The sequence below is a fragment of the Amphibalanus amphitrite genome, unplaced genomic scaffold (genome assembly GCF_019059575.1).
Source record: "Amphibalanus amphitrite isolate SeventyFive unplaced genomic scaffold, NRLGWU_Aamphi_draft 000944F_arrow, whole genome shotgun sequence".
Classification (NCBI taxonomy): Eukaryota; Metazoa; Arthropoda; class Thecostraca; order Balanomorpha; family Balanidae; genus Amphibalanus; species Amphibalanus amphitrite.
In genome coordinates, this window is record NW_024882438.1 from 220,950 (window position 1) to 287,300 (window position 66,351).

The following is a 66,351-nucleotide window of genomic DNA, read 5'->3' on the forward strand; positions in this document are numbered from 1 at the left end:
CCTGGTGTCTGAACTGTGAAAAAGTGGGTCTTTCATGCTTAGCCAGGGAGTGCGAGGTGTGGGTGAAGGAGAATGAAATTTGTCGCATCAAAACAACAGGATGTATCATATCCGCAGGCCAGACAACTCTGCCACCACGACTCTTGAATGGCCTCTTCAAGTCCCCTGAAGTGCCTTTATTGGCCTAAATGGACCCCTGATTGGCTTATGTGGTCCCTAATCGGGTAGTATATAATTGCAGCAATGTCATGATTAACCCTCGCCCGCACATGCCATTTTCCCATCCTAGAACGCACATGGGGGGGGGGGGTGGTTGCCACCCCCCCGCGCCATTTCGTTCCTGTTGGAGATAGAGCTTAGCAGTAAAGACCAAAAAGATTCTTTGGGAAGAGACGAATCCAATGATACCCAGTTTTACCTTCTCAGGTCAGTCATTGACCTTCCAGGTCAGGTCAAACTAAAAAATGTTGCTGTTTTGGGTCACCGTTGGATATCAAGTGTGCTGCTTATCAAATACCGATGACGATGCTGTTTTCTGGTGCCAAGCCAGCTAGAACCTCTTTGTCACACTACCCGACCAGAATTTTGCTGCTGAGGTCATTTCAGGTCAAGTTAGGTCAAGGTCAATTATATATGTTTGTATGTCTGTGTGTGTCTGTGTGTATACTGTATACTGATGTGTGCACCGATTGTTTTTGGGTCCATATTACATGAAATCATGATCTGAGAAGCTTTTACCAAAAATGCAGTCAAAAAACTTCAAAAAAAGTAAATTCAGCTTGCCTAAAACGCAATTATCTTAGGTGACCTAGGTTGACCTTGACCCTGACCTTGACCCCTGTACATCGTCGAACAACATGTTCCATGATAGGTAGGAGGTAAAACTGGCAAAAAAGGCCGAAATCAGGGTGTCAAAAGCTCATAAGGCCCATGGCAAACGCAAGATGTTGAGAATTGGCCATTTGGGTCATGACATGACCTGAAAAACAAGGTCATATCTCCGAAACCAAAAATCACAGAAACTTGAAATTTTCAGTGGACATCAAGAAAGGATAGAGGAGCAGCTATACGAAAAATCAGCCTTCTAGCTCTAAAAATGTTGAGTGCAGAGCAGAAAGACTACCTGGGGGGGGGGGGGGGTGGCAACCACCCCCCCATGTGCGGGCGAGGGTTAACCCGCGCCCCGTAGGGCTACCGGCGGACCCTACCACCCGTAGGGGGAGGCGGGCTGTTTCGGCCCCCCTAAGATCTCGGAAATTTACCAGCCGATTTTCAAAATTTAAACGGTGTTCGATAGCCCCACCAGGGAACTACCTTGTGACCAAATTTCATTGACCTAGGTCAAACCGATGACGTCACAGGTCTAGTCAAAGGTCAGATTGTCACCGTTCACAGGCATTTCAAGAAAAGTGTTGTGAAATCGAGTAAATTGGTAAGTTATTGAAAACCATCGATGGTACATTGTTCGTCAAACACATACTTCGCTATCTGAGGTCACTGATACCAGGTCAGGTCACAGAGGTCAGGTCACTGGGGGTCACAATATGAAAGTGTCGTGTGATAGGGGAGAGCGGGGCCAGTTGAAACACGGGGTCAGATGAAACATGGCTTTATTTTCAACAGTATGCAACATATGGCGTTGCCGACACCACTGCGCATCCGCGCTCGACCACTTCCTTTGTCAACGGTGTTTGGGCGACAAACGGACGGTAATTTTGATTTGACACTTGTTTTTGTGTTTTTAGGGGCGTTTGGGAGAAATCGTTCATGAATGTTTTGTGATATCTCATATACCTTTGTTTGCTGAAAGAAGAACTCCTGGCTCCGGAATAACACCTTATTTGGCCCTTCATTCAGCATGATGCCGTCCCTCCAGCTCGTTTGACATGTGCTTTACGGCGCGTGCGAGATATGGCGGGAGCGGATGGGGTCAATTGAAACGCTTCTCTGAGGGTCAGTTGAAACAGGGCCACAGGCCGTTTCAATGGACCCCGGTGACCTTTGCAATGGTTATTCTTCAGGGGCTGTAAACATTAAAGGAAATAGTCCACCTTTGAAATGAGCTTTTAAACTGAAATAGTAGTTTAATAGAGCTCAATTTTTGACCCCTTTTTCTCCAGCCTTTTGCTTGAAAGCACACTATAGCCTGAGATATTTCTCATTTTTCTCATCCGCCCATTTTACCATAGTCTATGTACTTTATGTCACCTATTATAAGGAACTTTGCACTTTTAGCTTTCCAACAACCTATTGAACGTAGCATTTGGAAAAGTAAACCGGACAAAATATATCCTTAACCCTCGCCCGTATAGGGGGGGGGGGGGTCGAACGGACCCCCCCATGGTTTTTCGCGAATAACTCGTGTAAAAAGCGGCCGATCGCGACGAAACTTTCAGTACCCTCGCGTTAATCAATTTTACACCTACCCTGAAAATTTCATGACCCTGACCCCAATGACCCTTGACCTGTGACCTACTTTTCGAGACCATGTTTGGCCGGAGTCGCGATTCGGCGTATGTCGGCTCGCATTAGCCGCGCGTTTGCAGTCTTTTCGTGGTTTCAAGCGTTCAAACATGTGATATGATGTTGCCCCCATGCATTAGGGTGGGTGTCAAGGTCGCCTGAAGGTCAGGTCAGGTCATTGACCTTTGGTGACCTCGGTTCACTTTTTCGAGTTTTACATGTTTCTAGGCCAGTTTTTGGAGCTGAATTCGAATTTAGCAACCATATGAACATTTACGAAGTAGTTTTGGTGCCTTCGTAACATGTTACGAAGCTGTCAGAGGCGTTGACACCTAGGAATACCCGGCAGGACCCCTACTGGTTGACCTGACCTGACCTGACCCGACCTGGACTAAATGCATGAAGACATCATCTGTGATCAAAACTAACATGATATTCGTGATCAGCGCCCCGAAAAACCCCATAGCAGCCACACTTTACGACGTTCTAACAGGTCCCGATTTTCCGACTTTTGGGTCATTGACCTGACCTGCAAGGTCAACTAATGACCTGGAACCTTTAAATTAGGTATCATCGGCTTCCTCTCGTCACGGGCAACACGCTCGTTTTTTCCGCGAAGCTCTAGCTCGATCAGGGGCGAAACGGCAAGGGGGGGGGGGTCCAACGGACCCCCTCCCCCCTTATACGTTCGCGGCTGGAAAAACACCAATACGGGCGAGGGTTAAAGGAAGTGTGCCACCTTTGAAAGATTTCCCATTTTATTTTTCCTAGGATAAGAAGCTTCTGTTTTTACCTAATATCGCAAAAAAAATCAAAAATGGGCCTGGAATAGTGCCTTTTTCGCCTAAAAGTTTTTCGGTTTTTAGATATGTATAACAACTGTAGTGGGCTCACCTGCAAACAGGCGTCGGGCAACAATCGCGAATGCGGCGCACTTGTGACAATAAGCAAAGGTCATTATAGTGTTACGACCATACGACGTACGGGAATGAGTTATCAGCTGTCTAATCGTAGACAACACAATGTCGAGCCTTAAACTGTAAGCCCGTATTGGTATTGTTTCTTTTATTTGGCTGTCGAACATTATTTATGGTTTGAAATATGATTTTATGTAAAATAATTGATATGAAAAAGCCGTCTTATAAGTTATGACCCCATTTCACCACACGCAAGTGGCAGAAATGACAATGATCAGCTGACGCATTTTTCTTGGCCGAAGTCAGAGCGCGCGGCCCGACGCACCACGCGTATTTGGAAATTCCGACCTCGACGAGCATCAGAAGCCACCTAACAGGCGTGTTCGAAACCGCAGGAGATGATGATGAACGGGTTTATCGAAACTTGATTGGATGAGCATATCGGTAATAGCGATTTCAGTGTGTGCATTTATTGTTCATAGTGGTGTGAAATGTGGTTGGGGTACGACCGACAACCCGTCGGGGCGAATTTCGCACTGGGGTACTCAAAATTTGAAGAATTTAAGACGTTTCCATGAGTTTTGAAGGTATGGATAGGTTCTAAAAATCCGGTTCTCCTTATCTGGGCCATTAACTCCATACGGTCCAAGAAAGATGGCACACTACCTTTAAAGGGACCCTCCCACCTTCAAAAAAGTTTATGAATTGGCATGAAAGTGATGTCGCTCGGTTCAGAAAGAGCGAAAACGAATATCTACCAAATTTCACCGAAAAATATTCACCGGTTTTCAAGATATTAGACTTTTACTTTTGTTTACTTTTTTGGGGATCTCCGCTGTTTCTAGCGACTTTATTTTAGAAGTGCGGCGTTTGCGGCAGATGTTGCGCGCAAATAGCATATACCACCGCGTGCTACAAAACGTTTTAGTCAAACATTTAAAAACCGTTAGATATCTGCGCTGACGTCACACATTCAGAGGGGTAGGTATTCCTAAGCATTAGCCCCTCTGAATCAAAATGCTGCAATTTTGAAATTCAATATTTCCGATTTAAGGCATTTCTCGATGTTGTGAGTGCCGAAACCGGTAATTGTGAGCCAGGGACCCCATTTTGGCTATCTCAACTCAAATCTAATGTTAAGGTGGGAGGGTCCCTTTAAGAAAGTGGCCTTAAAGAGGAAAACATCCCATTGATAAAGGATAGGTGCAATTGACCCCATGGGCTGGTTCAATTGACCCTCGCATCGGGGTCATTTGAAACGGGCGTAGAGCTGCAATAGGTGAAAACGTAAAGTTGACCTTTTGAGGTCACCGAGGTCACCTGAGGTCACCATATTCGATACGGCTGATGAAATTGCATACGCTGAATCGACTGGTGGTGTTTTCGTCACGATCGGCCCAGTAGTTCCTGAGTTATAGAATGGCTGCCATAGGCCACATTGGTCATGTGACCTCCCAAGGTCACCGAGGTCACCTGAGGTCACCATATTCGAAACGGCTGATGAAATCGCATACGCTGAATCGACTGGTGGTGTTTTCGTCACGATCGGCCCAGTAGTTCCTGAGTTATAGAATGGCTGCAATAGGCGAAAACGTAAAGCTGACCTTTTGAGGTCACCAAGGTCACCTGAGGTCACCATATTCTCAGCCACTGATGAAATTGCATACGCTGATTCGACTGGTGGTGTTTTCGTCGCGATCGGCCCAGTAGTTCCTGAGTTATAGAATGACTGCAATAGGCGTCAATGCCGAGTTGACCTCTTGAGGTCACCTGGGGTCACGAGCTTCGAAACGGCTGATAAAATCATACCTCGTGATTCGAATGGTGTTTCGTTCGTTCCGATCGGTCCAGTAGTTCCTGAGTTATAGAATGGCTGCAAGGGTGGCGGTCGAATAGTGTTGTCCAAAAAGAGCTTTTTTTATCTTAGAGCGCTAGCAGCGTGCCACTCGACGCCGCAATTGTCAAAAGCGGCGTGTTAGTACACCCCGCGTTCGACGTCTCTCGGACGGCGAAGATTCTACGCCGTCCGGCCAATCACGTTGCATAACCGCAGCCGAGCCCCCGCTGACCTTGAACGGGATTGGCCGGACGACGTAGAATCTTCGCCGTCCGAGAGACATCGAACGTGGGGACAGTGTTGGTACAGTGTTAGTATGCTTTATTATGAATGATGCATTGATGCAAGGAATGATGTGTGTAAAAGTGAGTTTTATGTTGTTAATTTGGAGGAATTGGTTGGAATAAAATAAGTTATTTTTATTTCTATTGGTTGAAGTTTTTATTCAAAAGATTTCGGTCTATAGCATTGATATTTACTGAAAATACCTTCGTTTGAATAAATTGCAGATATTTGGCAACTGAAGTGTTAGGTAAGCCCAAATTGAAATGATACGTAAAAGGTAAGAGACACCCTGATTATCATTTGAGAAACGAAAATATATGAATTTCCCTTATAAGACTCGCTCAATATGCTATTCCGCGGTTTATGCCCCGAGGGTTTCCGTTAGTTTGTCGTTGGCGCTTGCTCGCGTGCGAGCCGACGTCACCACCTGTGACATCGCTCGCGAAATGAGTCATACCCTGCACACAAAGTAGCCGGCTGCCGAACAGCGTCCTGAGAAAATCATATGCACTGTGAGAAAATTGAATGTTGATTATTAAACATGTGATATCTTCCTGATAATTTCTATATCAATATGCAGTGGTGGATCCAGGGGGGCAAAATGGGCATTTGCCCCCCCCCAAACGGCATAATTTTAACATTACGCCTATGGACGAGGCATGGAGGCACGGAACCGCTTACTTGAATATAACCTCGGCAACAGCGAAAAACAAATTTTCCCCAAATTTGTTGACACTGTCCCATCGTACCGACATTGGGTGCCTGCTGCCTCCAGTGACGTCATCATCATAGTATGTTAATTTTTTCAATGAACAATTTCTGGGTAGGTACTTATTGTGCACAATTTAAAATCAAATGTTCTTTTCAGTAAGAAATTATTGGCCAGGCGCTGAAGCTGCCAAGTGCCAAAACTCCGTGAGAGCTCAGAGCTTCAATATGAACTTGGAGCCAGCACCTTTTGAAAAAAACTGTACCTAGTGGCTGCATGCTTCTGTTAGATGTGTTGTTACACAAATCGTGTATACTGCTAAATGCTAATTAGAAATGACAGGTATGCTCTTTTATGTGTTTTTAGGTTGTTGAGTTTTTAGGTTGGTATGTAATGTTAATGTTACACGCCGTACAACTGATTAATTAGTTCAGACATAATTCTTGAGAAGTCGGCTATGACCGTGGAGCTCAAGCTGTAGCTATGGGGAAATACAAGCTATGAGTCTGTGAAATAGAAGGTAAACAAATTTGATGAAATTGATCGTCTGTGAATTCTTGTGAAATCAATGTGCGCCAACCAGTTTTCTCAGTAATTCAGCTAGCAATTTTCGTGCTGTGTTCAAAAAGACGTTTACAGTGAAGGGCAAACTTAAAATAAACGAACTATATCTAATTTGTTTTGTTTTGGGTGTTCTTATTGACACAGCCTTGGATATCTGTATTGGAGACTGGAGTACATAGGTATTTTTTTCCTCATTATGGTAGGCATGATCCCTGACTAAAATGACTTTGGTTTGGATGTTTTGTGTGGCTCTTTGAACTTTTAAAAGGCATATGTTCTGTGTTGATCTCATTACCTTTGTTTTGCTCATTCAAATGGTAGTTCTACCCAGTACCCTCACATGCCAAAATTTGTGCCTTTGCAGCTACAATGATTTCAGACATCAGAGAAGCTCCTGGTCAACATCATTACACTAGTACAGATGCAAGAGTTTTTGAATCAGTATATGGACTTTCATTGGAAAAGATGGATGATGTTTGTAAATACATGATGCTGAATCCAAGAAGATATAGAGAGAATATTCAAGTACCTACTATTCTGACTCCTCCATACATCAAAACAAGAGAAGAAAAGATGGTGCAAGCTTTCTTTGAAAGCTGTCCGTTCAAGGCTGGCATCAGTGGCATTGCAGGTCAGGTTAAAGTGCTAACATTGATTTAATACTAGGCACCTACTTACCACCTATCCCTGACAATGTAGAAGGTTATTTTCACTCATTTCAACATTGTTTTGAACTCAGGTTAAGATTAAACCTTTACCTATCTAATTGGGTATAAGGGTGTGTCATTTCAATATTTTTCCTCCAATGCTTTTCTACAGTACTTTCAATACTTTTTGTGTTAAGGACCTTGACTTTTTCTCTCAGATCAAGCGCTCCCACTGATTTGTCTTTTGCTTATGAGGGTGTGTATCATTATGCTACATCGCCAACGTCTCACGATGCGTTGCATATGTCTTTTCACGGCAAACATAGAACGAAACATACCCCGCGTTCGATGTCTCTAGGACGACGAAGATTCTACGTCGCCCGGCCAATCACGTTCCATAACATTAACCTCTATAGTAACCTTATAGAGGGCTTTTATTAATGTCAGTGGTCCATAACCGCAGCCGGGCCCCCGCTGACCTTGAACGGGATGGCCGGACGGCGTAGAATCTTCGTCGTCTAAGAGACATCGAACGTGGGGAAAATCAGAGGCCGGTTTTACCCGTTTTACCAACAGAAAAAAGCCGCCTGCTGGATTTTCCTCAACCCGCGCCCCACTGGGGTCTGTATAACAGGCCTCCTGGGGGGGGGGGGGGGCTATTCATACCACCCTCCCAACTCCGAAACTACTGGGCCGATCGTCAAAATTCAAACTGCGTCTAATAGCCCCGGAAAAACTGTCTGGCGCAACCTACTTTCATTGACCTTGAGGTCACTGATGACGTCACAGGTCAGGTCAAATAAAAATTATCGTTGTTTGGCTTGTTCACAATTTGGGCTCTGGCCGCCGTCTTACAAGTCAGATCAGGCTCATTTTTGGTTTACACGCTCGTGAACAGCTGCTTTAGATACCCTGAGGGTACCAAACTTGGGGGAGACTAAATGCTTACTTCGAAATCCAAGCTGCGTTGCGGCATTGGCGGTTATGTGCGGCGTGTATGCCGCATGATTAGTAAGCGGCGACCACTAAATTAAAAACTCAATAGCTTTGACCTGTTTTCAATGGATAACACTGCATACCAAAAATGACCATCGCTCTCGTCATTACGGAGCGAGCGAAGCGAGCGTAGTCTTTCCTTAGATTAACGGAAATTTCTGAGTATGAGCGGCCGGCCGGCCGGCCGGCCGTGGTCACGCTTTTGCGAGGCTTATATCTCAGCAACCACTTGACCGATTTACATGCGGTAATTTTATTTATTTATTTATTTATTTATTTATTCATATCGCCGACGGGAGGACCCATTAAAAGACGAAGTCGCACTTTTAAAACGAATAAGTTACATGCATAGGTACAAAAACGACACACTCGGGTAGGTATACATATAATAAAAGACCAATAAATATACAGCCGGTAAAAAAATTAAAAAAAATAGATATAAAAGATAGAGGGTATAAATAAAAATAAGAATAAGAATACTCAATAGAGTGCGATAAGTGACAACAAGGATGACGACAAAATGCCAGTAAAATGCTAGTAAATTAAATGAATGAACCTGCCAGGCAGGCACATCGAATACAGCGAGGCATTTCCATTAGCGTCACATTTCCGCCACAAAATGTCTGACGCTGCTACGGAATGTGAAAATACCGTCGCAGAACACGTCCACCGCGGGAAGTCTCTCTACAAGCCGGTTGAGCTGCCTCGGCAGCCTTGTAAATAAACCGTTTTTCATTGCGTTCACCCTTGCAAATGGCACATGCAGCAGCGCACTCGCCTGTTGCCTAGTTGCGCGGATAGGTACACTAAGCGAGAACGCCTGCAGCAAGAGTGCGGACTTAATTCTGCCTCTAAGCACGTTGCGAACAAACATGATATCGTGCTGCACCAGCCTGGCAGATACGGAAGTGAGGTTAAAATGTTTCAACAAATCGGCATATGAGATGGAAGTTGAGCGATGATGACAGTTGGCGTTCAGCCACATTAAAAACTTGTGTTCGATCCGGCCAATCCTGTCGAGATGCACTGCGGCGGCTCCACTCCAAATTACACTGCAGTATTCCATGTTGGAACGAACATAGGCGAAGTATGATACCATGACAGATGATACATTGAGATTGGGATGTCCTCCCGGGGCAGCCCTTTGATACGATCTGATTAGGACACCCAAAGCACGATTTGTTTTTGATACCATCTGATGAACGTGGGGTCCGAATGTAAGTTTTGTGTCCAAAATAACGCCCAAATCTCGAATTTCGTTCACATGTTCCAAAACCGTGCCTCCGATTGAATATGCCGTGACCAGTGGTTTTGTTTTTAGAGTCATTCTGAACGTTTTGCATTTTGATGGGTTTAGCCTGAGATGCCAAGTTTTCGACCACTGGTGCAGACGTTCAAGATCTGCTTGTAAGCTTGTTGCATCTTTTGGACAGGCTATTTTGCGATAAATTTTGGCGTCGTCAGCAAAAAGAAGTACCCGGGAGGACATCCCAACAGACAGGTCGTTGATGAAGAGCGCGAAACACAGAGCAGAAATTACGCCGCCTTCCGGGGTGCCGGATGTGACACAGCACCAATCCGAACACTTCCCGTTCACCACAACGCGCTGCTGCCTATTGTTGAGGTATGACGTCAGCCAGCTCAGTGCCGAACCTGATATGTGATATGACGTTTTAAGTTTGTGAATTAAAAGACGATGATTGACACTCTGAAAGGCGGCTGAGAAGTCTGTATACACACAGTCGGTTTGGCACTGTAATTTTTGTAGGGTAGCTTCATTCCTTCTACCAAGTATTGGACTATTCCCGATGCATGTGGGTGACCCCTTATGCACGTGCCACGTGCAAAACGAAGAGGTGTCACTTTTGCAATTGTTGCAATATCTCGGTAACTACTTGGCCGATTGCGCTGAAAGTTGGCATGTAGGTAGGCACCCACTATGCAATGCATATCCATGTGCCAGAGTTGGGGTGCTGCTGCACGTGCGCACGTGCAGGGGTCGATTCCAGATCTCGAGAACGGCTGGACCGATTGCGCTCAAATTTGGTACACGGTTACGGAGCAGTTAGTAGGGTGCCGTGCAAAAGTCAGTTGGGACCCATTTTGCACGTGCGCACGTGCAGGGTGCCGCTTCCAGATCTCGAGAACGGCTGAGCCGATTGTGCTCAAATTCGGCACATCGCTAGAGACCGGTTAGTAGGGTGCCGTGCACAAGTCAGTTGGAGGTACCCCCTCGAAATTTTGCACGTGCAAGGGTCACCCTCTCGCTCGCTCCGTTAGTCGCCCCAAAAGGCGTTATACTGGTAGGATATTTAGATTTAAATAACTAACTTATCTACATCATCGTTTTCAGCCAAATTAATACTTTCAACTTGACCCTCGCCCGTATTGGTGTTTTTCCAGCCGCGAACGTATAAGGTATAACCCCTTGCCGTTTCGCTCCTGATCAAGCTAGAGCTTCGCGGAAAAACGAGCGTGTTGCCCGTGACGAGAGGAAGCCGGTGATACCCAATTTTAAGGTCCTAGGTCATCGGTTGACCTTCCAGGTCAGGTCAGGGAAAATTGGGAACTGTTAGAACGTCGTAGTGTGGCTGCTATGGGTTTTTTCGGGGTGCTGATCACGAATATCATGCTAGTTTTGATCACAGATGTTTTCATTCATTTAGGCCTGGTCGGGTCAGGTCAGGTCAGGTCAACCAGTAGAGGTCCTGCCGGGTATTTGTAGTAGGTGTCAACCGCCTCTGACAGCCTCGTAACATGTTACGAAGGCACCAGAACTACTTTGTAAACGTTCATGTGGCTGCTAAATTCGAATTCAGCTCGAAAAACTGGCCTAGAAACATGTCAAACTCGAAAAAGTGAACCGAGGTCACCAAAGGTCAGTGACCTGACCTGACCTTCAGGTGACCTTGACACCCACCCTAATGCCTGGGGCAACATCATTACGGAGCGAGCGAAGCGAGCGTAGTCTTTCCTTAGATTAACGGAAATTTCTGAGTATGAGCGGCCGGCCGGCCGGCCGTGGTCACGCTTTTGCGAGGCTTATATCTCAGCAACCACTTGACCGATTTACACGGGGTAATTTTTGTAGGGTAGCTTCATTCCTTCTACCAAGTATTGGACTATTCCCGATGCATGTGGGTTACCCCTTATGCACGTGCCACGTGCAAAACGAAGAGGTGTCAGTTTTGTAATTGTTGCAATATCTCGGTAACTACTTGGCCGATTGCGCTGAAAGTTGGCATGTAGGTAGGCACCCACTAGGCACTGCATATACATGTGCCAGAAATGGGGTGCTGCTGCACGTGCGCACGTGCAGGGGTCGTTTCCAGATCTCGAGAACGGCTGGACCGATTGCGCTCAAATTTGGTACACGGTTAGGGACCGGTTAGTAGGGTGCCGTGCACAAGTCAGTTGGGACCCATTTTGCACGTGCGCACGTGCAGGGTGCCGCTTCCAGATCTCGAGAACGGCTGGGCCGATTGTGCCCAAATTTGGCACATCGCTAGAGACCAGTTAGTAGGGTGCCGTGCACAAGTCAGTTGGAGGTACCCCCTCGCAATTTCGCACGTGCAAGGCCCACCCTCTCGCTCGCTCCGTTAGTCGCCCCAAAAGGCGTTATACTGGTATCACATGTTTAAACGCTTGAAACTACGAAAAGACTGCAAACGCGCTGCTAATGCGAGCCGACATACGCTGAATCGCGGTTCCGGCCAAACATGGTCTCGAAAAGTAGGTCACAGGTCAAAGGTTATTTGCGTCAGGGTCATGAAATTTTCAGGGTAGGTGTAAAATTGATCAACGCGAGGGTACTAAAAGTAACGTCGTGATCGGCCGCTTTTTACGCGAGTTATTCGCGAAAAACCGAGGGGAGTCCGTTCGACCCCCCCCCCCTTAAAGGGCGAGGGTTAACTGACAGTCAGAACTCCGAACAAGTTCGGTCTTGTTTGTGAATTTGTCGGAGCATTACCTAAATCTAGTAGAGATGATGGAGGGAAACTAGGCTTTTAAGGAAGGAAGGGGGTCGGTGACGGTCAGGGGCACTACAAGCAGAGCAGTCATAAGCTGGTGACAGGGCTGACATACCATGTTTTGATAGCATGACTGAAACAGACTTTTTGGGTAGCCAGGAAATCGCATGCGAGAGCCTATTGAAATTCTTACATCGGCCTTTATATGCACCAGTCGTATACAGGTGCGGGATTTGGCATACGATTTCCAGACAATCGAAAGACTGTTTGGAGCCAACGAAGGAAGGAATGAGTGAGTACTAAGTTGAAAGCATTAATTTGGTTCAAAATGATGATGCAGATAACTTAGTTATTTAAATCTAAATATCTTACGACGAGAGCGATTGGCATTTTTGGTATGCAGTGTTATTCATTGAAAACAGGTTGGAGCGTTTAAGTCTTTAATTTAGTGGTCGCTGCTTACTAATCATGCGGCATACACGCCGCACATAACCGCCAATGCCGCAACACAGCTTAGATTTCGAAGTAAGCATTTAGTCTCACCCCCAAACTTGTACTTTGATTTTCAAGGAAGCGCCCCCTGCACGTGCGCACGTGCAGTAGCACCTTAACCGCAACACATGGGATTGTATTGCCTGGTGGGTGCTACCTGTATGCCAAGTTTCAGCGAAATTGCCCCAGTAATTACCGAGTTATTGAAATGGGAACAAATTTGGCACCTCTTCTTTTTGCATTTTGCACGTGCAGTGGGGGTAGACAATCGCCCAAGCGGCTGCTGAGATATGAGCCTCTCAAAACCACTGCTTTTGCAAAACAGCTTGAACACCCTTGACTTTTCACGTGGCACGTGCCACGACGGTCATTGAGACGTATCAAAAGTAGTCAATTACGGGGTGGAAGGGATGGGGCTACCCAGCAAAAAAGACCGCAGGCCAATCGGTCTAGCGGTTGCTGAGATATAAGCCTCTCAAAAGCGTTACAGGCCGGGCGTGGCCGGGCCGCTCATACTGATATTTTTTCGTTATATTGAAAAGAATCACTTCGCTCGCTGCGCTCGCTCGCTCGTAATCATGTGACGTCATTGAAGGTCACCAAATATTTTTTTTTGCTTATAACTCCTTACAGGTTCGAGATACAGATGCGCGGATGGGCTCATTGTGCTCAGCTCGTCAAGGCGCATCGAATGATATATGATGACCTTAGGTCACGTGACCTAAGATCAACTTTTGACTCTGACCTTTTGAGGTCAACATACATATGTTTCGATGCGGATCGACGAGAGGATCGCGATGGTGTTATTAGTTTGTTCCTAGCTGAGATACTGTTAAACTTATTCGAGAAAAAATCATATATATATAGTGCGCTATTTCGACTTCCTTTTTACCCCTGTGACGTCATCTTTGACCTGACCTGAAAATGACCTCAGTAAAAATTGTAGACCTATCCGTGTGTACCCTGTGCCGTTTACCGCTTGTCGCTATATCGCTTTGTTCTCGAGATCTCGCTGTCGCACCCGCTCGTAATAATGGACAAGTCAAATAATGACCTGACCTGAGGTCAACGCAGGGTGATAGCCACTTTTATTATCGCATATAAATGACAAGTGATAAGGCTTTAATCGTCAACAGACGAAATTGCAACTTTCAGTGGGGAAACTGTCAAGGTCACTCTTCGAACAATAGGTCAAAAGGTCACGTGATCAAAATTTTAAAATTGAACATCCGAGCTAGCCAAAATGCTCGTTTGTTGATTGAGATTTGAACCATATACAGTTGTCAGTTTTTATCATAGAAAACCAATAGTTTCTGAGTTATAAGCTGCCAAACATAGGGTTGCAGCGTGACCTCCAGGAATTGCCCGAGGCTATATATCGGAAACCGTTGTTCGAAGAAAAAAAAATCTTGCCACAGTTGGTTTCCCCGCCCATCACAACCCCTTGGACCAGTTTTAAACGAAAAATAAAATACGTGGGTGCAGATTTAGGTTTTTATTTGTCGATCTGTCGTGGAACGCCCCCTAGGAGTATGCGTGTTAGTTAGGAAGTTATAAATTGAGCAGATGAAGTAGGAGACAGATACTTTTTAGATGCTTGTTTCCTAGAAATACTGTCACTGCTGTCTCATTTTTTACTTTCTTTGTTTTTTCTCTCCAGGGTTTGGCCTAGGTGGAGCTCTGGGTCTCTTCACATCCAGTGTGAACCCATCAATAACTGGAGCTGAATTGAAGAGTCAGACTGCAAGAGAGGTATCCAGTATCCTGGAATAGTTTGGAGCTAATGCATTAGATCAATTATGGATTAAAGAATGTCAGGTCAAAATGGCGGTTCTGCATGTTAGCGCACATTTTCCATGCGTTCCCAGACTTTCTTGTGATTAGAAACGTGCCAGCATGTGAAATTATGCTTGCCCCATCAGACTGGTGTTTGATTCATCTGTGATTGAATCGATTGGATTGAATCAAACAAAATTTGTTGAATCAAAAAGGTTTGATTCACCGTCAGGATTGTTTGATTCACAAGCCCTGATTGAATCAAACGCATTGGGAATGAGGGTTGATTGAATCAAAAAAATTAATGATTCATGAACTTAAAAAAAATTAAAGTGAGCGAACATAGTTCATTATCAACAAATATTAACACTTGTTCAATTACATGACAACAAAACGAACACAACAAATACAATACTATCCCTGATATTTTGTATATTTTATTTTTTAATTGAATCAAAAAAGAATCATTCAAAAAAAAATTGGCTGAATCAAACGCGAATCATTCTTTTATGGTTTTTTGATTCTCTGAATCAAAAGGAATCGATTCACCAATTTTTTTAAGGAATGAAACGGTGATTGAATCAAACAAAAATCAAATGAATCAATGATTGAATCGATCCAAAAAAGGTGAATCAAAAACCAGTCTGTGCTCCATATGTTATGATGGATATCAATGTCACTTTAATTAAGGTCAGGTCAATGTAGTTGACCATAGCTAACCTCAGTCAACTTTTTCTAGTTTAACAACTTTTTAGGGTAGGTATGTTTTGGAGCTACCTGATTTTAAATTTCGCACTCATTTGAACGTCTGGAAAAACTAGTTTGGGGCGCCAATGCAAAATGCTGCGTAGTGAAAATACAGATTTACCTACTATGGGTACTAAGCTGGCGGGATGCATGATATTTGACCGACTCGACTCACCTGACCGGACCAGACGAGATAGCCGTTGGCAGTTTCCAAAATGTTGAAATAGTGAACATTTTACCTTTGGTGACCTATGGTGACCTGACCTTTGACCTGACCCAAAAAATGACCGAAGTATTTTCGTCCTTATTTTGGGCGTTCTTTCGATTGCCGCTTACCGCGTGTCCCTACGTGGCCCAGGAGCCGAGTTAGAAGGGGGGGGTGTGTTCAGACACCCCCCCCCCGGCCCGGCGCGGAATCTCAGAGCACCGGCCCGGCGCGGGTTAAGATTAGGTATCCTCGGATTCCTGTCGTCACGGACAAAACGCCCGTTTTTGCTGCGAAATTCCAGCGCGATCAGGGGTCGATCGATTGGATGGTGGTGGGTTTGGGAGGGGGGGGGGGGGGTGGACGGTCCAACGCTGGGCTGCGGAGTCGATGGATTTTCGTCGACTCCGACTCCGTCTCCGGGGTCTAAAATCGACACTGACTTCCATTCCGCCTCCGGTCAGAAATGTCGACTCCGACTTACTCCGACTCCGCAGCCCTGGTCCAACTGGCCCCCTCCCCCTCTCCCCCATCCGGTAATGGCAGGGGTCGGCAGCCTACGTCCCGCGGGCCGAATCCGGCCCACGAACCATCGGACATCCGGCCCGCGGCCGGTATCAGCAATCAACATCGTGTTCTGGCCCACGGTTCTCTAAAAAATAAACTTTCTCCGTACCAAAGTGACTACATATAAGTGTGTGTTGGCACAATATTTCTTCCTACACACATTTCATATGCCTAGAAACAGAATGATAATATAGAGGCGAGCTGGTATATGATCACATTATAAAATAGATGCAAACATCTATACTACTATTTGAACAGGATCCGTCTGTTTGTTTGTCTGTCCGCCACGCCGTGTAGTGAGTGCAATTTAGCCGGCCTACAGGGCAGACGGTATATCGTAGGGGGTTGAAATTTGCACACCTTCTAGGTGACAGAGCGGGTCAGCGCCTTTTCTAGGTTTCGGCTTGCTGGGGTGCACGGTTCGCGCGTGGGGCGCGCTGGAAGAACGCCAATGAAATTTTGATCGGTTCTTATATCTTCATTGAGAGCCGGGGTCGACAAACTTTGTGGACTAAATGCATGCCGATCGGCGGCGAGTGCCTCGCATTGGCGGATGGGCAAGTTTTTAATTTTAATAAATAGTGGCGAGAGATGTGTAGATTTTCGTTGAATGGCAACAGTTTGTGATAGGAATTTACAAATGCACCGCGTTTGTCGCAATGCGTCACATTTGTCCCAAGGCTCCATCTTCGTCGCAAATCGCACAGTTTTGTCAAATATAGTCCGATATGGGTGCAATTTGGTGCCAAGATACATGCTCAATCGCCGGGGGAAAATGCGCCGCGTTTGTCGCAATGCGCCACATATGCCACAAAACGCCATTTCCGACAAATACGATTAAGCGTAATGGAATGGCACGAATAGGGGCAGGGCTGGGAACACTTAAAGGAAATAGTTCACATTTTAACATGGGTTTTGAACTGGAATAGCAGTTCCGTAGCTTGGGCTGAGACGAGCATAAATCAGGAGCTTTTACAGCCCAACGATCACCCTAGGCAAAGATATTCTATTTCTCGTCCCGAAAAATGTGTCTTGCGTTGAGGATGTGTGCCTTGCATATATTCGCATCCAGTATGAAACGAGCATGGGTCCCGAAAATTCTTCAGAAAGTAGAGAAATTATCTACGAGAACTCTAGAGAAATTCGCTCCAGTGAGGCGCTCCAGTAACAAAAGCACGAGCAGATCGCCCAAATGCCGGTGGCCGCGATAATTTCTCTAGTTCTGAAGAATTTTCGGGACCCATGCTCTTTTCATACTGGATCGCGGTGCCTTACAGAAACTGAAAAGTTCTTCCTATATCAAAAATATAGAAAATAATCTTTTGCTGTAAAAAGGTTTTATTTTCTTTGCTGATCATTTTGAACATAAAAAATCACAAATCCATTGCAAAAAAAATAATTTCGTGAAAGTGAACTATTTCCTTTAAAGTCTGATATTTTAGTACTGATTGGATCCAATTATTCTGTGACCTGACATGACCCGGCGGTGTTGGTAGGGGTAGGGGTAGGGGTAGTGGTAGGGGTAGTGGTAGGGGTAGTGTAGTGGTAGCGGTAGGGGTAGGGGTAGTGGTAGGAGTAGTAGTAAGGGTAGGGATAGTGGTAGGGGTAGTAGTAGGGGTAGTAGTAGGGGTAGTAGTAGGGGTAGTGGTAGGGGTAGTGGTAGGGGTAGGAGTATGGGTAGTAGTAGTGGTAGGGGTAGGGGTAGATGTAGTGGTAGGGGTAGGGGTAGGGGTAGTGGTAGGGGTAGTGGTAGGGGTAGTGGTAGGGGTAGTGGTAGGGGTAGTGGTAGGGGTAGTGGTAGGGGTAGGGGTAGTGGTAGGGGTAGGGGTAGTGGTGGAGGCAAAAGCAGAACAGTGGCCCGGGCTGATCCCAGCGGACGAGAGGTGACCTATATGACCTGGCCTGACCCAAAGTGACCGGGGCTGACCCCTTTGACCCGTCTTGACCCCGTATCACCCAAATTTCATCCAACAACGCCCTCAGAGCAGTTCTTTTTTCAAAATTTTCTCTTTACATTTCCGTCCATATCTCCGCTTCTAGACGACACATCGACGTAAATCAAACACCATTCGAAAGCAAATTGGCTGGTGCCGCTTTTTCTCTACCACGCAGCAAAGCAAGTGGCGCAGCCGCTTGTCTATATTACTATTTGAGGAGGGTGCGTCTGTCCGTTACCGAGGTCCCGACTTGGTGCTGCTTTGCGTGGACTACAGGCCAGACCGTTGCACCTAGCGCCCTGAAATTTGCACAACTTATAGATCAAGGATGCGCGACGTGCCTTTGAGGGGTCTCAGCTCGATCGGATTGATAGGGAGCGCGTGGCGCGTGCTCAAAAAGTGCAAATTCGCGTCATAGACTTTACATGTATAAATCGGCGTGCGAAATCGGGCGAAAACGGCTAATTTTGGCCGACACGGGTCCAGTTCCCGTGCAATATCTTGGTGACCAGGGGTCCGACCGGCACGGGGAAAACAGCATCGTGTAGATAATTGAATGGGTAATGGAATCGTGTGCGATACAGAGGATAGCACGCGCCACGTGCACCGGGGAGGGCACTTTTGTTGAAAAATTGCGGTTTTTGGCGGATTTTGGAATTGATTTTATTTTTAGGTGACCGTTAAACAGGGCGAGTTGGAACAACGCCTGTTGGCAAGAGAAATGTACCGCCTATCATATAAAAATTGTGAAAAGCTGATTGATCCAAATCAAGATGGTACAAATCACGGGAGAAAATGGTGTTTGTCAATTTTGTGTCACTTTGTTCATCAAAATGGCTTTGCTCCATGATCTGATGTATCTGGCAATCAAAAATGGCACCGTTGGAAAGAGCATTCAATTCTGACCAAGGTTAAGTCTTCATTTTTGCATGATGAGCATCAGTATTCTTAAAAACGTAAATTTTCCAAACCATTGCATCGTCATTTTTAGCGAAATTCATCGATGGCCCTCAAAAGACTTCACGCCAGTTTTCGAATCATTCTAAAGTAGAACGCATGATAATACGACACGGGCACCTCGATGTGATGTATCTTTTTGTTTCTTACAAAATGCTTGGCCGTCAAAAAGCAATCGAACGAAATGGATATCTACCAACCAAATCGACACAGACCAACCCAATACCCACGGGTCAAAAAATCCCCCCTTCGCGTTGCGGAGCACGAGGGTAACCCTAGTTCCTTCTATTTTTAAACTCGCCTCTTCCTTCGTCAGAGTCCGTCTTAACCCTATTAGTGGCAGGCTCCTGGCTACCCCTATTAGTGGCAGGGGGGGGGGGCTGTTTACGACCCCCCCTTGATATCTCGAGATCTAACCGGCCGATTTTCAAAATTCAAACGGCATTCGATTTCGCTCAACGTGATCTACATTTCTAAAAAATAAAAATTAAAAAATGTCAATAGGGGGGGGGGTAGAGGGGGGTAAAAACGGGCAAATTGCAGATACATTTTAGACTGTTTATCACGGCCAGGTTTCTGAACCAATCTTAACGCAACTTTTGCCGATCGATAGAGAATGAACCAGGAATTCACATGGATCCTAAAAATATGCATTTTCAAAAATCATAGGCGGATACAGATCATTGAGATTGGGGGTACACAAAAAGTATAGTAAATAAGGTTTTTGTTGGTACTGTTTCTAAAAAGGGTGGTAATGGTCTTATTATGTTACAATTTTCTTATGAGAGAACGACTACAATTGTATTGGTCATCCATAGGCGGTGTCAGGGCACCTATGTTGGGAGGTAAAACATAACCCCCTTTTTGGACGCCTGGATCCGCCTATTATAGCAAAAACGTGTCAAAAGAGGATGCACAATAACTGTATATGTTATCACATGATACCTTTCATTCACTGTTCGTAAAACTGGTGCAGCATCGTGATCTTCGCCCAAATGACTCGCTTCACGAATAGGACCCCCCAATTCCCAGTGCTCTGGAGCCGCCCCTGGTAAAGTTATGAACTTGCGGACTGCCGACTGCTTCCAAATCTCATATCCGGCGCGGACCCAAAAAAAAGGTAACCGACCCTTGGTTAATGGCAAAAACGCCGATAGGGCCGAGTGTTAAAAATGGAGGTTTTGTTCTCTCTTTATAAGTGCATCCATCGTTCACATATATATGTTACAGTTAGTATGCGAAATCCGTTAGTTTGCAACGCAACTAGTTTCGTTGCAAACTACCTGACCGGCCAGGTAGTTTGCAACCAAACTAGTTCCGTTGCAAACTAACTGACCGTCCAGTTAGTTTGCAAACTAACTAGTTAGGATGCAAACTACCTAGGTACGTTGCAAACTACCTAGTTACTTTGCAACGGAACTAGGTGTGTTGCAACGGAACTAGTTGTAATGCGAAATCGACGAGGCAGTGGCTCTATTTGCCGGTTATATTAAACTTTTATGTAAATTTTAACAACGGTTGTTAAAACAAAGCTGTGTTATTATAACGGGTGACACTAGACATGAGTAGGACGGGTGGTTACATTCATGGATGAAACAGTGAATTAACCAGATTCGACTACATAATGTGACGATCACTGGCGGATCCAGAGGAGGAGCAGTTCCGTGGGGCATTTTGCGATTTTGATTTTTTTGCGACACTCACTGACGCCAGTCACCACCGCCGCCGCACAGAACAGAACTGAACTGTATTGTCCCATGGCCCGTGGTCCGGGGTAAGCGTGCGATCAAGAATCTGTCTCAACGGCCGACTGCTACTGCGACTTGCCTAGCCAGGTGACCTAGCGGTGCCGAGCCATTCGGTAACAGCCAATGATCAAAGGGCAGGCTGCGTCACAGACTGATCGGTTGTGGAGGTAGGAGCTCGTCAGCCAGCGGCGCGGTTCTGGAATAGGGGAGACCGGGGAGGTATGGGCCGGTTTTGTGTAAAAGCAATTTTCTTCCAGTGGGCAGTGGCTAGACCCGGTTTTTCACTCTGTGTATACGTGAAGTTGCTTTTCGCCTGCAAAGTGTGCCTGATATTAGGCATCTGGGACCAACTATTTTGTCTCGAGATAACTTTCAATAAATCATGCGCTTTTTCGATCCATCAAAATACAACGGGAGGTATGGGCCGGTGCTATGTTTCATATTCTTTTCTCGACAGTGAAAACAATGCTCGCAGCTGGTATCTTTTTTTATCTCTCTTAGAGCCACCGCATAAGCGGTCAGCAGCTTACTTCATGGAGGTCACTTGGGCACATAAGTATTTTGGTAAGCTCAAGGTAAGGGGTGGGTGACCCGAACCTCTCGGCTAGGACGCCAGAATGTGCGTAGCATCTCAGTTCATAATCTTACAACAAAGCTTCAAATTGTCTATCCAGTACTAATTTACATGCTTCAAACTTTATGGTAGAGCCTTGTCCAAATTTATCACGATTTTTTTGTATGTACCGTATTTTACTCGAAGAGGGCAAAAACGCTTTATCACCGCTCATTACCAAGGAAGACTGGAAAAAATTCGGAAATCACGTGGGTTGTATAACGGAATGGCTGCTACTAGTTTACGCGGTCAAATGTGTAAAAATACGTAACACTTCTTCAAAACTGCGATGGTCCATACCTTCGGGGGGCCCATACCTCCCGGGTTTCCCCTATTCTGAAATCGGCAGCGGAACCTTTCTTTCCGCTTATGTCTTCGCATTTATGGTGATCACTAGCGGTTCCAGAAAGATGGTCTTAAACGTTGCGGGAGACATAATCCCAAAAAAGTTTCTCATAATTCCAAAAACCTTTCGGATTTTGATTCCAATCCTTACACACGGCTGTGCAGTCTAAAACAAGTATTTGATTATAAAATTTGTTCAGTTTTCGTTTCATTCTCATAATAAGTAAACATTTGTCGCTTTCGGGCGCTGCGTGAATGGCGGAGCGATTTCGGGCGCCCCCACCTCTGGATCCGCCAGTGATCGTAACGTTATGTAGTCGAATCCGATTAATTCACTGTTTCTATCCTAAATGTGACCACCCGTCTTATGTCTAGTGTCACCCGTTAGAAAAACACAGCTTTGTTTTAACAACCGTTGTTGAAATTTACATAGAAGTTGAATATAACCGACAAATAGAGCCACTGCCTCGTCGATTTCGCATCACAACTAGTTCCGTTGCAACACACCTAGTTCCGTTGCAAAGTAACTAGGTAGTTTGCAACGTACCTAGGTAGTTTGCATCTTAACTAGTTAGTTTGCAAACTAACTGGACGGTCAGTTAGTTTGCAACGGAACTAGTTTCGTTGCAAACTACCTGGTCGGTCAGGTAGTTTGCAACGAAACTAGTTGCGTTGCAAACTAACGGATTTCGCATACTAACTGTAACATATACGTAATGTCTGCTTTTTACAGTTTCTCAGTGGCTGCTCCATTTGAGACTAGTGCAATCATTTAATGATTTTGATCAGATGTGCATGAATGCGAGTGATAGAAATATGATTCAATGGATCTCAAAGAATCGACAAAGTTGTCTGATCCTATTGGGTCCCATGTGGAAAACATGTTATGGATGTATGATTTCATAGAATCTGACTACATACCATGTATGGGGATCTGTGATTCGAGTGTATCCCAACACACATAACTTGTGAAGCCATGTTTTCAGGTTGTTCTTTGTCCGTAAGTGCCACAAAATTATGAATAACGATGTGCGATCACATAAGGTCCCTAGAACGGCACTATTGCGAATTAATAGTTCCTTGAGGACTTCTGTCGACGAAAATTAAGTAACAATCCATGATCTCATCGGATCTCTTGACAAAAATAGATCTCAATATATGATGCTAAACAGATATCACGACAAAAGAGAGAACTGGATCTTTGATCACACTAGATCTGATGTGAAGATGCGAGGGATCAGATCCCAGATCCATTTTCACGGTTCTGTCCACATGGCTGATTTAGAGTTAACCTGTCTTGTCGGTCCCCCTATTCATTCAGTGCAGCATATTTTTGAATTATGGCTTATGCGTTATTCACTGGCACTGTTACCATGGACCTCGTGTGCGCACTGTACAGTGTACAATGTGCCTGGTGAATGGTGATATAGCTGAATCGCTGCCACCAGGTTCTGGTAGAAATGCGAACAGCCATGCTGCAGTATGCCAAGAACTTTGGCATGATCGGTCTCATGTTTGCTGGTGTGGAGTGTTGTATAGAATCGGTGAGTATGGTTATTGTGACTGCACAGTGCACAGTATGGTGGCATGTGTACTGTGAGTGTGTTGGTTGTTTTAAAGGGATTGCCAGGGTTTGACGAACTGAAAGGCATGGGCATGTTTCCGCTATTGTTGGATTGCTCAAGCACTGCTGATTCTAATGATATGTAATAAAAACTTCTATAGTTCGTTTTTTTTTAGTTCGACCCTCACTGTAATCGTCTTTTTGAACACAGCACGGGAATTGCTAGCGTCGGCGCACATTGATGTCACAGACGATTAACTTTATTCAAAATTATTTCTTCCTAGCTTCTATTTCCCAGACTCGTAGCTTGTATTTGCCTATATATACAACCCCACAGGGATAGACAACTTGTCAGGGGTGGTAACTGAACTAATTCATAAATCGCATTTCGTTTACAGAAAGATAGTATCATTGGCGTTCAAAACTTGTTTTGGAAAATATCATTCATATCTCCAATACAATGTGCGCTAACCAGTTTTTAAGCAATTCAGGGAGCAATTCTCGCGCTATGTTCAAAAAGATATTTACAATGAGGGTCGAACTAAAGTAAAATATAGTTGTCTGTAGTATTTTATTTTAAGTTCGACCCTCACTGTAAAAGTGTCTTTGAACACAGCACGAGAATTGCTAGCTGAATTACTGAGAAAAAGTGGTTGGCGCATATTGAATTTCACTGACGATCAACTTTATAGTCACCGTGAACTTTATCAAAATTATATTTTCCTGGCTCCTAGTTCCCAGACTGTCTGCCCGTATTTGCCCATATTTACAACCCCACAGGGGCCACAGGGATAGACGATTTGTCAGGAATGATAACTGAACTGAATAAATCGCACCGCGTTTAACATAACGGTACATCATCGGTGCTCAAATTTTGGAAAATATTAACATCTCCAATACAATGGCTACGTTTCCATGACACAAGTTAACCCGCGCCCTGCTGGGGGGGGTGTTTGAACACCCCCCCTTGTGGTTTTTCGCGAATATCTCAAAAACGGCGGCGCGGAGCGCCGCCGTTTTTGGTACACCTTATCATACATCAATTCTACACATGTTGTGAAAATTTCAGACCAAGGTCATTCAAGGTCAGGTCACCAGGTCACTTGAAGTGACCTCACCTCATAAAAAGTTTCAATGTCTGTCATAGCTACACCGAGTGACCGATCGCTTTGAAACTTTCAGCCATTGCTAAGAGCAATAGCATGTACAAAATGTATATCTCAGAATTTTGATATCGGTGACCTAAGGTCAGGTCAATTTTGCGACCTCCCCATTATAAGTCAATGGGAGAAAATTGAAATGCGCCTCCTTTGGACGAAAGACATTATAAACACTCCCAAACACTGAATTACAAGTGGTTTAGACACACTGAACATGAAAATGGTGTCCATGACCCCTGTTTATGCCCTGAGGTCATCTTAGGTCACGAATGGTATCTAACAGTTTTTCGCAAATAACTTTTGATAGAGGCATGCTAGAGCGATGAAAACGCCTTAGATGTGTTCAGCTCGACGATACGGATCGACTGATATGCAACATGACCCTTTCCGGTCAGGTCATGACCTTGACCTGAGGTCAAATTTTCAAGTTGACCTTTCAAGGTCAAGTTATAGTTCATTCGATGCGTCTTGACGAGAGGAACACGATGCCGGTAAAAGTAAGCTCGTACAAGGCTTGGGTCAAAAGTTATTGCAGAAAAACTGTTTCCGAAAAATCGGCTATTTTTGCAGTTTTTGCCCCCTGCAGGCAAAACCGTTGACGTTAGGTCAAATCTGAGAGAATTACTCAGAAAGGGCGTTAATAGGGCTATCGAATGCGCTTTTCCGCGGCGCTGTATCTCTATTGGTTCCCGAGTTATGCGTTGGCTTCTTGGAAATTGTCGACATTCGACCTGGAAATCGGCGAAATTTTGCCTTCAATGACCTCTGGTGACCTGACCTTTGACCTGACCAAAAAATTGACCGAAGTGATTTCCTCATTATTTTTGACGCTCTTTCGAACGCCGCCTTCCGCGTATCGCTACGTGGCCCAGGAGCCGAGTTAGAAGGGGGGGGTGTTCAAACACCCCCCCCAGCAGGGCGTGGAAATCCAGGACCCCCAGCAGGGCGCGGGTTAAGCCGATTTTGCAAAATGGATTTGCTCCATCATAACATTAAGGCAGCATTTAAAAATGTAAATATAGGATTAGGTGCTAGCTAAAACCACGCTAAAACCAAGGCCCTATATAGAGGCCCTATATATATAGGCGCTAAAACCATATCTACGCTCGTTTTTTTGCATAAGGTGAATAGTACCTATCCGAGAAAAACGCACGTGACATTTCTCTAAATCGATTTAGACATGTCATGGAAACGTAGTGATTGTGCGGCTGACCAGTTTTCTCTGTACCTAATTCAGGCAGTAATTCTCGTGCTGTGTTAAAAAAAGATGCTTACAGTGTGGGTCAAACTTAAAACAAACCAACTATAGGTTGTTTAAGTACCGTAAAGTGGGGCTATTTGAGACAGTATTGCAGTGGTTTAGTGAAATCGCTGTGCCATGAAAACCGTTTGATTGTTTTTTTCATTTTTTGCTTAGGCTGATGTGGAATTGAACGATGAATGCCATTGGTAACGTTTTTTGAAAATTTTGAAAAGTTTTGAAAGAAATTTGGCATTAAATGTGAAATACAGCAAAAACACAATTTCAGTTATACAGAAAGCACCCCTACCTGCAGCTTAACATGGAGGAAGTTTTAAAAACTGCAACGGAATATATCGTAACTAACGTTATACTTATGGGCTAAGTACGGCCCTCCAGGTATTTAGTGGTTGGTTGCCAACATCACAATAAGCGATCTGCATTGATGAGTACGTCTAATGGCTGTTGAAAACCATTGCCGAAGTGTGTGCACGAAGCCTCTTCTCATTTCTATTGACTCTTTTTACAGGAGCGTCTCTGTCATTCAAAGTTATTAGGTACATCAAAAGCAAATAGGCTAACCAACCACTCTTTTGCTGGAGGGCCGTACATTTTTCATGAAGACGTTGTGTATTGTTAAGGGTAGTGACGATTGTGTAACCCAATGTCTCAGAGTATCAATGATACCCAACTCGTCAAACCTCAACATATGCCAAATACAGCTGATGATTGTGATGCCAAGGCCCTAAAATAGGTGATATGATGCATCCGAGAAGAATTACCGCTATCTGCTAAAATCGTGTCAAACGTTCGACCTAATAAACAGCTGTGAATCTGCCATGGGTTCATGGTACTTTAAAACAGCAAGCAATATTAACCCGCGCCCCACTGGGGTCTGCGTATAACACGCCCTACGGGGGGGGGGGGGGTATGATTACTGCCTTGAGCTGTCTTTTGGTGGAGTCCCTTTTACTTCTACGACCAAAACATGAACGACTTTTCGATAGTTCGTTTCAGGGGGTGCGCTCCGGGCTTTTAACATTACGAAAATTGGAGACACCTTCGTTAGCGCTGTCAGCACCGTGAGCATTCTAAACAACAAATGCAGTAATCCCACCAATCAGCGTACGTCAATACTCGACGCTCATTGGGTGATAAGCCAGTGACGACTTTTGGGGCCAGAGCGTAACATATAGCAGCACGGGCCGTTCAGTTTAGGTCTTGATTTTGACATTATGTAGGCCAGTCTGATTAAAACTCGGATCGTTTATAAAAACTGCAATTCATTTTAGTAGTGGTCCGACAAGTCTTTTGCTTTTTAAAATAATTTGTTGAAAAATGAGCTATTAGATGCGTACTCATGCCAAATTTGCCCCGTTACCATGGCAACCTGAATCAACGGCGCTGAAGAAGTCAATAGACGAAACCGGTACGCCTTTAATGTAACTGTTTTAATAGTTTGATTCGTGGCGCCTGGAGGTTCATTTACTCTCGATACAATACTTGTCCATTTATAACCACAAGCACAACCCAATCTCCCAAAACCGTGATCGAAACCGAAAACCCTGGAGCCCCAATTGCAACCACAATGAGGCACCCTCCCGTCCGGAGGACAATAGCAGCCTAGTGTGCTCAGCGTTACGATCGACCTGCTCGTCGTCCTCCGAGGGTCGCGGCCGGGCGCCGTCTGGCCCCTCCTCCCCCACCCCGGCCTGTGCCCAGTGCCGACGCCGCCCAGCTCAATGACTGGCATGCGCTGTCGTTGCAGTACCGCGCCAAGGATGACCTACGAAACGGCACCTACGCCGGCGCCGTCACCGGCGGCCTTATAGGACTGCGAGGTGAGTGAGAAAGAGCCGGCGAGGGATGTGACTCTTCAAGCGGTCTATCCTCTGGGCCATTGAAGTCATGAAAGGTGAAGAAACTCTGGAGAAGAAAAAAAAACTTGAAATTAAAGATCCTGCCTTGAAACTTGATTGGACATGATGGCTGTTATGCATGGTGATTGGTGACGCTGTTGTTAACGAACAAACAAGCAACAATTGTGCTCATATGGAAATAAGTCAGCGCTTCTGACGTTTGATGTTTGATGCTTGATGTCTGGTGCTTCGGGGGCACCAGGCACACTTTTCCTTTCTTTATGTTAGCCATTTAGCTTTGCTAGACCGATAGCTTTTCATTTGCTACGTAACTGACGATAAACAATTTTCTCAGTTTCCACCAATCATATTTTTTTAAAGTCTGCCAGTGATAACGCTTAACCCGGCAGGCGGTGGGCATCCCGGCCACCTTCCGCGCGGTGGGGGAGGGCATTTTTGCCCCCCCCCCGTATCTCCGAAACTACTAGACGGATCCGTAAAATTCAAACGGCCTTCGATAGCTCTGTCGAATTTGCTGAGGGGAACCAAATTTCATTGACCTCGGGGTCACTGATGACGACACAGGTCAGGTCAAAGATAACATTTTTCACCGTTCACGGGTCTTCTGGGGAATGCGTTATAACACCGAGTAAAACGCATTTTGTCGAAAATCAGCGATAGGGCGTCAGTTGCCTAGTACATGTGTTGCTATTAGAGGTCACTGATAATACCAGGTCAGGTCACAGGTCAGGTCACCAAGGGTCAACACATGAACCCAACTTTACTTAGATTGTGCGATGCATGTTTTATGGCCAATTTCTCATTTCCAACCCAATGGTGTTGGTTATAAGACCATCATGTACGGTTTAGGTCACTTTGTGGTTGAGGTCAGGTCAAGGTCAGGTCAAAAGAGGTCAAATTTAAAAGTTGATAGTTTTGCATAAAATGGATATTGATTCGATGCAGCTCGTCACGGGGAGTCTAATGGTGGTCTTTGTTTTGCGCTACGAGGTCTAACATTGCTAAAAATTGAGTTTGAAAATTTGACGTCATCAATTTTGAAGTTTCTTCGCTATAACTTGGCCAAAAAAAGAGGTATCGATCTAACATTCGGTATGCGGATAAAAGGTGGTAGCGACTATCACATATATTCCGTTTTTTTTTTTCGAAATTCAAAACACTTTGGATTTTTGGGCTATTATATTTAAAAACAAATTGGGTCAAATTCCAAAAACTTCAAATATCCGATTCCGAGATAACAGTTTTGTAGCCCTGTTGATTCTACACCTATTATGTTCGAAACATTTTTCTGTGTTTCTAAAGCTGTAGGCCTGACGGCTCTTCCCGCGTAACATTTTTTGGGTCGAAAATGGCAGAAATGACGTCACTCCGACGTCATTAGCGGCCAACCTATCATAGCCTTTGCAAAAAAATTTGGTCACAATGCGCAAAAGCTATTCACGGGGGTACTGAAAGTTCGGTGACGATCGGCGCAGCGGTTCTGGAGATATATAAAAAACTAAAGGGGGGGGGGGAATGCCTCCCCCCACCGCCTGGAAGGTGAAAGTCCCCATCCCACCTTAACATTAGTTTTGAGTTGCTATAACGAAATTGGGGTCCCTAGCTTGCATTTACCGGTTTGGGTAATTCACAACATCGAGAAATGTTTTAATTTCGAGATATTTAGATTCGAGTTTTTGGTGAATAACTGTAAAAAAAAACGGACGTTGAGCCGCGATTTTGGCAGCATCGTGTTCGCCTCGCTCAGACCTCACCCAAACAAAAAGTATATTATTCGACGCGCCTGAGCGAGGCGAACACGATGCTGCCAAAATCGCGGCTCTGCGGCCGTTTTTTTTTGCGAATTTATTCACCAAAAACGGAACGGTACCTTGGGGCACTTGACCTGACTTCAGAGGTCACCGGTTGACCTAGGACCCTAAAATCGGGTATCAATCTCTGCGTCTCGTAACGGCGCACATTCTCGTTTTTTCCGCGACGCGCTAGCTCCACCAGGGGCGAAGCGGGGAGGGAGGTAGTACCCCCCCCCCCCCCTCGGTCGACGCGTATGTAGAAAACCAATAGGTCTGGCGAGGGTTAACCCGGAGCATGGCACGAGGATAACCAGCGGAAAATAGTGAGACAAAACCGGTGTCCACGGAGCGCAGCTGGTCGGCGGTCCGCAAGGGGTGCATAATTTTGGCACCTCCTCTAAGCTGGCTATTGACTTTGAGGACTGAATGAGTGTTCCAGATAGAATGTCTAACCGTGTGTGTTCGGTAGGTGTATCTGGTTTTTTATCCAGCTTAATCCTCGTCCCTCTGGGGGGGGGGGACAAATTGCACCCCTGTGTTTTCCTGAATAGCAAGAAAACGGTTGCGCGCCACCAAATTTTCAGTGCCTTCCCGGGCATCAATTTGACACCTTCACACAAAATTTCAAGTCTTAGGTCACCTTAGGTCAGAAGTTATTGAGGTCAAACTGAGGTCATGTTCGAGCAAAAATTTCAACATTTGATGGTGGACTGACTTGTGATAACCTGGCGTATGAATTTACCTATAAAAAGAACCGAAGTACGTGATTTTGTGACGACTTTTCAACAGCCGCTAACGGCTTGTCGCTGCGAGGTCCAGGAGCAGAGCTAGAGGGTTGGGGCGCCCAAATATCCCTCTCGCCTCGATGCGTGATGATGCGATCAGTGCCCTGGTGTGGGCTAGCACGTAGGAATCGCGGAGTCGCGTAATCCTCGTATTATTTAATTATGGCTGTTCGCCCCCGTGACGGCCGCCTGGTCCGTGTTCCAGCCGGCGCCAAGGCGGGTCTGCTCGGCGGCGCGGGGTTCGCCGTCTTCTCCGCCGCCATCGAGTACTACATGCGCAGCTGAGTGCCGGTGACTCGGGGGCCGGCCGCGCCTGGGAACTGGGTGGGCCAGGCGACCAGCGGAACGCCAGCGCTCCGCTACCGCCAATCGGATATGTGAAGTGTGACACGTCGTTATGTTAAGAGCGGAATGACTCAGTGATAAAGATAGGCATTGTTGGTGTTCTGTGCCACATGTGCAAATACAGTGCAAGTAAAAAAAAAAAAATGGTTTATCCGTTGTATCCTCGCTTCAGAGGGGTGGAGGATGATTCGCCATGATAGGCAGGTAACCTGCCTTAGGATCAGGGATGGCCAGCAGGGCTGCGGAGACGGAGTCGGTGGATTTTCGGTGACTCCAACTCCGACTCTGGCTTCCAAAAACCAACTCCGACTCCGGGCAGAACTGTCGACTCCGACTCCGACTACAACTCAGACTCCGGCTCCGATTTCCAAAATCAACTCCGACTCCGATGCCGGTCAGAACTGTCGACTCCGACCGACTCCGACTCCGACTCCGCAGTCCTGGTAGCCAGTAACAATTGGTAGCACTATACCAAATGGGCGCCGGCTCAAAAACTACTTCCCCTAGGATTCCCATGTTAAATTGCCTTTTTTCTAACAAGGCTCACGCTTAACACGCGCAGTGGAAGGGGGGGGGGGATTTCGCCCACCCCTCCTGCTTTTCGCCAATAACTCGCGCTCAAGGGCGGATCCAGGGTCAGCTGAAAGGTGTAGGGGGGGGGGGGCAAATGCCCATTAGGTTTTTCGCTAGGATAGGGCCCGCGGAACCTAACCTACCCCCAAATCCTATTTTCTCCCCGGATTTCGGCCACTTCATTTTGTAAAGCTGCCAAAAATAAATTTCTTAAAAAATCACGTATCACTGACCATCAAGGCCGGGGGGGGAGGGAGGACCAACCTGGCTGCGCCCGTGCAAACACCAATCTGTGACATCATCCTAGGCTCTGCCCAACCGAACATCAAGTAGCGCCTTTTTTAACCCGCGCACCGACGGGGGGGGGGGGGGCGGATATCCGCCCCCTGAGGTTTTTCGCAAATAGCGGGAAAACCGCGGCGCGTAAAAATTTAGTACGACTATTCCCTCATCAATTTTACACATGGTGTGCAAGTTTGAACCTCCTACCTTTCAAGGTCAGGTCACCAGGTCACTTTGAATGACCCAACCTCAAGTCACTTTTTTGCAACTTTGTCACCGTGCCAGAGCTACAGTAGATGTCGGAGGCCTTTGAAAGTCGCAGGATGTTATAAGTTCATTAGTAGCTACAATTTGTTTATCTCGGAATTTTGATATCGGTGACCTAAGGTCAGGTCAATTTCGCGACCTCCCCATTATAAGTCAATGGGGGAAAAATCAACTCCCTGTTTTTACCACTAAAACGGGTCGGAATGGCCCCATATACCATACATGACTTCATATACGATCAACCTTCACTACCTTGAGGTCTGTTTTGCTGTTGGGCAGCTGTGAGGTCATGTGACGTCATCAAAGGTCACCAGCGGTTTTTGGCCAATAACTCCGTACAGGAACAAGATACAGACGCGTGGATGGTCTCACTGTGTTCAGCTCGTCAAGACGCATCGAATGATATACATGATGGGCTCAGCAAAATCTGTCGCCTCAAAAGCTCGGCTGAGCTATCAGAGGCCTAAGGTTCTCAAAAAATTTTGAAAGTATCCTCAAAGATCCGTGTGGCCCTTCAGAGGTCTACGCATGTGTGAGGTCCTCAAAGATCCCTGTGTGGGCCCACAGAGAATATGAACACCAGTGGGACTCTCAGAGGCCGGTTTGGGCCCTCTGAAGGCTTCTTGGGGCTCAGTGGAGCTCCTTCGGAGCCTGTGTGAAAAGTAAGCGGTCATGAGCCCTGTGGCACTTGAACGGTACTTGAGTCTGTCGCAGGCATTTGACGAGAGTTGAGGAAGGCCCGAAGAGTGTCACGCTTTGAACGCAAATTTTGTATCAGCACTTCAAAACTTATGAAAATCAGCTATAAAATGTAATAAAGAACCAACTAGGAACATGAAATGAATCACAGTATTGACATTTCCGAGTCTGGAGTCGGCGTCATTGACAATGTTGGCTTCTGCGACTCCGACTCTGGCTTGAACGAGTCTGACCTCACAGGCATTCTCAGAAAGGTACCCCCATTTTTTCCCCGACTCCAAAATCTCATCGGATATGTATCGATCTCAGGGGGTGCCCGGTCCGAGGTTGGGGGAGGGGGGCAAGCTGCCCCGCTTGCCCCCCCCCCCGTGGCGACGCTAATGGGGTCCAGTCAAAGCGTGCCTACTGAATTCAATTTTAAGGTCCCCTTTTTGAAGTGTGGTGACCCCCTGTCTAAGTTTCTTCCGCTGTCCGTTTGTAAGCTAGGAAGTTGACAGTCTGCCTCGTCCGAGCAGTTCGCGTTGTGCTGGGAACCCACCGAGGTGTAGCAACTATCAATTATTGCTTACAAACAATTATTAATTCATGCAGCATTACCGCTTGCATGGTATATTTAATCTCGCAGTATTTACTGGGGTTATTTAGAGCCGAAAAGTATGTACCATCAGGAAGTTGTGAAATGTTAGCTGATTGTTTCGCGTGTGACGCGACTGTGACCCTCAAGATCTGTTCATCCACTCGCACTGCTGCACCTGATCGGCCGTGAAGCGCTTGGTGAGGTCCGGCTCGATCATTCTGGTGATCATGGTCTTTAGGTCGGGCGACATTTTGTCGCGCACCTTGCTGCGGAAGCTCCAGTTGCGGTTCAACTGGTCGCGCAGCATCTTATTGAGATTGCTGTCGTCGAACGGCATGGACGCGTTCACCATGATGTATACGATGACGCCCATGGACCAGACGTCGGCCATCTTCGGGTTGTAGGGCGTGCCCTTGACCACCTCCGGGGCGGCGTAGGCGGCCGAGCCGCAGTAGGTGTGACTCAGCACCCGCTTTCCCTCGGCGTCCACCACGTAGCGTGCAAAGCCCAGGTCGGCGATCTTGAGGTTGTGGTTCTTAGTGATGAGCACGTTCTCGCACTTGAGGTCGCGGTGGCAGATGTTGAGGTTATGCAGATAGATAAGTCCGCTGATCATCTGCTGGACCCAGGCACGAGTTCGCGCCTCAGGGATCACGCCGTTCTTTTGAATATGTTCTAGCAGGTCGCCGTTCTCGGCGCACTGCATGAATATGTACACCTGAAATGAGGGAGGGCGACATTTGCCGTTATGGAGAGCTATCCTCTTTCCCAAATTATGTTTACTACCTATATCAATATTTGTGTTTTGTTAGGCAGGTTGAACGTAACGAATCTTGATGCGAGGTACTTATTTTCGGTACATTATGAGGCGTCCACTGATAAATACCAAGCGGACAAGTCGAAATTCTCTGGTTGGCCGATTAAAGGGACCCTCTCACCTTAAAAAAGTTAATGAATTGGCATGTCGCTCGGTTCAGAAAGAGCGAAAACGAATATCTACCAAATTTCATCAAACCATTTTCACCGATTTTCAAGATTTTACACTTTTACGTTTGTTTACTTATTGGGATCTCCGCTGTTCCTAGCGACTTTATTTGAAAGTGCGGCACTTGTTGCGCGCAAAGCATAATATACCAACGCATGCTACCAAATGTTTTAGTAAAAGATTTAATAATCGTTAGATCTGCGCTGACGTCACACATTCAGAGGGGCATTCTAATGCATTAGCCCCCCCCCCCCTTGGTAGCATCATAGTGCCGGGCTCGTTAAACTCGCCCGTTTTGTGATGTTTGCGCCTTTTTGCCCGTGTCTTTGGAGTGCTCTTAGCTGCTACCTGAGACAATGACCTGCTTCACACTTACCTTCATGTTTCTTTCCAGTATGCTGTGGACTCTAATCACGCTCGGATGGTCCATTTTTGGAATTATATCCAGTTCTCGAGGAAAGAATTTCGCTAGAAAGTCTTTGGGAGCCACATTTTTATCCACGATCTTACAAGCCAATTTTTCAACCTTATCGCCAGCTCTATACTCAGCCATTCGAACCTTAGCATAAGAGCCTTGACCCAGTTTTTTACCCAGCGTATAACCTCTTGATTCCAGTGCTGTGTCTTCGGATTCTTTTGATGTCAATGCTGCCATTTTTAGCCTCTTTCAGTGCTATGAATTTAGCAATTTCGAAAATGCATTTAATTGTGCTTGAACTTATTCCACTAAATATTCGTATGAGATTGTAATGTTTTTTGTTATGATATTTATTTTATCTCTTTAAAAATGATATTCATAATTACATGCTTTTGATAAATTTAAGCCCGAAAAATGCACTGAAAATTTGAAGCGTACAAGAATTTGTCTTCTTGCCAAATTTGTCTTCGCCGGCGAACTTTCCGCTCCGAGTCTTCTTGCCAATCGTCTTTGATTTCGTTATTTAAACATGTGTGTGCTTTAAATGCGTGCTACTTTTTAGGAAGAACTCCGAGTGTCGTAACTTAATGTCTAGTGAGAGAAGGGCATATTTACCTTTTTTAGAAACTGACGCATTTCAAAATTCCAGAAAGAACTTACTTTTTCCGGGAAGAAAGGTTAAGGAGCTGTTGAATGCGCCTTTTGCTGTCGATGCTATAGTGGGTGTGGGCGATAAATTAGGACAAACGTGCATGTCTTACAAAAAACGTCATATCTTCTACAAAAATGAATATATTGACTCCAAATTTGGCACACTTCCTCCTTGCTATGTCCACATCCTGTCTCACTCGATGAATCCCCTTTAAGCCTCCATGACACGTTCGATTCGGTTGCAGAACCGCTTGTACGCGCTGGCCACCATGGCCTTGTCCAGGAAAGCCATCACCTCGGTCATCTTGATCTTCAGGGAGGATTTAGTGATGTGAAAGTGATCGTTTACTTCGTCAGGGGAGCTGCCTATGGGGCCAGATGTTTTTTTGGCCGGAGCTCCTTCATGTTTTCCTCCCGCCCTGCGGTGTGGGCTGTTGCTCCGTCTTGCTGGAAGGCGTAGTGACGGCTTCCAATAACGCCCTTCATAATGGCTTTACCACTGTGTCCATCAAATATTTGTACGCATCAGCATTGACCCTCAGGCCCTCCTTAACCCTCGCACGACCAGGCCATTTCTCATAACACGAACGACCAGGGGGGGGGGGGGGTTGTTACGACCCCCCCCCTGGCGTTTCGAAACGGAAGGTCGTAGAGCTTAGCGGAAAAAACCAACGGATTGCTCTCAACGAGATCTCGCGATTGGTGGTATATTTTTTGGTCCTAGGTCAACATTTGACCTACTTTTGACCGGTCAAAGGTCAAATTTTCGGAAAAATAGACTTTTTTCAACTTTCGGCGGCGATTGCGGCAAAACGGTGGGATATATCGACTTGAAACCTTCACTATCGTGTTCCTTGATCAATTCTCTATCGTTTGGTATGTATTTCGTTTCCCTAGCTTTAAAAATGGCGCGTTGGGAGCGCCGGAAGTCGGCAAGGTCACAGTCGGCGGCAGAAATTCGAAAAATCAAAATTTAAATTTTTGAAATCTGATTGTATTTTTGGATTTGGGAGGTCCATTTGCTCCCTATAGAAGCTAATATTGCTGCATATTCCCATTGAGGTGACAAGAATTAGCAAAATAGTGGTTCGGGCGCTTTTCAAAAATAGTACCGGACGCTGTTCCTCTTGTGACGTCATAGCTCCGTGACCTGACCTGACCCGGTCAAATTTCTTATACCATATGATAGCCAATACTTGCCCCAACATGCATGGGAAGTTTCATCACGATCCATCAACCGATGTCCGTACCACCGGCAGGAAACCTCGGGCGTTGGCACTCAGTTTGTGAAAATCCGGCCGGAGGCTGTACCTCTTATGACGTCATAACTCCGTGACCTGACATGACCCGATCAATTTTTTTTCGGCAAAAGATGCGCAAAGGTTGCACCAGAGGGTATTGAAAATTTCAGCCCGCTACGACAAGCCGTTTAGCGTGCACTTCGAAAAAACCTCAGGGGGGGGGGGCGTTGATACAACCCCCCCCCCCTAGGCGTTCTAGGGTTAAAGAAGAAAGACGGCATAGTTAAATGCACGCTCATTGGAGACGACTGTCAGCACCATCACAGTGGCTGGAGTCCTGAAGGAATCCCATCTTCTCTTATGGGCCTTCTTTTGCACAGAAACTTCATCGTGGCTCTCTCCGCCCACCACCCTTCCATCAAACTCCTTATTAATCCGATAACACAGGATTCTGGGGCTTTTGTTGAACTCTACTATTTTGCCAAATGCCAGTGGTCCTCCCAGCGCGGAGCCCAACGACAAGGGCGCCCTTTTTCTCTTCTCTTGTGCTTCAAAACGCACAGATCATTGCAAAATTCAGGTTAAAGACCGAGAACGAACAGCTAATGAAGCTCACACCTTAACCCGCGACCGCCTGGTGGGGGGGGGGGGGGGGGTCGGATCCGACCCTCCCTCCGTTTTTTCCTGAATAACTCATGAACCGCTTCCGCTATCAACTTGAAACTTGGCATACCTTCTCCCCCATCAATTTGACGTCTTTTGTGCAATTTTTAAGAAAAATTTCCAATTTTTTTTTAGATATATCGATTTTAGTGATGTAACTACATGGCGTTTTCAGTCAAAAAAAGGTAAATGTTTAAAAAATCGCCAAAAATCAAGGTTTAAAGCAAATTGCAAATTAAGAACATGAATAGACGCAGCTCAACGAGTTCTTTAAAATGGCAATCTCGGATTTTCCATAAAATGCGTTTTTTACCCCTGAAAATTCAAAAAACTATATTTCTTTTGGAAAACACTTATAAAATTCAAAATATTGAGATTTTCAAAAAAAAAACGGAATATATGTTATAGAGCTCTATTAGAACATTATATGTCCCAAATTACAACTTAAAAGTGCATTTTTTATATCAAAAATAAAAAGTTGAAAATTGACTTTTTTCTTAGCCCTCGTTTAGTTATGTATGGTATTAAACGATTCTTGATGCTTTCAATGCACACTTATCACCAGCACAGTGACTTGGGGTCACATATAACCATATCGGATTCGGCGTGAAAAATAAGCCATAAAACATGTGTCGCACGCCCATGTAGCAGAAAGTGAAAACCGTGACCTTTCGTGACCTGACCTGACCTTGCTTGACCCGTACTTAGTTTGACCCCTATACGCACATGGTACATTCACTAGGTCTTTGAGGTCATTTTTGGTGAGTTTCGAGCAGCAGCTATCGATTCCGCTGTCCGTAAGCCTAATCATGCAAAACCCCAGAATTTGACCTTTCACCTGACCTTGATCCGAAAGTTGACCTCAATCTTAAAATCTTAAGAGTGCTTTGGGAAGGTCTCGTAGAGACCTTTCGAACGCCGCCTCGCGGGGCTCGATACGACCATTGGTTCTCGAGATAGCAGGGGGGGGGGGTCGGATCCGACCCCCTCCCAGGCTGTCGTGGGTACGGAAATAGCCCAGGCAGTGCCGGGTTAAAATATCTACTCGCTCACCAGTTTATTTGCCAAATAGCGTTCTCAAAGTTGTCCTAATTTATCGACCGCACCCTGTAGTGCCCTGAACCCTGAAATTGGACTGTTGATGACCTCTGGTGACTTGATTTTCCCCCAACCTAAAAAATGGCCGAGGTACTTCCTCATTATTTTTGACGCTCTCTCTAAAGTCGAGGTCATGGGTGGAGAACCTGCCCCGGCCACCCCGGCCGTGGCCGGGGTAACTTTCAGCCAACCCCGGCGCGGCCGGGGTAACTTTCCACTCTGTAAATCCTAAAAACTGTCTCCAATCATACGAGAAAAAAAAACTCCCGTTCTTCGGATATGGACAGCCATAGGCGTAATATTGCAAAACGTGTAGGTATTTACTTAACTTACCGGGTATATAGGGCCTTGACTTACCGTAAGTTCCAACCCTATAGGACCCGCGTGTGGTCACCAACTCCCAGCTCGCTCTCAAATCGTACTCGGTTTCGAAAATTTGGCGCACCTTCGGCGCACTATTTCAAGACAAAAAGCCAAGGTTGAGCCAAGGGGATTGAAAAAAGGACTCGATCCTTTTGAATGGAAGAATACACAGGACAGAGCCCCCGCTAAGAGGAGTTTGCTGCGTTGGCCCTGCCCTCTGCCTTCCGATCACGCAATTCCTGATCTATGGCAGATTTAGAGTCCGAAGCTGAAGGTACGCACAAAGCAGCGCACGACCTCTCACTGACGTTGACTGTCCTGCCATCAACAGCAACCATACCCGTCAGGATGCTTATAATGACCGAGCGACCGTCGTGCTTCCAACCCGGACTGTTGTAGCCGGGACGCGTGCTCTCACCACGCGGAGTCCAACGATCTACCGACTGAGCTACGAGACCAGTCGACCAGGACCGGTCGACATCCCTGGTTCACTACCTGTTTGTCTTATGTGAGGTTGAGCCGTTCAACATTGAAAAGCTTGCGTCCCTGGATGCCAGTGACCCGCTTTAGTGCTTTGATTCGAATGTTCAATTTTCTATGGAAAGCTCTTCGAGGTGAGCTCTAATCTTTTGTAGCTGATTTGAGACACAATAAAAAGCTGAAAACGCAACGTTTATTTACCTATAATGGTATATGATATGGCTTGGGTAGGTATGGTGTGGAATTGCATAACTTAAAGTAAAAAAGTCGATGATTAAAAGAAAACGCCTTTTCAATCATGCCGAAAAATGTTATGAATGATTCGATGTCTTGAACAAATACAACATTCATTATTCAAATATTCCATGCTCCAGAATAGGGATTTGTTGATGTTATCTGTGGTTGATGGCAATATGAACATATCGTCTATCCGCGACTTTTGGTCGCCGGCCGGGGTAACTTTTTCAAACATTCTCCACCCATGGTCGAGGTAGAGGGGTTTCAAGCTCCCTTCCCCCCCCCCCCCTCCTACGATCCGGCGCGGTGGGCGCCGATCACCGGCCTGGCACGCTTTTGTGTGTGTTTCTTACTTAGCTACATTAGGTACCTACTGTAAAGAGAAAAAGACTGGCTGTTAGCGGCGAATGATTTTTAGAGCGGAATTTTGACGAAAACATGCTCCCGATAAATTGGCATTAGATATATTTTTGCGCAAAAAAAGAAGATAACATTTTGGCACAATACTCCCAATGAATTTTAAGGAAATACCAAATTTCCCGTCGTTAGCTCAAATCGTTTTTCGTGCCAAACGAAGTGGAGGATTTAGCGACTTATCCCGCGAGTTACTGGGGGGGGGGGGCGTTAAACGCCCCCACTTTTTTCGCCGAGCCATAGCATAAAAACAACGCTTGGTACCTGTAGGGAATTGATGGAAGTCTATTGTGACAAAGTTTCAAAAAAATCGGTCCGAAAATTTTTGAGATATCGAAGTTTTAATGACGTCATGATTTCTGAGTTTTCGACGAAAAACGGCATGTGTTCAAAAAATCATATAAAATCACAGAATAGACATACAGACATGCCGTAAACGCCATTAGACTGCCAATACCATGAACAATCAAATGGCTATCTTTGATTATTGATTATCGTTCCGCATTTTCCAAAATCTTGAACTAAATCTGGGCAATTTCTGGTGACTTCTTCACCACCATGACACATGCATTTCTTAAATTCAAGTTTTTGAGCCAAACACGTACACATATGATAAAATGAATGTCACCATCGTGTTCTACGCCCCAAATTACCCGTAAAACATGTGTCACAGGCTGCGAATATCAGTTTTGATTTTCGGGGATATGTGCCTACCAGGTTGACCTGACCTTGACCCTGACCTATGCTTGATTGACCCCTACATGGAGCTGACACTCTTGTAGGCCTTATATGATGGATTGTGCACCGTTTTGACAGAGTTTATGACGAGAGGCACCCATTGCGAAGTCCTGAATAAAGCCGGAATTGCCACCGAACCGTCCGATACTCGACCCATCTCGATTCTGCCAGCAATAATGAAAATTGTCGAGCGCGTTGTACAGGCGCAGCTCATTGCTTATCTCGAGGACAATTGCCTGCTCTCCGATTGTCAACACGGGTACCGTAAATTCCGTTCCACTGAAACCGCACTGCACGTGATCACCGATCTGGCGCTTCACGCTATGGACAACGGCGAGATAAGTATTCTAGTACTTCTCGATTTATCTAAATGTTTTGACGTTGTTCCGCATGACAAGCTGCTAGAAAAGCTGTCTCTCTACGGCATCACTACCAAATGGTTCCGTGACTATTTGGCCGACCACGCGCAGCAGGTGCAGGTACGGTGCGCAGACGGAAGGATGCTACTTTCTGATAAAAAGAGCAATGTGATCGGTGTATACCAGGGCGGCGCCCTCAGTTGTATTCTGTACATGCTGTTTGCGAACGACCTTAGCTTGCATGTGCCGGACGGTGTTAGTGTTGTCCAGTATGCTGACGACACACAACTGATAGTGACAGGCAGAAAGTGTGACTTACCGCAGCTCGTCGCCCGTATGGAGCACGCACTCGACATGTTGTACCAGTGGTTTTGCTTCAACCGTATGAAGCTCAACTCCAAGAAGACGCAGATGTTAGTGCTAGGTACCCCCTCAATGCTGCGCAATGTACCACCTGTGACGTTGACCTTCAATGGAGATGTCATTCCAGACTCAGGAGTAGTTAAAAACCTCGGTGTTCAACTTGACAGGCATCTAAATTTTGAGGCTCAGATAGACAATATGTCCCATAAGTGCGCCGGTATTCTGATAGCCCTAAGTCACGCACGTCACGTCATACCTAGACCTGTGTTAACCCGCGCCCCACTGGGGGGGGGGGCTATTTATAGCCCCCCCTCCCGTTTTTCTGCAATAACTTCCAAACCGCTTGACGGATCGACGCCAAACTTTCAGTACCTTCGGCTGCATCAATTTGACACCTTGTGTCAAAATTAGAACTTCGTAGCTACCATAGGTCGGCCGGAAATGACGTCAGAGTGACGTCATGTTCGTCCGATTTCGACGCAAAACATTGAACCACGGCAATCGCTCCCAAGAGCTTAGTTTTTAAGCTAGATCCAATTTCTTTGCATGAAAGAACTCAGAATTGACCGCGCTATCAAACTGCTATCTCGGATTTTCAAAATTTTGAAAATTTCGAAAATTTTATATAATAATATTCAAAATTTGTATTTTTATATTTTTTTCAAAAAGTTTTTGACTTTTCGAAAAAAACCGGAATATATGTTACAGAACGCATGATTATGACTAACTCTAGCAAGTTTTAGCTAAATATCTTCAAAAATGGCCAAGTTATACGCATTATTGCAAAAAATTCACAATTATTAATTTTTCAAATCAATTTTTCAGTACGTATTTGGCATCGTACACCAATATAAATGGCACCATCGTGTTCCTGAGCTCAAACTGCATCCAATAGACACCTTTTTTGTTGAAAAATTTCAACTTCAAAATTTGACCTTTTTTGACCTGAAAGTGACCTGACCTAAGCTAAATTCGACTTAAAATGACCTCGAATGACATAGACGACATCAAATTCGAAATCTCTGGCCTAAATGGACCATAAAACATGTGTCACGTGACCGACGCATGATATAATATTTTCGTGACCTGTGATGACCTGACCCTGACCTGAAAATCAAAGTACAAGTTTGGTACCCTCAAGGTATCTAGAGCATCTGTTCACGAGTGTGGAAACCAAAAATGAGCCTGATCTGACTTGTAATACGGCGGCCAGAGCCCAAAATGTGAACAAACCAAAGTGCTAATAATTTTTACTTTGACCTGACCTGTGACGTCATCGGTGACCTCGAGGTCAATGAAATTAGGTTTCGCTCGACAGTTTTCCGGAGCTATCAGACGCCGTTTGAATTTTGACGATCGGCCCAGTAGTTTCGGAGTTAGGAGGGGGGGCTATGAATAGCCCCCCCCAGTAGGGCGTGTTATACACAGACCCCAGTGGGGCGCGGGTTAAAGGGCATCACAGAAGCTCTAGTGTTATCCATTGTGCGCTACTGCATGTCGGTGTATGGGTCTTGTACTAGCACACAGCTGCACCGTGTACAGAAGACCATCAACTTCTGCGCACGTGTCGTGACCGGGAAAAGGCGATGTGATCACATCTCGGGTGCCATATCGAGCCTCGGCTGGATCACGGCCGAACAGTTGGTGGCTTACCATACCTTGTGTGCAGTCGAGCGGACGATGAAGTCAGGTCATCCGGACTTTCTTCTTAAGACCTTCGGACAGCGAGCCCACCAGCGGCATGATCATAACACCAGGCGAGCGGACTCGTTTACCCTTCCGGCCATCCGTGTGGAGGCCGGCAGGCGGCGACTCTGTTACCGCGGTGTGTCACTGCTGAACGACAGCGGCATTGAGCCTGGCACTTTGTCTTTCCGGGCAGATGCCAGGCTGTTCGCTGGATCTCTCTGATTCACGATATCGTTTCTGGTGCGAGTGTATGCATGGTATGCGAATGTTTGTAGTCATTTCCGTGTGCCTGTTCCAACTTCCCATTGTATTACCATTCAGACGCGAGTAAGTGAAAAGCCATGTAATCGTGGATCTTATTCAAATAAATCTGTTCTGTTCTGAAATCCATGCTACTGAAAGCCCGATTTCAGGTGTTTGACCTGACCTTGACCCGACCTGTGACCTCAAAATTCAATTTTAAAGTACTCATCTGAAGCGTCTCGTCGCGTTCTTTCGTTTGCCGCCTCGTGCGTTTCGCTGCGCCTATTGGTTCTCGGGTTATCGGCTGGGGGCGTTTAATGCCCCCCCCCCCAGCAAACGGTGGGTGGCGAAATACCCCAGCAACTGCCGGGTTATATAGTGGAGGATTAGGCGATTTAGCCCTAATGGGATTTAAATGGCATAAATGTACGTACACTGATTACTTCGCTTAGCAGTGCACAACCATAACAATGGTTTCATCGCTTTTCAAATGCTTAACAAATATGACGCATCATTTCTTCTAATGCGATGAGAAGTTTGTGGGGGTGAATGTGTTCCAACTTTGAAATTTATTTCCAATACTCCTTTGACGTTTTAGAGTAAAATGTTCTTTTTCAAACATCCCGATCCTTTGTCGCCTTTTATTGGACCACGTTTCACCTCGTGGAATGAAGCCAAAGCAGCTACAGTCTTTGATTGCACACAACACCTGATGCTGGCTAACCGTCGCTAATTGATGCACAGTTTGGAGGAATGGCGCTAAGGGAATGGTTCATCTCTGGCGGAAGATCGTCCACCCCGAACCGTGTACCACTGGAAGATGTACTTGGAGACAGTGCTGTCTCCCACTGGCGGACAGGGACACGGGGCCGCGGTACTGGCCGGTCTGGCAGCCGCGTTGTTCGGACGCATTCCCAAGTGGTGGGCGACCGCAGTGGCTCTCCTAAGCCGCCGAAGGCCTTGCGCGACTCACAAAAATAAATATTAGCTTTAGTGTGTCAACGCCCATGCAACGCACGTGAAACAGCGGACATGTATGTATCACAAACCGACCGGACGCGCGTGTAATGCCACAGTTTTGTGTCTCCTGATTGGACCGGGGGCGCGGCGGCTCGGGCAAGTCTGCCCACCGGCCGGACGGCTCACTCCGGTGAAGGCTGGTGCCGACCGACTGGCGCGCATCTACTTGCTGCTCAGCAGGTCCTCGCCCTCGATTCCCAGCTCGGGCTCGTGCGAGATGCCCGAACCCTCGGCGTCGTCGAGTGCCGCCTCACCGGACGCTTCCAGCAGCAGCGGCTCAGAGGTCTCGTCTAGACTGACCCGTCGGCCGGATCCCTCCACCGCGTCAAAGGCCACTTCGCCAGACCCCTCCAGGGCGAAGCGCAGCTGCTCGCTCGCGGCTCCGTCGAACTGGTAGTCGGCGCCGGATCCCTCGACAGCCTCGGCGTCGTCCTGTGCCGGCGCGCCGGACGCCTCGATCGGCTCCTGGAGCGCCGCGGTGCGGGCAAAGTCGGCCACGACGCCGGAGCCCTCCACGTGCTCGGCGTCGTCGGCGACCACGCCGCTGGCCTCGATGGCGTCCTCGTCGAACACCAGCTGCGCAGCAAACGAGTCGTCGTCAGCCTCGTCGGACTCGTCGGCCTCGAGCCCGCTGCCCTCCGAGTCGGCCTCCTCCTCTTCAGACTCGGCCTTGGCCTCCTCGGCGGCCTCATCAGCGGCCTCTTCGGCCTCGTCAGCGGCCTCTTCGGCAGCGGCCTTCACCTCCTCGGCGGCCGCGACTACTTCCGGGTCGTCGTCCTCGGGTTGGTACGGCTCGGCCGCACCCTGCGGGAACTTGCCTGAAACGCGCCAGGGCAGACGTCAGGCATTGCGGTTTAGAACGGTTGTGGAATGCGGATGACACGTAATGGACAGTAAAGATGCAGGCGCACAGTGTGCGCCTGCACTAGTGCTCGTGTGTTTGTTGAATAAGATTCTACGCCCGCTGAGCTGGACGCTAGTCCACGAGCTCAGCACGGTGAGGCAGTGGGCTTTCGGAGAGTGGAACTGCGGGGACATGGTTCGGGCGGTTGTGGCGCCGCCGAGTCCAGGACGGCCCACCGGCAGGCCGACTAACCGAGCGAGGCGCAGTGGTCGTAGCTGGGACAGCAGAGGCCCGCCAGGTGGCGCGGCTCACAGTCGTCCCGCACGATGCACTGCAGCGCCGTGCTGCGAACGCTGCCGCCCACGCAGAAGCGCACTGCGCACGGATCGCTCGGGTCCTCGATCCGACTGCCATCCTCGTACGTTTCGCCGTTGTGATAACAGGCTGAAACGACCGCGACAATGGAGACGTCTGGTACACCGTCTTGGAACTACGTCTCGCCACCTAGCGGGCGCCGTTCGAAACACGAGAGCTACGACGATATTTATTGATTTCGACAGGTTCTCAAAATATTCTTTTTCCTTTCGGCTCCACGCAAAAAATAATAATCCTCCAGCTTCTATTAGCAACATAAGCAAAATTTTCGTCGAAAATTAAAAATTTAAGACCTTTACACATAAATGCTGTTTAGTCCTCGCCGCTAATGGAAAATCATTATATATAATATAAACGGGCCATTGTTAGTGTCCGGATGCTAGCAAAGATAATGAAGTTCCAAAGAATTCCAAAGCATTTTGGGATGGTTGTAATGTCATATGGCATTTCGGCAGAGAAGAAGTGCTCTATATCGTCTCTCCTCCGCATTATATGTAGGGTAAGGTGCCTAATTAGCGACCCTTTCCGATTTGCGACCTACCACCCTACAGAAAAACTGGCAGGAGAAAACGGGGTAAAAACATCGTCAAAAAGTCAGCCATACTTTGGTTAGCAAATTAAATTATTTTCCGGTCGTCGATGTTTCTGGTGGGACGTTTCAGGTGAGGTTAAATAAAAATGACGAGTTTCTTATCCAAAACGTGTGTGTTTGGGCCCTCTCTGATGAAAAGCGATGCACATTAGGATGATGCACCTTTTTTATTCTGAATCGACATTCCTTTTTCAATTGATTGCCGTTTTCCCATAGTGAATCGCTCAACTGTGCACAGCATGGCGGTTAAAGATGTGTCGCAACTCATATTTCCTATTTGCGCCTGACATGGTCGCAAATAGCTCAAGAAGGGAAAGAAAGGGGAAAAGAGAGAAATGAAAATGAGATGTTGCTGAAGCTTGCAATGTGTGGCAGGGGATGTCAAATGTCGTCACCGACTGCAGGGGTGCCGAATTCAGCGCGGACCTCGAATATCATACGAGATAGCCCGCAAAATTTGGGTTTCCGCCTTCTTTTCGCCTTCAGTGCATCACGTGATCAGTTTTTACTTACGTAAATGTGTTGGATAAACGTGCATGTTCGAGTGATTGAGTGCTTTGCGTATAGGTTACCTTTTTGAGATCATATTTCATCTTTTCAGGCGTCGCATTTTTTGCCATTTTTAATATGGGGAAACCCATAGACTTATTAGCGACCCTCCCCGGTCGCTAATCGGAAAGAGTTCCCTATTAGCGTTTTTTGCAATGGTTTGCCAAAATGCACACTACAAATAAGTTAGTGAATATTGGGGCAGAAAATGACTATATTTTAATAGAAAAATGAACGATCTCTCCGAAAATCAAGCCAGTAATACAGTGGCACCCACAGAGCGTGAGCAATGACGGTTCAAATTAAGGGGGTCGCTAATTAGGCACCTTACCCTACATGGGTGTGGTAGTGGGTACCGCTGAGCTCCTTTGCTCCAATGACCAATGCCGTCATTCCGAAGCCCAATCAAAGATCCGCGGCTGTTAGGTTTAGGTGTTGCTGGCAACGGCAGTCGGATGTGTTGGTCATGCGCGATGCTCGCCGGATTCCACACACCCGGTGCATCTTCTCCAAGCCATGTTACATGCAGACCTCCACAACCAAGCTGTAGGGTGCATGCGGATCTTGCTGGGCGTGCGTTTCAGTCTTTGGTCTACCAGAAGCGCATTCTACCAAAATGCCCCATTTCGAATGCTTATTCCTACAAAATATCTCGCGTGGGTGGCTGCTTTTTGCTTTTTGCGCGGGGAATAAGGGCTAGTCAGGGATGCCTTCAGTATGGTCGCATACAATAGTTGAGGGATCAACGTAGCTACCTACGCGAATTGGGGGCTCAGTAGCGCCACCTACACCAGTTGAGGGATCAACTTGTCGCTACCTACACTAGTTGGGGGTTCAGTGTCGCCACCTACACCAGTTGAGGGCTTAGTAGCGACACCTACAGCAACAGTGCTGAGAAATTCATATGCCCATGGCTCAGTTGCGCCACCTTAACTATCCGAGTTTTCAGTGGTGCCATTTGCATGGTCTCATGGTATTCATGGTTTTGTCAGCGTGTCCCGCAGAAAACCGCCAGCCGACCCTCGGGTGGACGGCGCGGATAGCTCGTGCTGCTGCTGGCCAACCCGAGCTACGGGCATGGGTGCATAGTTTAGTACGTGTCAGTGGGCGCCGTCAGAGCGCGCTCACGGCGACCGGCGCGCGCCGCTCGGCCGCAGCCCGCCGCGCCAACGGTGGCTCGGCCCACCCGGTGACCGCGGTCGGAATCAGTGTGACAGGAGGTCACTGGTCAGTTGGGAGAGAAGAGACAGCAGTGATCACAACAGCCAGGGGATTCGGCGTTGGAAAGTGTTAATCTGTTCCTTTTTATGTTTACTACCGTACATGTTAAAAAGCACACATTTCTTATGTGTCTGTACAGTTGTTAGTATGCCGACATTTGTTTACCATTGTACCGCAGCAGGCATTGTGATTTTTACATGGTGAGTAGGAGGATGCGAGAAGGTGATGCTAAGAACAAACCTAACTGCCTGGTCGGCAGGGCGGTGGGCAGGGAGGGTCGGCCGCGGCGCGTGCTCTCTCACCTTCTGCGCCGTCCGTGACGTCATGAACGGTGGCCTCGATGGCCGACGGACGCGCCATCGGAACTGGAGCCGAGTCGGAAACGACGGTCAGCGGGGCAGTCGACACTCGGACAACCATCCCCGTGCAACAGCTCACGGGACAAGACCTCTTCGGTTCCTAATTACTAGTGAAAACACACTCGCGGGGGGGGTGCCCTGGCGCCCATTAAGGCGGCCGACTTCAGCCACTTGGAAAATGAACTAAGTACCTAAGTCTCTTGAGTCTTAAGACTGTACTACTTTAATTAAAAATATATGAAAACTTTGAAACCTAAGTTTTCGGAAATATGTTTACTAAAGCGGCCAACCACCTGTTTGAGTAGGATATATTTATGTAGACCTCATTTTTGCCATTATCGAACTGATATCGGCGGAGCAACTTGACACCAAGATGAGCCGCGGCCCACCTGGGGCTGAGGTCGTTACCTGCGAGGGTCGTGGCGGCCAGCGCCAGCACGAACAGAACTCTGAAGGAGGCCATAGTTGTATCGGTGTGTCACGGCGGCTGCGGCTGAAACAGACAGAGGTCAGGTCATCAGAGGTCCGAGGGCCGTGGTCAGGTCATCAGAGGTCCGAGGGCCGTGGTCAGGTCACTAAAGGTCCGAGGGCTGCGGTCAGGTCATCAGAGGTCCGAGGGCCGTGGTCAGGTCATCAGAGGTCCGAGGGCCGTGGTCAGGTCACTTAAGGTCCGAGGGCCGTGGTCAGGTCACTAAAGGTCCGAGGGCTGCGGTCAGGTCACGGAAGGTCAGAGGGCTGCGGTCGGGTCACTTAAGGTCAGAGGGCTGCGGTCAGGTCACGGAAGTTCAGAGGGCTAATCTTTATATTTCATATGTTATGTCACTTTATGCATATGTTTTTATGAAGGCCAGATAAGGCAGATCTGTTTTATGCGTCCTGCCTTATCGGCCATACTGTTCGCCCATTGCCTCAAACTCCATCACACGTCATCAAAGTCTCTTCGGCTACCCCGGCTAACGGAACGGATGCGTACAGACGGAACTTCCCACCTATGTAGACGGGAGCCCGAGCCTGACTACCGGCTCATGAGTTCGGCCGGCGGGGTTCATCAGCCGGCGCTCGGGGATGGGCCGTCGCGCCGGCCTGCCGACCCGTAACCGGCCTCGGCGCCGCCGACCGGCCCGGCCCGACCCCGAGCGGGGCGGGGCGGGGCGGGCGGGGCGCGGACAGACGCGGAAGTGGACGCGACATGAGATGCGGTCGGCAGAGTAGCGGCGCGCCGACCTCTGCTATTTATGGCCGGGAGTGCGCGCGGCCATTTGTTGGAGTCGACCGGCGCCGGTACAATGACCTGCCCCGTGACGGCCGCCATAGATCTGGCGCCGGAGACGGAGACCGGCGCGGCGCCGAGGGGCGGCCCGGTGAGGACGCGCCGAGACCGGGCCGGGCCGGGTCGCCGCCCAACTGTCGGTATCGCTCCACTCTGGCTCCAACCACTCGGCCGGGTGAAGTGGGGCTCGGGTGTTTAGCGGCCTGTAGAAGCGCTGACGTACCGGTCAGGTTCAGTCTCAGACCCCTGGAATCCATCGCTACGTCTCACTGCTGCTGTGTCAAAGGGTGGCCGCGGGGTTGCCGTCTGCCCATTCTGGCCGCCGAACTGTGACGGAACCGGCCACAGAAGACACGTGAGTGGCCAGTTCCGGCCATGGGCCGCCGGTGGTCATTGGCCGGCGACAGTAAGGGGGCCCTCCAGGGTGACCGGTCAGGGCTGCCAGGGGCCGCCACCCTCCCACGTGACGTGCACAGCGTCTCTAACGCCCGTGTTCCGCCGCGGGCTCATTGTAATGGGGCCTGCAGACCCTGTGACTGGCTGGTTGTATTATATCCTGTCCAGTGGACGGACATTTAGACGGCATGACTAACCGTCTGATGCATCGGTTCATGGCCGCCTGACGGACACGGAAGGGTGAATACAGCCAGGGCGGCTAACGCCGTACCGTCGGCCGAACGAGACGTTCAAAGGCCCAGCGCAGCTCAGTTGAATGAACTGTTTGTACAAGAATGCGTAGGAAATATGTTAGAGGATTTTTTTTCCGGTGTCGTCGATTTGTTAGAGTTACTTCGGAGGGGATATCTGAACGAATATCGAATATCTGAACCTGCGGCTGCTATGAGTCGTCGCATGTCTGGAAGAATGCGGTGTCCTGATATTGGCGCCATCAGGTGCTGACTGTGCCGTAACCGTGCTCCAGTTCAGCATCAGTCGGCGCATCATGCTGCTCCCACTGACACTGTGACTTGGACCGAGCTGTGTAAGCGGCGGCGGTCTGTGCGGCGGACAATGGGGTGCACCGACACCGCGTCGGCCGCGGCCCAGCCTCTCCGCGCGGCCGGGTCAGGTCAGCTGCTGACAATGCCGCTCCGGGGGCGGCGACCCACAAACAGAGCACGGGCCGGCTGTCGGCGAATTGTGATGGTAAAATGGTGCCGGGTCGCAGCACGTTGCCGGCCGTGCCGCGCCTCCGTTCGTCGGCCACCGTGCTGCGCGCGCGCCGGCCCTCGTGTGGACCCGCGGCCGGCGCGACAGTCTGTCTACGCTTTGGCGGCTGACCGGGCAGAGGGCCGGGCCGAGACGCCCCTGCTGCGCGGACGGTGTGGCGCGCGGTGTCAGCAGGACCCGCGCGTCCACTGCCGGATGGCACGGGCGGTCGTCGCCACCCAGTACGGCGGCCGGTGCCATTACCATGCGAGTCCATCGGCCGGGGCGCTCTGGGGCCCGGGTAGGTGTGAACAGGGCCCGTTTCAGAACAGTGGCGCGGCACCACCCGTCCGTACAGCGGTGAAACGGAGCCGAACAAATGAAACGAATGGCGGCAATGGATCCGCACGGCATCCCGGTGCTACCGTCCTATAGAGGCACTGCTGACCCGACACCGCCGTCCCATAGAGGCACTGCTGACCTGACCCGCGCCCAGTCGCACCTCTGAAATTCTGAATGGCCTGTGTACTGATACTTTTTGCGGGATGATTGACAACCTGACACCGTCAGCAATGAAGCATTGAATGAAAATCCCGCCAATCAGTACAAAAGACGCTTTTTCGCCGCATACACCGTGCATGCTGCCAGTAATTGGCTTTGACAATGAATGCCTTCTGGCGACATCGGGATGGGGCCGCCCGTATCGGCCGCGTTTTCGCCGTCGCCTGAGGGAGGCAGGTGTCCCAGTAAACGGTTTAACCCTCGCCGGACCTATTGGTTTTCTACATACGCGCCGGCCGAGGGGGGGGGGGGGGGGCGGGTACGACCCCCCTCGCCGTTTCGCCCCTGGTGGAGCTAGCGCGTCGCGGAAAAAACGAGCGTGTGCGCCGTTACGAGACGCAGAGATTGGTACCCGATTTTAAGGTCCTAGGTCAACCGGTGACCTCAGAGGTCAGGTCAAGTGCCCCAAGGTACGGTTCAGTTTTTGGTGAATAACTTCGCAAAAAACGGCCGCAGAGCGCCGATTTTGGCAGCATCGTGTTCGTCTCGCTCAGGCGCGTCGAATGATATACTTTTTGTCCGGGTCAGGTCAACTTGGGGTGTTGACCTCAGGTCAAGGTCAGGTCAGCACCCCCAGGTCACGAAGTTGGTCGAAAGGGGTCATGTCGCATATCATTCGATTCTGCAGGTCTTCCTGAGTCCATTGGTGGCTTTCCCGACTCGCTAGCTCAATTTGATCAAGAGTTATTGACGAAAAACTAATATGACCTTGATGACGTCATAAATGACGTCACGCAAGGTCAACATTGCAAAAGTGACGCATCTAACCTTGCAAGGAGTGCATAAAATTACGATTCTGTGTGCTTGAGATAGTTGGAGATCGTTCCCGGCGCCAGAATAGCAGTTTGAATTTTTCCCCATTGACTTATAATGGTGAGGTCACGAAAATGACCTGACCTCATATGACCTTTAGGAAAAATCCGAGATATACAAGTTGTGGGACTCATAATGGATACTAGATCCTGCAAGTTTCATTTCCCTGTGACATCTCCTCTGGCAGTGAGGGCGTTGCGAAGTTGCGACATCTGAAGACCGTGCAGAGGTTCACTTATGACGTCATAGGTCAGTGACCTGACCTGACCCAAAAATGCGGTTGGTGTCAAAAGATGCGGCTTGGATCAAAGGTCAGGTATGCCAAGTTTCAGCTCTCTATCGCCAGCGTGTTCGGAGCTATCGCAAAAAATACCTATGGGGGGCGGCACCCGCCCCCCCCCCCCCTCGGCCGGCGAGGGTTAACCTTCAGTCAAACGGGCAGATCCGAAATCCTTGTCACGTCACCGCCGGTTTCGTGTATGTCAACAAAGGTCGGCCCTAAATTACGTCGACTTCTCGAGCTGCGCCGAGCCCCAATAATTAGCCGAGACGGTCGGCTATATTTCTGGTGTCCTTGAGCGGTCGCCTGTCCGCGGCGCGGCGGTGCCGATACCGCGCGGTGGCTCGAGGCGGGTCTGCCATGCGGCGAACGGCTAATGGGCTCAGCCGGTCAGCAGCGTCTGCGTCACCACCAGCCACCAGCCGGCCAGCAGCGCCTGCGTCACCAACAGCCGGCCAGCAGCATCTGCGTCACCACCAGCCGGCCAGCAGCGTCTGCGTCACCACCAGCCGGCCAGCAGCGTCTGCGTCACCACCAGCCACCAGCCGGCCAGCAGCGCCTGCGTCACCACCAGCCGGCCAGCGGAGGCCGTGGGAGCGCGCCGCGACACAGCTGCAGCGCCGGTCCACCCTCGGACCGGGGCGGCGCGGCTGTCTCGGACCGGGGCGGTGCGGCTGTCTGAGATACGGCGCTGCGTCAGACCGGGGCGGCGCGGCCGTCTCCAGCCGTGGGTCAGTTGACTCACCGGCTGCACAGCTCGGGTGTGTATTTGAAATGGAGAGTGTCTGGCAGGTGCACGGCCGCCGGCGCCGAGCCGGCGCTGATTTGGCGTCTGGACGCTGCTTTACGATGAGCGGTGCCAGTCGGTGTCGGCACCATCAGGACAGCCATCTCCGCCGCGCGCGGCAGCAGGGCTATGTGCCCCGGCGCCCCAACAAGGTCACGGCTAGCCGGCCTTGGGCCGAGCGGCCCGCCAATCTCAAATCCGGCCAGGTCCGGCACTGTCCGGCCCCTTCGCACGGGTGCATGGAGTTGTGGGACTCATAGTTATTCAGTGCTGAATAAAGAAGCGAATAATGGCTACAGCAAGAAAAATGTATGAGTATCACATTAAAAGAAAGAGAATATACTGGCCCCACTGCTGATCAGGTGAGGGATGGGATCGGGCAGCCGGTCACCGAGGTCGGCGTCCGTCGGGCTCAGCGGCGGCCGCCGGACTCTCCCCGTCCCAGTGAACCGGCTGGGTCGGATTCGTCGTGTCTGGTCAGGGATCGGTCCACTCGTCTCCTTCCGACGCGACCTGACCGGGTCCCGGTGATTTGAGCCGGTCCGTGGACGGTGTCCGGTGCTGACACCCAGGGTCGCCGGGGAGCGGGCGGCCGAGTCAGCCGAGCAGCTGGCGCGGCGGCGGCCCCGGAAGGCCGGTGACGCCGCCCCGGTCCGGCCGGTGTCGCGTCTTCCCACAGCCGGCACAGCAGATGACGGGACGACCAACAACGAACGGCTCAGCGGTGAGCACACGAGGCAGGCACGTGAAGCGTTATCGGGGCCCAGGCGAGGGGACGGCCGGGGTCGCCGGCACCAGGCGGGCCTCCGGGGTCTCCGTCGCTGCCGCCGACATGACCGGCACTTACCCGTCGCTGCCGCCGACATGACCGGCACTAACCCGACGCTTGTTAAAGAAACCGGCCACCGGCGGCTGCCCCTGTATTTTTGTCATGTCTGACCTGATTGTCGTGACTAGTTTGACCAGTCCGAATCGGGAATCATGGCAATTGGATGTCCTTTTTCACATTGTAGACTAAAGAAGATGTCCTTTTTCACACTGTAGATTAAAGAGACAGGTCATTGCTGAGGCTTGTAGAAAATAGCGCTTTGCTATACGCTCGGGCCTTTCGCCCGCTCCCTATCGCTCAATGTCTAATGTTCACTGCTGCTACACCATTTGACGTAAGTCTCTCTTGAAAGTACCTACCGCGTATCGGTGCGTCGGATCCATCAAGCCCAAATGAGGGAAGGCTGCTAGAATTGAGAGTCTTGGAACCAATTGACCCAGAAGACCCATTTCATTCGGCAACTCTCAATTTTGGCAGCCTTCATTTGGTTGGGCTTGATGGATCTAACGCACTGATGCGCGGTAGGTAGGTACTTTCAAGAGAGACGTGCTAGCTCGGCAGTTTTCTTTTTTTGCCGTCGTATTGTTGGAAGTTGGAACCCGATATTTATTAAGTGATATGCTTTTTTATATAGCAATGGCTATGATCCGTTCCAAACGGACTTCTGTATTTGAGATTGCAGATTTAGTCATGCCACGCACACCATTTTGAAGAATATCTACACCAGACGATATCTTATGTGAAAAAATGATTACAAAATTAAAAAGTAAACATAAAAGCATAAAAACGACATAAAATGAGTCTAACAAACTTAGTGACTCGTAGAAAGGTTGGCTGGTCTGCAGTGCCTAATGTGGGTCCGAGTGATGGTGTGTCTGAAACCTAAATAATTAATTTCCCTTTGGAATCACCTGCAATGCATTCACGGATAATATAACGTCATAACGTGTGTCGCCCGCGCAAAACCTACGTAATTCTGGCCGTGCACATGGTTTTACTGGGTATTTTTCAGCACACTTTTTCGGCTCAATGTGGCCACAGCTGCATGCAGATGAATTATTTGAAGCAAGCGACAAGCTGTTTTCAAGCCACTGGTTTTACTCCAGTGCTAGGGATAGCGTGGGGTGTAGGGTTGCGAATACCTATCCATAATAATCGTAGGTATGTGTGATGAGCGTAAGAAATTGCATAACATGAATTTGAATATTTATCTGCCTCCATTCAATGGATACGTTGATGAACATTTTTTCTTTCTTTTACTGTGAAGTGTGAATTGTGCCTTCAAGGGCGTTTACCTGAATATGGACCGAGTTAGACAGCAATGGTTTCCAGATTTTTTTTTGTAGATACGCTATGCTGACTGGTGTTGTTGATGGAAATTAAACACATTAACTGTTTTGGTGCAGAAATAGGTACTCTAGACACATAAAAAAACAAGCATACATTTCTTTTTAAATAGGCACGCGGGCGCTAGCTGGCAGCTTGGGCCTGACACGCTGCCCCTTACCGCCGCACTAGCAGTCCTTGTCATATAGAGGGTCCGCCCCGCGTCTGAGGGAAGTGTTCACTGTTCATGTCAGTCGGCGCACACGTGTATGACTTCGGTAGCAGTAGGGAGGTCGCGGGGAAGGGGGTCGATCCCCGCTGATGAGGTCACCGGTCAATCCGGTTCGGCGTCGCTGTTGCTGTGAAAGATCCGCGAGCCTGAAGAGTTCCTGTGAGGACATGGAGGGGCCCACGGAGACCTGATGTCGGCGGTAGGGCTAGGTGGGAGGAGTGGGCTGGGGAGCCCACGGAGACCTTATCTGAGGGGCAGGGGAGCCCGCAGAGCTGGAACCGGCATGAACGCACGGGAAGGTGCCGGGGAGCCTCCACAGCTACTCTGTGGGGAGGCAGCCTGCCGAGCTACTCTGAGGAGGGTGGCGGCCTGCCGAGCTACTCTGGGGGAAGGCGGCCTGCTGAGCTACTCTGGGGGAGGGAGGCGGCCTGCCGAGCTACTCTGTAGGGAGGCGGCCTGCTGAGCTACTCTGAGGAGGGTGGCGGCCTGCCGAGCTACTCTGGGGGAAGGCGGCCTGCTGAGCTACTCTGGGGGAAGGCGGCCTGCTGAGCTACTCTGGGGGAGGGAGGCGGCCTGCCGAGCTACTCTGTAGGGAGGCGGCCTGCTGAGCTACTCTGAGGAGGGTGGCGGCCTGCCGAGCTACTCTGGGGGAAGGCGGCCTGCTGAGCTACTCTGGGGGAGGGAGGCGGCCTGCCGAGCTACTCTGGGGGGGGGAGGCGGCCTGCTGAGCTACTCTGTGGGAGGGAGGCGGCCTGCTGAGCTACTCTGGGGAGGGTGGCGGCCTGCTGAGCTACTCTGGGGGAGGGAGGCGGCCTGCCGAGCTACTCTGGGGGAGGGAGGCGGCCTGCTGAGCTACTCTGGGGGGAGGCGGCCTGCTGAGCTACTCTGGGGAGGGTGGCGGCCTGCTGAGCTACTCTGGGGGAGGCGGCCTGCTGAGCTACTCTGAGGAGGGTGGCGGCCTGCCGAGCTACTCTGGGGGAAGGCGGCCTGCTGAGCTACTCTGGGGGAGGGAGGCGGCCTGCCGAGCTACTCTGGGGAGGGAGGCGGCCTGCCGAGCTACTCTGTAGGGAGGCGGCCTGCTGAGCTACTCTGAGGAGGGTGGCGGCCTGCCGAGCTACTCTGGGGGAAGGCGGCCTGCTGAGCTACTCTGGGGGAAGGCGGCCTGCTGAGCTACTCTGGGGGAGGGAGGCGGCCTGCCGAGCTACTCTGTAGGGAGGCGGCCTGCTGAGCTACTCTGAGGAGGGTGGCGGCCTGCCGAGCTACTCTGGGGGAAGGCGGCCTGCTGAGCTACTCTGGGGGAGGGAGGCGGCCTGCCGAGCTACTCTGGGGGGGGGGAGGCGGCCTGCTGAGCTACTCTGTGGGAGGGAGGCGGCCTGCTGAGCTACTCTGGGGAGGGTGGCGGCCTGCTGAGCTACTCTGGGGGAGGGAGGCGGCCTGCCGAGCTACTCTGGGGGAGGGAGGCGGCCTGCTGAGCTACTCTGGGGGGAGGCGGCCTGCTGAGCTACTCTGGGGAGGGTGGCGGCCTGCTGAGCTACTCTGGGGGAGGGCGGCCTGCTGAGCTACTCTGGGGGAGGGAGGCGGCCTGCCGAGCTACTCTGGGGGGGGGGGGGGAGGCGGCCCGTCGAGCTACTCTGGGGGGAGGCGGCCTGCTGAGCTACTCTGGGGGAGGGAGGCGGCCCGTCGAGCTACTCTGGGGGGAAGCGGCCTGCTGAGCTACTCTGGGGGAGGGAGGCGGCCCGTCGAGCTACTCTGGGGAGGGAGGCGGCCTGCTGAGCTACTCTGGGGGAGGGAGGCGGCCTGCTGAGCTACTCTGGGGGAGGGAGGCGGCCTGCCGAGCTACTCTGGGGAGGGTGGCGGCCTGCTGAGCTACTCTGGGGGAGGGTAGCGGCCTGCCGAGCTACTCTGGGGAGGGAGGCGGCCCGTCGAGCTACTCTGGGGAGGGAGGCGGCCTGCCGAGCTACTCTGGGGAGGGAGGCGGCCTGCTGAGCTACTCACCGAGGAGGAGGTGGCCGGTGCACAGGAGCTCGGATGGACACCAACTGCGCCCACTTGCCGGCGAGCCCGCCCAGATGAAGCGTCTGGCGGGCGCGTGCCCGCAGCTTGGGCCGCCGGCCGCCAGGTGGCCGGTTTCCGTACCGGCCTCCGCGAGCTGCGGCTCCCATCCACGCACGGTCCGGTCGGGGCGGTACATACTTACAGCCCCGGGTTTATTGGCCGGTCGGTGGAGCTCGGCCGGCCCGGGCCGTGTGTGCTATGCGTGCGTCCGTCCGCACTGGCGGCGCTGTCGCAATGTGGCCCGGTGGCACTGCAGTGGCACGTAGCGGAGACGGACCGTCGCTCGTCCTTCATGCTGCCGGCCTGTGCCACTCGGGCCAGCCCGGTGCAGAGAGGCGCCCCTGGCACGTGGAGGGGCGGTCTGCCGGCTCACCGGCGCCAGCAGCACCCGGCGATCGAGCGGAGCGGAGGAGGGCCGGCGCTCGGTACTCCGCCCCTTCACAGAGCACATTTCAGAGAAAGACGCTCTGGGGTACGAACTGACAAATTACTTGGCACATGCTTGCTAATACCATGAATATCGTATGCGTTGCGAAGGCATCCCTCCTATCATTCTTATATTTTTTATTGACGAGTTAGATCTGGAATTGAAGGTTCCAGGTAGTTAGTCCGCGTGGTCTGAACTAAAACTCTTGAACACTTTCTATCATTGAGTAAAGGCAAAACAGCTTGCAGTGAAAGCAACTAGCGTCAAGACATGCTAATTCGCCTACATCAAAGTGTGCGGACAAGTGAGTTCTCGACAAACGGGATGTATTCGTTCCGGGTCCTTCACAAGGTGTTGAGAGCGTTTGCTCCGATTGAGACTGAGACAGAGCCTGGGCGTGCTGAATGGTTGGCAGTATGATGGTGCCGCAAATTTGGCTTTCTGATTACGAGCGAGCGAGCGCAGCGAGTGAAGCGAACTCTTTTCAATATAACGGGAAAATCTCAGTGTGAGCGGCACGGCCCGGCCCGGCCTGTAGCGCTTTTGAGAGGTTAATACATATCTCAGCAACCGCTGGACCGATTGGCCTGTGGTCTTTTTTGTGGGGTAGTCCTATTCATTGGCTTCTATACCCTTAAATGACTAGGTACTCTTGATACTTTTCAGGGACGATCATGTCACGTGCCACGTGAAAAGTCAAGGGTGCTCAAGCTGTTTTGCAAAGTATATTTTTGAGAGGCTCATATATCAGCAGCCGCCTGGGTGATGGTCTTGCGGTAATTTTTGTAGGATAGCAGCATCCCTTCCACCAAACGTCGGATACTCTTGATCTATGTGAGAGACCCCACTGCACGTGCAAAATGCAAAAAGACGAGGTGTCAAATGTGTTCCCATTTCAGTAACTCGGTAATTACTGGGGCGATTTCGCTGAAACTTGGCATACCTACAGTAGGCACCCACCAGGCAATACATTCCCATATGTTGCGGTTAGGGTGCTACTGCACGTACGTACGCACGTGCAGAGGGCGTTTCCAGATCTCGAGAACGGCTGGGCCGATCGCGCTCAAATTTGGTACACGGTTGGGGACCGGTTAGTAGGGTGCCGTGCAAAAGTCAGTTGGGACCCATTTTGTACGTGCGCACGTGCAGAATGCCGCTTGCAGATCTCAGGAACGGCTGGGCCGATTGCATTCAAATTTGGCACACCGCTAGCAACCGGTTAGAAGGGTGCTTTGCACAAGCCCGTTGGAAGTAAGTATCCTCTCGCCCTTCCGCACGTGCAGAGCTCACTATCTCGCTCGCTCGTTCTTCGCCCAAAAGGTGTTTTACTGGTACTATTTGAGATCGAGCTGCCTCCTTTTTCTACGCTTCAATGTTGGTGGTGAATTGCCTGTTAAAAAAAGAGAAAAAAACACACACACACAATCCATGCCATTTGCCTCGCTATTCTGCCTTGCCACGCCGCTTTTTATGTCAGTCTCCGGGAATCGCTCCTCCATAATTTTAACTGAAACAAGCATAAAAAGAGCGGGCTTTGGGCGGGTTTTAGTCCCTCGAGAAAAAGACGATGCCTTTATAGCCAACTACTGTGTCCTCCCATTACCTCAGAAGCCGAATGGCTGGGCAGCTATTTATTGCCATAGCGGGTTTAACGCCCCGACAAAACCACCATCCGATGCGTAGAAGCCTTTCTGGAGTGTGATCCAGGGTCGAGGAAAAACGCGGGGTGCCCTGGTGGGAGGCGGCACGTCCAAATACCTGCGATATGTCGCCCTGCCGTAGGCTGCCGCTGCCACAGTATCTGACGGAAAGCAGTCTAACGAAGTTCCGCCATCATTTTGACCGTTTGATCCCATTGTTATAATCCGAACCGGCAGCGGTTCGTCTGCCGAGCTTTAGCATTCTCGGGTCCTTTGTTATGTGTACTACTTGGGCTCTCGTTGAGTTTTGATACGAGTCTGTGATAATTTGTGATTTCAAGACCTTTCAGATGTTATCAGTTATCACCTACCTATCAGCGTTGATATGAGTCTCTGGACTTACTTTTTTGTTGGAGTTAATATTAAGCTATTTAAAAGCTACCGGAAAATGCTAACTACAAATGCTGAATGGTGCTGTATTCACTATTCACCTACCTAAAAACATGCTTTAGGAGCTTGTAGTCTTTAATCAGCAGGGTTCGTTGTTTGCACATTTGTTAATGATCAATTCGTAAAAAAACGTTTGTTTGTTTGTTCAGTTATAACCCGCGCCCCGTAAGAGAGGCCGAGACGCCCCCCCCCCCCGTCCTTCTTCGTCCATATCTCCTAAATGACTGCAGATATCGTCGCCAAACTTGCAGGAACCCTCCGGGCATCAATTTTACATATTGTGACCAAACATTTTCCCAGAGACTATGATAGGTTGGCCGCAAATGACGTCAAAATGGCGTCATGTTCTGCCATTTCTGACCCAAAAAAGGTTTCACGGGAAGAGCTGTCAGGCCGGTTTCAGTGCATTCCAGCATCATCATCAGCGATAAAATTTATCGCTGATGATGATGCTGGAATGCACTGAAACCGGTCCGAAATACGTATATACAAATGATTACTGCTACAAGCATTCTATTACTACGAGCTGTCAGGCCTACAGCTTTGAAGATACAGAAAAATGATGAAATATAAAAGGTGTAGAATTAACAGGGCTATAAAACTGCTGTCTCGGATTTTTGAAGTTTTTGAATTTTGACCCCCAAAAATCTTTTTGGATATAATAGCTGGAACATTCCTAAAGTTTTTCGAATTTCCGAAAAACCGGAATATATATGATAGTCCCTCCCACCTTCTATCCACATACCAAATTTGAGATTGATACTTCTTTTTTTGGCCAAGTTATAGCGAAAAAAAAACTGTTCAAAAATGATGACGTCAAATTTTCAAACTCAATTTTTGGCAATTCTAGACCACGTAGCGCAAAACAAAGACAACCCTTAGACTCCCCGTGACGAGCTGCATCGAATCGATACCAATTTTATGCAAATATATCAACTTCGAAATGTGACCTAATTTGACCTGACCTTGACCTGACCTTCGCCAGAACATAACCTTAACTGGCCCCAAAGGCTGCCTGACCCACATAATCCCATTTGTCATGCAAAATGGACCCTAAAACATGTGTCACACGACATTTTCGGTATTGTGACCCTCAGTGACCGGACCTCAGTGACCTGACCTCAGTGACCTGACTTGGTATCAAATGTCAATGACCCCAAATAGCAAAATATGTGTCTTACGAACAATTCCCCCGTCGATGATTTTCAATAACATGCCTTTTACTTGATTTTACGACACATTTTTTGAAATGCCTGTAAACGGTGAAAATTCGATCTTTGACTTGATTTGTGACGTCATCGGTTGGACCGAGGTCAATGAAATTGGGTCACAAGGTAGCTCCGTAGTAGGGCTATCCAACATCTTTTGAATTTTAAAAATCGGACGGTAACTTTCTGAGATCTTAGGGGGGGGGGGGGCCAAAACGGCCCCCCATACGGCTGGCAGGGTCCGCCAATAGCCCTACGGGGCGCGGGTTAATAGTGTACGAATCCCTCCAATCAAGGTCATCTGTTCATGAACAGTTCATGAACGTTTATGAACAAGTCGTCATTTCCTATATCGTTTACGCTATGACCCTGATGCAGCCACATTTGCGGTCGCAGGACTGTTTTGAGATGTGCAAAATGCATTTTAAGGCCCTATATCACATATCCTAAGCACTTTGACTTGTGATTTTTACATTCCTAGCAAGGTGCGGCGCATAAATTCTGCATTTTGGACCCTGCATGATGTCATAAAACGACACCAAGGTTGCTTGGTGCAATCGGCGTTGCTCGTCAATAACTTCCGATCAAGTTGAGCTAGCCAGTCGTGAAAGCTACCAATGGGACCCAGATAGACCTGCCGAATCGAATGATGTGCAGTTTGACCTCCTCAGACTAACTTTGTGACCAGAGGGGCCTTGACCTGACCAAAACCTGAGGTCAACAGCCTAAGCTGACCTCATCCAAGCAAAAAGTATATCATTCGGCGCGCCTGACCATGACGAACACGATGATGCTCAACTCGCGACTCTGCAATCACGTGTATTCACGTTGAGTTATAATCACGTTGGACTTTTTACCAATAATCAAACCCCTCCTTTGGAACATTTGACTTGACCTCAGTGGTCAACAATTGACCCGAGACATTGAAATCGGTTGCTAGTCGCTGTATCTCGTAACAGAGCTCAATTACGTTAGCTCAATTACGGGCGAAACCGATCGTTCCGGTCACGGGGCGGCCGCGGCTGGATTGGTCAGTTTCGAGCAGCGCCGGGCTGGTGAGTGACGCCGCCACGGAGGCGGTGACCGGTTGGCCCGCTGCGGCCCCGGTGATCCGCCGCCGAGGCCGGTTCATAGGGAGTCCTTTCACCGGTCGGAGGACAGCGCGACCCGGCCCGCCCCGCCGCCCCGGAGACAGATTATACATTCACGGTCATCTTATACCGCAATACCGTGTCAGCCATCCACTGATTTCGCTCCGTTTTCGGTCAACTATGCAAACATTTAGTATAACCCGCGCGGGGCTGGGGGGGTAAATTTTACCCCCCTCGCGAATTTTTGCGATATCTCAAAAACGGCGGCGCGCAGCGCCGCCAAACTTTCAGTACCTTTTCTTACATCAATTTGACACGTTCCCTGAAAATTTGAGCGAAATCCGTCGGAAAATTTTTGAGAAATTGACGTTTTAGTGACGTCATGTTCGTCATTTTCGCCTCAAAAACGGCAAAAGTTCAAACGCCGCTAACATCTTCATCTTTAAAGGAATCAAGACGTAACAAAAAAGTTTATACGTAATTTTACTTTGTCTATCAAATGGCTATCTCGGTTTTTTGAAAATTTTGGATTTTGGCCTAAATTTTTTTCAAAAAACTGACTTTTTTGGGAAAATCATTATAAAATCCAAAATTTTGAGTCTATCGAAAAAACAGGAATATATGTCAGAGAAGTGGTCTATGTGCATCTACATACCAAATTTTAGAAGAATCGGTTCAAAAATGTGGGAGTTATTCAAAATTTTATGACGTCACGACACACAAAATTTTTGAAAAATGACTTTTTTGGAAGTTCTAGACCTCGTACGGAAACAAAAATAGCACCATTCGATTCGCCGTGAAAAACTGCATCAGATAGACACCTTTTTAGGCCTTAACAACCAACTTCAAAATTTGACCTCACTTGACCTGACCTTGACCTGACCTCGACCTGAAATTCATCCAGAGGTGGTCCATATCACTTATTGAGTGTGCCTATTGAGTTCTATGAGTAAAATGACCCATAAAACATGTGTCGCACATGCCCTTTTCTATATTTTGTTTTTTGGTGACCTGACCTGACCTGACCTGACCTTGACCTTGACCTCTGAATGATATTGTATGCAACGAATATTGTCTTGGTAGCCTAAGAACACGTTTTGGGCGATCAGTCTCAGTCCATGACTCCATTCTTCGACAACTACGGTGCAAGGCCGATACTGTAGAAACTTGCAATTTGTACCCTTGACCTGACCTTGACCTTGACCTCAAACTTTAAATTAAGTACATGTTTTTAGTAGTTCGTGATGAGAGCTTTCGATTGGCGTTTGAATTTTCCAAATCGGACCATTAGTTCGGGAGATAACAGGGGGGGGGGGGGTAAAATTTACCCCCCCCAGCCCCGCGCGTTCGGCTGGAGACCCCAGCCCCGCGCGGGATAAGATAGGTGAATTCGAGAATGTTTGGAGGAACGTTTACGTGCCCCGCAGCGTTGTGAATCACCTTTCTGCTAATGGCTATTAGACAATGTTATTGGTAAAGAGCCGAAATTTAGAATGATTACGGAGCGAGCGAAGCGAGCGGAGTCTTACGTAGAATAACGGAAATTTCTGAGTATGAGCGGCCGGCCGGCCGGCCGGCCGGCCGGCCGTGCGGCCGGCCGTGCGGACGCTTTTGCGAGGCTTATATCTCAGCAACCACTTGACCGATTTACATGCGGTAATTTTTGTAGGGTAGCTTCATTCCTTCTACCAAGTATTGGACTATTCCCGATGCATGTGAGTGACCCCTTATGCACGTGCCACGTGCAAAACGAAGAGGTGTCACTTTTGTAATTGTTGCAATATCTCGGTAACTACTTGGCCGATTGCGCTGAAAGTTGGCATGTAGGTAGGCACCCACTAGGCACTGCACATCCATGTGCCAGAGTTGGGGTGCCGCTGCACGTGCGCACGTGCAGGGGTCGTTTCCAGATCTCGAGAACGGCTCGACCGATTGCGCTCAAATTTGGTACACAGTTAGGGACCGGTTACTAGGGTGCCGTGCACAAGTCAGTTGGGACCCATTTTGCACGTGCGCACGTGCAGGGTGCCGCTTCCAGATCTCGAGAACGGCTGGGCCGATTGTGCCCAAATTTGGCACATCGCTAGAGACCAGTCAGTAGGGTGCCGTGCACAAGTCAGTTGGAGGTACCCCCTCGAAATTTCGCACGTGCAAGACTCACCCCCTCGCTCGCTCCGTTAGTCGCCCCAAAAGGCGCTATACTGGTAATGCAGCCGAAAACAATCCATCTCACTGACGTTTAGGGGAGAGTGGGGAAAGATGCCCAGGGTTTTGCTATGTCATATATTATTCGAAAATGACGATGGGAAGGCAAAAACTTGGAGTTTCAACGGAAGCCGACATCATTTTTCTCCAAAAATATCACACTTTCGTGCCTGAAATATTATAACTTTTTTGCTATTAAGCATTTTCCTGAAGAAGTGAAAGGGGGCATCTTACCCCACAGGGTGGGAAAGACGCCCCCTGACGTTGGGAAAGATGCCCCCTGCACTATAAGTGACATAAATGGGCACGTGAATCGCCTGAACGAATCAGTAGTCCCTTTGAGCCTGCAGTAGACACCAAACGTCATCATAAGGGCCCTCAAAAGTAGTCGTAAGGGGCTTCAGAGGTCATCGTTAGGGCCATCATAGTCCAGCGCGGCCAAACAAGCCTCCGTGGTGGCGTTCGGAGACCACTCTGGGGCTCTTATAGGTCTTCATGATGCTTGAGGGCCCTCCAGCCCATCGTGGGGACCTCCGATGCCAGCGCGGGCCCGTGGGGCCAACGTAGGAGCCCTCAAAGGATGTCGTGAGGGGCCCTGGAGCCAATAATGGGGCCAACAGAGGCCGTCGTGAGGGCTCTCAGAGTCAGATGCCGCCCAAAAAGTCGCTATGTGGGCCGAGAGACCGGCATGGGGAGCACCCGACCGTACTGGACTCTCAATAGCCCCAGATCGGCTTTTGTCTACATCACAAGTATGTAATAAATGATTTGACGGGCTGTTTGAAGGACAGCCTACGGATTTAGGGGGGCGTCTTTCCCCATCAGGACAGGGGGCATCTTACCCCAAGGTACCGAAGTAACATTAAATCAGTACAATTTGTTAGCCATAAAACTACACCCTGAAACAAACTGTTTAGGACACAGTACACGCATGTTAATGCATCACGACCATAGCAAGGGACATAAAAATTATTTACCTTCTTTGATATTTACAATGTTTTGACACCAAAATATTTTTGAAAGCAGCAAATAAAAAACATGCAATCACCAGCCAGCCGTTGCCAAACTGAGCTTCGCAAATTTTTGTGCAGTTAACAAGACAGGCTTCCGCTTTACGCTAAGAACATTAATTTCCAGGTCCGATTCTTTGTTTCGTCGCTAGAGGGGATGGGGCGTCTTTCCCACCCTGGGCATCTTACCCCACTCTCCCCTATCTGGCACTGACTGACACTGACACTGATTTCACTGACTCGGAGTTCAGCTGGCTGCAGCTGCTCCCATAAACTGCACACAGTCTATTCTTATAGATAAATTCTTTCCGAACCTTTTGAATGGAAGGATTCAAAGGACAGAGCCCCCGCTAAGACTAAGGACAGACAGAGCTTGTTGCGTTGACCCTGCCCTTTACCTTTCGATCACGCAATTCCTGGTCTATGGCAGAATTTAGAGTAAAAAGTTTAAGGTACGCACAAAACTGCGCACGGCGGTCCCCTCATTGAATTCGACTGGCTACGGCCTGCCACCAAGCGGAACCATACCCGCCAGAAGGCTCATAAATGTCGAGCACCCGTCGCGCTTCGAACCCGGACTGTTGTAACCGGGATGCGTGCTCTCACCATGGAAGTCCAGCGCTCTACCGACTGAGCCACGGTACCGTCATATTGTCGGTATATGTCAGCGCGTCAAACTGTCGACGAACGTTTCGAACTCCTACTCAAGCCGATGAGAATCCGATGCATGCTCATTTGCCCTTGGTCACAGGGCGAATAGCGACACTTCTTGTGGCATCTTCAGCTAAACCTCTGCAACGATTATTGACCAGGTCGTTTTCACCAGCTGAGGACCTGCTTCATGGCAGCCTGGGACCACTTAAATTTGAACTTTTTTTCTACTGCGACGGGATGGGGTCTTCTCTAGAAGCTTTGTTTTGACGTTATACACTCCCTGTGGTAGTACCGCCCTACGTGAATGGCACTTACATTCCAGCGCATTGGGTATCACTTCAAACGAAATAATCGCTTCCGCTGATATTGCGACGTTTCAGACTGACGCTATTTCGAAACGCCTATTCATCACGGTTTCATGAAAGGAAGCGTGTTAATTGACCTTATTGTCCCTGCTGCCGCCTGCAGTAGGTATTCTACACCGAGCCTGCTAGTCTGTCGCGTACCACTGGACGCAAGCT

The 66,351-nt window shown here is 48.7% G+C and overlaps 4 protein-coding genes across 15 annotated transcripts; 2 read left to right on the forward strand and 2 right to left on the reverse strand.

Annotated features, from left to right (window-relative positions):
- The first annotated feature begins 5,516 nt into the window (after window positions 1–5,516).
- Window positions 5,517–30,687, forward strand: LOC122368384 (mitochondrial import inner membrane translocase subunit Tim22-like). Of its 10 annotated transcripts, none has more exons than XM_043342276.1 (6): window positions 5,522–5,582; window positions 7,140–7,406; window positions 14,542–14,633; window positions 23,225–23,320; window positions 27,509–27,581; window positions 30,404–30,686. In XM_043342276.1, exons 2-6 carry the CDS (start codon window positions 7,145–7,147, stop codon window positions 30,481–30,483), a joined length of 603 nt encoding a protein of 200 aa, XP_043198211.1. In that variant the 5' UTR covers window positions 5,522–5,582; window positions 7,140–7,144; the 3' UTR covers window positions 30,484–30,686. The 10 variants fall into 10 exon arrangements, with proteins under 10 accessions (XP_043198216.1, XP_043198211.1, XP_043198212.1 ...); XM_043342277.1 differs by having other exon boundaries at window positions 5,525–5,572; window positions 30,404–30,685; XM_043342273.1 differs by having other exon boundaries at window positions 5,531–5,582; window positions 7,155–7,406; window positions 30,404–30,687.
- A 2,255-nt stretch (window positions 30,688–32,942) lies between these two features.
- Window positions 32,943–35,071, reverse strand: LOC122368386 (testis-specific serine/threonine-protein kinase 1-like). Of its 2 annotated transcripts, none has more exons than XM_043342283.1 (2): window positions 34,303–35,071; window positions 32,943–33,659 (listed from the first exon to the last, which is right to left on the reverse strand). In XM_043342283.1, exons 1-2 carry the CDS (start codon window positions 34,579–34,581, stop codon window positions 33,084–33,086), a joined length of 855 nt encoding a protein of 284 aa, XP_043198218.1. In that variant the 5' UTR covers window positions 34,582–35,071; the 3' UTR covers window positions 32,943–33,083. The 2 variants fall into 2 exon arrangements, with proteins under 2 accessions (XP_043198218.1, XP_043198219.1); XM_043342284.1 differs by having other exon boundaries at window positions 34,518–34,862.
- Window positions 35,072–40,302: 5,231 nt separating this feature from the next.
- LOC122368393 lies at window positions 40,303–43,013 on the forward strand. Its single transcript, XM_043342293.1, has 2 exons — window positions 40,303–41,217; window positions 42,397–43,013. The coding sequence occupies exons 1-2, from the start codon at window positions 40,313–40,315 to the stop codon at window positions 42,860–42,862; spliced, it is 1,371 nt and encodes a 456-aa protein (XP_043198228.1). The 5' UTR covers window positions 40,303–40,312; the 3' UTR covers window positions 42,863–43,013.
- Window positions 43,014–43,510: 497 nt separating this feature from the next.
- On the reverse strand, window positions 43,511–57,402 carry LOC122368387 (tol-Pal system protein TolA-like). Of its 2 annotated transcripts, XM_043342285.1 has the most exons (5): window positions 57,086–57,228; window positions 48,252–48,336; window positions 47,787–47,849; window positions 45,000–45,191; window positions 43,511–44,721 (listed from the first exon to the last, which is right to left on the reverse strand). In XM_043342285.1, exons 2-5 carry the CDS (start codon window positions 48,304–48,306, stop codon window positions 44,066–44,068), a joined length of 966 nt encoding a protein of 321 aa, XP_043198220.1. In that variant the 5' UTR covers window positions 48,307–48,336; window positions 57,086–57,228; the 3' UTR covers window positions 43,511–44,065. The 2 variants fall into 2 exon arrangements, with proteins under 2 accessions (XP_043198220.1, XP_043198221.1); XM_043342286.1 differs by lacking the exon at window positions 45,000–45,191 and having other exon boundaries at window positions 57,086–57,402.
- Window positions 57,403–66,351: the final 8,949 nt, after the last annotated feature.

Coding starts and splice junctions, on each gene's coding strand:
- LOC122368384 (XM_043342272.1), top strand. Junction 14,634..23,224: donor AGAGTCAGACTGCAAGAGAG/GTATCCAGTATC, acceptor CGCTGCCACCAG/GTTCTGGTAGAAATGCGAAC. Junction 27,582..30,403: donor CGGCCTTATAGGACTGCGAG/GTGAGTGAGAAA, acceptor TCCGTGTTCCAG/CCGGCGCCAAGGCGGGTCTG.
- LOC122368387 (XM_043342285.1), bottom strand. CDS start 48,306: ATGGCCTCCTTCAGAGTTCTGTTCGTGCTGGCGCTGGCCGCCACGACC. Junction 47,850..48,251: donor GGCCGCCACGACCCTCGCAG/GTAACGACCTCA, acceptor ACTCGGCTCCAG/TTCCGATGGCGCGTCCGTCG. Junction 45,192..47,786: donor CGTCACGGACGGCGCAGAAG/GTGAGAGAGCAC, acceptor CGGTCGTTTCAG/CCTGTTATCACAACGGCGAA.
- LOC122368393 (XM_043342293.1), top strand. CDS start 40,313: ATGACGAGAGGCACCCATTGCGAAGTCCTGAATAAAGCCGGAATTGCC. Junction 41,218..42,396: donor CACGTCATACCTAGACCTGT/GTTAACCCGCGC, acceptor AGTGGGGCGCGG/GTTAAAGGGCATCACAGAAG.
- LOC122368386 (XM_043342283.1), bottom strand. CDS start 34,581: ATGGCAGCATTGACATCAAAAGAATCCGAAGACACAGCACTGGAATCA. Junction 33,660..34,302: donor TACTGGAAAGAAACATGAAG/GTAAGTGTGAAG, acceptor CCCTCATTTCAG/GTGTACATATTCATGCAGTG.